Source organism: Coregonus lavaretus, assembly GCF_964263955.1.
Source record: "Coregonus lavaretus genome assembly, chromosome: 22".
Taxonomy (NCBI): Eukaryota; Metazoa; Chordata; class Actinopteri; order Salmoniformes; family Salmonidae; genus Coregonus; species Coregonus lavaretus.
Window position 1 is genome coordinate 6,455,526 of NC_140009.1, and position 72,089 is coordinate 6,527,614.

General features: G+C 42.9%; 1 protein-coding gene and 2 pseudogenes across 3 annotated transcripts; 2 read left to right on the forward strand and 1 right to left on the reverse strand.

Annotated features, from left to right (window-relative positions):
* Nucleotides 1-22,790: 22,790 nt before the first annotated feature.
* LOC311149837 (para-nitrobenzyl esterase-like) lies at nucleotides 22,791-32,725 on the reverse strand (the record flags this gene model as incomplete). The annotated part of the gene is made up of 10 exons (XM_084187070.1): nucleotides 32,661-32,725; nucleotides 31,324-31,594; nucleotides 29,330-29,750; nucleotides 27,041-27,148; nucleotides 26,576-26,772; nucleotides 26,260-26,459; nucleotides 26,064-26,122; nucleotides 25,419-25,586; nucleotides 23,664-23,891; nucleotides 22,791-22,933 (listed from the first exon to the last, which is right to left on the reverse strand). The coding sequence occupies exons 2-10, from the start codon at nucleotides 31,585-31,587 to the stop codon at nucleotides 22,791-22,793; spliced, it is 1,788 nt and encodes a 595-aa protein (XP_084043196.1). The 5' UTR covers nucleotides 31,588-31,594; nucleotides 32,661-32,725.
* Nucleotides 32,726-37,431: 4,706 nt separating this feature from the next.
* On the forward strand, nucleotides 37,432-48,800 carry LOC311149478 (5' exonuclease Apollo-like; annotated as a pseudogene). The gene is made up of 5 exons: nucleotides 37,432-37,435; nucleotides 39,495-39,715; nucleotides 40,543-40,715; nucleotides 45,662-45,877; nucleotides 48,410-48,800. The product of its transcript is annotated as a 5' exonuclease Apollo-like (transcript).
* A 1,148-nt stretch (nucleotides 48,801-49,948) lies between these two features.
* On the forward strand, nucleotides 49,949-53,446 carry LOC311149479 (annotated as a pseudogene). Its single transcript has 4 exons — nucleotides 49,949-49,972; nucleotides 50,071-50,580; nucleotides 52,138-52,307; nucleotides 52,546-53,446. The product of its transcript is annotated as an uncharacterized misc_RNA (transcript).
* The last annotated feature ends 18,643 nt before the right edge of the window (nucleotides 53,447-72,089 follow it).

A 72,089-nucleotide genomic window follows, 5' to 3' on the forward strand; every position in this document is an offset into this window, starting at 1 on the left:
AACCACTATGCCGTGACCCGGATTCGAACCGGGGTTGCTGCGGCCACAACGCAGAGTACTAACCACTATACGATCACGGCGAGCTACCAGAGCTTGCTCTTAGAGGTTAGTCAGGATGGGACAGTGACGTGTACAAGACGGCTAAACGCTTGAGTTGTTAGCCAGTTCAGCTTTACAAAGTTGTTACGTTTTAACTCTTTCAAAAACTGGCCTTTTTCCGTAAAATTGGATATCTCAATTGCATACTCCTGACGTCCTCTCTCCTCACGCCACGCCTACTTCTCAAAGCAAATTGGATGAGAAAACCAAAGGTACCTCCCCTCTGATCTTCTCCACCAATGGGTACAATGAATACATGTATTCTTTAATGGGTATGAAAACACACACCTATGTTCAATCAAAACAGTCATTCATTTAACCCATATCTCTGTCTTACAAAATCACATCACAAAACAAATGTAATTTCCTAATATTGGAAACGGTACGGACACCTTCAATTGATTAGCAAAAGGGTTTCTTAAACTGTGGTTTGTGACCAAAAGTGGTCCGTGAACATGTGAAAGTTGGTTTGCATGTTATGAGTAGAAATTAAGATTCATACAATATTTCTGCTTACTTTGGTGTTGTTCGCGGACAGTAAATCTCAAATTTGAGTGTCGACTGAAATTGGTGAAGAACCTCTGAAAGCATTTGTTAATGTAACTCATTAACCTAAAATGAGTTGAGGGACTTTGTCAAATGGAAGACTTGTTGAGTTTCTTTGTTTACACAGTAAGTTGTAACTCGTTCAAAATACAGCCCTTTTGCCATGACATTGTGAACCAATATGCCGTGACCCGGATTCTAACCGGGGTTGCTGCGGCCACAACGCAGAGTACTAACCACTATACGATCACGGCGAGCTACCAGAGCTTGCTCTTAGAGGTTAGTCAGGATGGGACAGTGACGTGTACAAGACGGCTAAACGCTTGAGTTGTTAGCCAGTTCAGCTTTACAAAGTTGTTACGTTTTAACTCTTTCAAAAACTGGCCTTTTTCCGTAAAATTGGATATCTCAATTGCATACTCCTGACGTCCTCTCTCCTCTCGCCACGCCTACTTCTCAAAACAAATTGGATGAGAAAAATCCAAAGGTACCTCCCCTCTGATCTTCTCCACCAATGGGTACAATGAACAGCTTGAAAAGGCACTGCTGAGATTCGAACTCAGGATCTCCTGTTTACTAGACAGGCGCTTTAACCAACTAAGCCACAGCACCAATACATGTATTCGTTAATGGGTATGAAAACACACACCTATGTTCAATCAAAACAGTCATTCATTTAACCATTATCTCTGTCTTACAAAATCACATCACAAAACAAATGGAATTTCCTAATATTGGAAACGGTACGGACACCTTCAATTGATTAGCAAAAGGGTTTCTTAAACTGTGGTTTGTGACCAAAAGTGGTCCCTGAACATGTGAAAGTTGGTTTGCATGTTATGACTAGAAATTCAGATTCATACAATAATTCTGCTTACTTTGGTGTTGTTCGCGGACAGTAAATCTCAAATTTGAGTGTCGACTGAAATTGGTGAAGAACCTCTGAAAGCATTTGTTAATGTAACTCATTAACCTAAAATGAGTTGAGGGACTTTGTCAAATGGAAGACTTGTTGAGTTTCTTTGTTTACACAGTAAGTTGTAACTCGTTCAAAATACAGCCCTTTTGCCATGACATTGTGAACCAATATGCCGTGACCCGGATTCGAACCGGGGTTGCTGCGGCCACAACGCAGAGTACTAACCACTATACGATCACGGCGAGCTACCAGAGCTTGCTCTTAGAGGTTAGTCAGGATGGGACAGTGACGTGTACAAGACGGCTAAACGCTTGAGTTGTTAGCCAGTTCAGCTTTACAAAGTTGTTACGTTTTAACTCTTTCAAAAACTGGCATTTTTCCAAAAAATTGGATATCTCAATTGCATACTCCTGACGTCCTCTCACCTCTCGCCACGCCTACTTCTCAAAACAAATTGGATGAGAAAACCAAAGGTACCTCCCCTCTGATCTTCTCCACCAATGGGTACAATGAACAGCTTGAAAAGGCACTGCTGAGATTCGAACTCAGGATCTCCTGTTTACTAGACAGGCGCTTTAACCAACTAAGCCACAGCACCAATACATGTATTTGTTAATGGGTATGAAAACACACACCTATGTTCAATCAAAACAGTCATTCATTTAACCATTATCTCTGTCTTACAAAATCACATCACAAAACAAATGGAATTTCCTAATATTGGAAACGGTACGGACACCTTCAATTGATTAGCAAAAGGGTTTCTTAAACTGTGGTTTGTGACCAAATGTGGTCCGTGAACATGTGAAAGTTGGTTTGCATGTTATGAGTAGAAATTAAGATTCATACAATATTTCTGCTTACTTTGGTGTTGTTCGCGGACAGTAAATCTCAAATTTGAGTGTCGACTGAAATTGGTGAAGAACCTCTGAAAGCATTTGTTAATGTAACTCATTAACCTAAAATGAGTTGAGGGACTTTGTCAAATGGAAGACTTGTTGAGTTTCTTTGTTAACACAGTAAGTTGTAACTCGTTCCAAATACAGCCCTTTTGCCATGACATTGTGAACCAATATGCCGTGACCCGGATTCGAACCGGGGTTGCTGCGGCCACAACACAGAGTACTAACCACTATACGATCACGGCGAGCTACCAGAGCTTGCTCTTAGAGGTTAGTCAGGATGGGACAGTGACGTGTACAAGACGGCTAAACGCTTGAGTTGTTAGCCAGTTCAGCTTTACAAAGTTGTTACGTTTTAACTCTTTCAAAAACTGGCCTTTTTCCATAAAATTGGATATCTCAATTGCATACTCCTGACGTCCTCTCACCTCTCGCCACGCCTACTTCTCAAAACAAATTGGATGAGAAAACCAAAGGTACCTCCCCTCTGATCTTCTCCACCAATGGGTACAATGAATACATGTATTCTTTAATGGGTATGAAAACACACACCTATGTTCAATCAAAACAGTCATTCATTTAACCATTATCTCTGTCTTACAAAATCACATCACAAAACAAATGGAATTTCCTAATATTGGAAACGGTACGGACACCTTCAATTGATTAGCAAAAGGGTTTCTTAAACTGTGGTTTGTGACCAAAAGTGGTCCCTGAACATGTGAAAGTTGGTTTGCATGTTATGACTAGAAATTCAGATTCATACAATATTTCTGCTTACTTTGGTGTTGTTCGCGGACAGTAAATCTCAAATTTGAGTGTCGACTGAAATTGGTGAAGAACCTCTGAAAGCATTTGTTAATGTAACTCATTAACCTAAAATGAGTTGAGGGACTTTGTCAAATGGAAGACTTGTTGAGTTTCTTTGCTTACACAGTAAGTTGTAACTCGTTCAAAATACAGCCCTTTTGCCATGACATTGTGAACCACTATGCCGTGACCCGGATTCGAACCGGGGTTGCTGCGGCCACAACGCAGAGTACTAACCACTATACGATCACGGCGAGCTACCAGAGCTTGCTCTTAGAGGTTAGTCAGGATGGGACAGTGACGTGTACAAGACGGCTAAACGCTTGAGTTGTTAGCCAGTTCAGCTTTACAAAGTTGTTACGTTTTAACTCTTTCAAAAACTGGCCTTTTTCCGTAAAATTGGATATCTCAATTGCATACTCCTGACGTCCTCTCTCCTCACGCCACGCCTACTTCTCAAAGCAAATTGGATGAGAAAACCAAAGGTACCTCCCCTCTGATCTTCTCCACCAATGGGTACAATGAATACATGTATTCTTTAATGGGTATGAAAACACACACCTATGTTCAATCAAAACAGTCATTCATTTAACCCATATCTCTGTCTTACAAAATCACATCACAAAACAAATGTAATTTCCTAATATTGGAAACGGTACGGACACCTTCAATTGATTAGCAAAAGGGTTTCTTAAACTGTGGTTTGTGACCAAAAGTGGTCCGTGAACATGTGAAAGTTGGTTTGCATGTTATGAGTAGAAATTAAGATTCATACAATATTTCTGCTTACTTTGGTGTTGTTCGCGGACAGTAAATCTCAAATTTGAGTGTCGACTGAAATTGGTGAAGAACCTCTGAAAGCATTTGTTAATGTAACTCATTAACCTAAAATGAGTTGAGGGACTTTGTCAAATGGAAGACTTGTTGAGTTTCTTTGTTTACACAGTAAGTTGTAACTCGTTCAAAATACAGCCCTTTTGCCATGACATTGTGAACCAATATGCCGTGACCCGGATTCTAACCGGGGTTGCTGCGGCCACAACGCAGAGTACTAACCACTATACGATCACGGCGAGCTACCAGAGCTTGCTCTTAGAGGTTAGTCAGGATGGGACAGTGACGTGTACAAGACGGCTAAACGCTTGAGTTGTTAGCCAGTTCAGCTTTACAAAGTTGTTACGTTTTAACTCTTTCAAAAACTGGCCTTTTTCCGTAAAATTGGATATCTCAATTGCATACTCCTGACGTCCTCTCTCCTCTCGCCACGCCTACTTCTCAAAACAAATTGGATGAGAAAAATCCAAAGGTACCTCCCCTCTGATCTTCTCCACCAATGGGTACAATGAACAGCTTGAAAAGGCACTGCTGAGATTCGAACTCAGGATCTCCTGTTTACTAGACAGGCGCTTTAACCAACTAAGCCACAGCACCAATACATGTATTCGTTAATGGGTATGAAAACACACACCTATGTTCAATCAAAACAGTCATTCATTTAACCATTATCTCTGTCTTACAAAATCACATCACAAAACAAATGGAATTTCCTAATATTGGAAACGGTACGGACACCTTCAATTGATTAGCAAAAGGGTTTCTTAAACTGTGGTTTGTGACCAAAAGTGGTCCCTGAACATGTGAAAGTTGGTTTGCATGTTATGACTAGAAATTCAGATTCATACAATAATTCTGCTTACTTTGGTGTTGTTCGCGGACAGTAAATCTCAAATTTGAGTGTCGACTGAAATTGGTGAAGAACCTCTGAAAGCATTTGTTAATGTAACTCATTAACCTAAAATGAGTTGAGGGACTTTGTCAAATGGAAGACTTGTTGAGTTTCTTTGCTTACACAGTAAGTTGTAACTCGTTCAAAATACAGCCCTTTTGCCATGACATTGTGAACCACTATGCCGTGACCCGGATTCGAACCGGGGTTGCTGCGGCCACAACGCAGAGTACTAACCACTATACGATCACGGCGAGCTACCAGAGCTTGCTCTTAGAGGTTAGTCAGGATGGGACAGTGACGTGTACAAGACGGCTAAACGCTTGAGTTGTTAGCCAGTTCAGCTTTACAAAGTTGTTACGTTTTAACTCTTTCAAAAACTGGCCTTTTTCCGTAAAATTGGATATCTCAATTGCATACTCCTGACGTCCTCTCTCCTCACGCCACGCCTACTTCTCAAAGCAAATTGGATGAGAAAACCAAAGGTACCTCCCCTCTGATCTTCTCCACCAATGGGTACAATGAATACATGTATTCTTTAATGGGTATGAAAACACACACCTATGTTCAATCAAAACAGTCATTCATTTAACCCATATCTCTGTCTTACAAAATCACATCACAAAACAAATGTAATTTCCTAATATTGGAAACGGTACGGACACCTTCAATTGATTAGCAAAAGGGTTTCTTAAACTGTGGTTTGTGACCAAAAGTGGTCCGTGAACATGTGAAAGTTGGTTTGCATGTTATGAGTAGAAATTAAGATTCATACAATATTTCTGCTTACTTTGGTGTTGTTCGCGGACAGTAAATCTCAAATTTGAGTGTCGACTGAAATTGGTGAAGAACCTCTGAAAGCATTTGTTAATGTAACTCATTAACCTAAAATGAGTTGAGGGACTTTGTCAAATGGAAGACTTGTTGAGTTTCTTTGTTTACACAGTAAGTTGTAACTCGTTCAAAATACAGCCCTTTTGCCATGACATTGTGAACCAATATGCCGTGACCCGGGGTTGCTGCGGCCACAACGCAGAGTACTAACCACTATACGATCACTGCGAGCTACCAGAGCTTGCTCTTAGAGGTTAGTCAGGATGGGACAGTGACGTGTACAAGACGGCTAAACGCTTGAGTTGTTAGCCAGTTCAGCTTTACAAAGTTGTTACGTTTTAACTCTTTCAAAAACTGGCCTTTTTCCATAAAATTGGATATCTCAATTGCATACTCCTGACGTCCTCTCTCCTCTCGCCACGCCTACTTCTCAAAACAAATTGGATGAGAAAACCAAAGGTACCTCCCCTCTGATCTTCTCCACCAATGGGTACAATGAACAGCTTGAAAAGGCACTGCTGAGATTCGAACTCAGGATCTCCTGTTTACTAGACAGGCGCTTTAACCAACTAAGCCACAGCACCAATACATGTAATTCTTTTGTGGGTATGAAAACACACACCTATGTTCAATCAAAACAGTCATTCATTTAACCCATATCTCTGTCTTACAAAATCACATCACAAAACAAATGTAATTTCCTAATATTGGAAACGGTACGGACACCTTCAATTGATTAGCAAAAGGGTTTCTTAAACTGTGGTTTGGGACCAAAAGTGGGCCCTGAACATGTGAAAGTTGGTTTTCATGTTATGAGTAAAAATTCAGATTCATACAATATTTCTCCTTACTTTGGTGTTGTTCGAGGACAGTAAATCTCAAATTTGAGTGTCGACTGAAATTGGTGAAGAACCTCTGAAAGCATTCGTTAATGTAACTCATTAACCTAAAATGAGTTAAATGAACTTTGTCAAATGGAAGACTTGTTGAGTTTCTTTGCTTACACAGTAAGTTGTAACTCGTTCAAAATAAAGCCCTTTTGCCATGACATTGTGAACCACTATGCCGTGATCTAGATTCGAACCGGGGTTGCTGCAGCCACAACGCAGAGTACTAACCACTATACGATAACGGCGAGCTACCAGAGCTTGCTCTTAGAGGTTAGTCAGGATGGGACAGTGACGTGTACAAGACGGCTAAACGCTTGAGTTGTTAGCCAGTTCAGCTTTACAAAGTTGTTACGTTTTAACTCTTTCAAAAACTGGCCTTTTTCCGTAAAATTGGATATCTCAATTGCATACTCCTGACGTCCTCTCTCCTCTCGCCACGCCTACTTCTCAAAACAAATTGGATGAGAAAACCAAAGGTACCTCCCCTCTGATCTTCTCCACCAATGGGTACAATGAACAGCTTGAAAAGGCACTGCTGAGATTCGAACTCAGGATCTCCTGTTTACTAGACAGGCGCTTTAACCAACTAAGCCACAGCACCAATACATGTATTCTTTTATGGGTATGAAAACACAAACCTATGTTCAATCAAAACAGTCATTCGTTTAACCCATATCTCTGTCTTACAAAATCACATCACAAAACAAATGTAATTTCCTAATATTGGAAACGGTACGGACACCTTCAATTGATTAGCAAAAGGCTTTCTTAAAATGTGGTTTGGGACCAAAAGTGGTCCCTGAACATGTGAAAGTTGGTTTGCATGTTATGAGTAAAAATTCAGATTCATACAATATTTCTCCTTACTTTGGTGTTGTTCGCGGACAGTAAATCTCAAATTTGAGTGTCGACTGAAATTGGTGAAGAACCTCTGAAAGCATTCGTTAATGTAACTCATTAACCTAAAATTAGTTGAGGGACTTTGTCAATTGGAAGACTTGTTGAGTTTCTTTGCTTACACAGTAAGTTGTAACTCGTTCAAAATACAGCCCTTTTGCCATGACATTGTGAACCACTATGCCGTGACCCGGATTCGAACCGGGGTTGCTGCGGCCACAACGCAGAGTACTAACCACTATACGATCACGGCGAGCTACCAGAGCTTGCTCTTAGAGGTTAGTCAGGATGGGACAGTGACGTGTACAAGACGGCTAAACGCTTGAGTTGTTAGCCAGTTCAGCTTTACAAAGTTGTTACGTTTTAACTCTTTCAAAAACTGGCCTTTTTCCGTAAAATTGGATATCTCAATTGCACACTCCTGAAGTCCTCTCTCCTCTCGCCACGCCTACTTCTCAAAACAAATTGGATGAGAAAACCAAAGGTACCTCCCCTCTGATCTTCTCCACCAATGGTTACAATGAACAGCTTGAAAAGGCACTGTTGAGATTCGAACTCAGGATCTCCTGTTTACTAGACAGGCGCTTTAACCAACTAAGCCACAGCACCAATACATGTAATTCTTTTGTGGGTATGAAAACCCAAACCTATGTTCAATCAAAACAGTCATTCATTTAACCCATATCTCTGTCTTACAAAATCACATCACAAAACAAATGTAATTTCTTAATATTGGAAACGGTACGGACACCTTCAATTGATTAGCAAAAGGGTTTCTTAAACTGTGGTTTGGGACCAAAAGTGGTCCCTGAACATGTGAAAGTTGGTTTGCATGTTATGAGTAAAAATTCAGATTCATACAATATTTCTCCTTACTTTGGTGTTGTTCGCGGACAGTAAATCTCAAATTTGAGTGTCGACTGAAATTGGTGAAGAACCTCTGAAAGCATTCGTTAATGTAACTCATTAACCTAAAATGAGTTGAGGGACTTTGTCAAATGGAAGACTTGTTGAGTTTCTTTGCTTACACAGTAAGTTGTAACTCGTTCAAAATACAGCCCTTTTGCCATGACATTGTGAACCGGATTCAAACCGGGGTTGCTGCAGCCACAACGCAGAGTACTAACCACTATACGATCACGGCTAGCTACCAGAGCTTGCTCTTAGAGGTTAGTCAGGATGGGACAGTGACGTGTACAAGACGGCTAAACGCTTGAGTTGTTAGCCAGTTCAGCTTTACAAAGTTGTTACGTTTTAACTCTTCCAAAAACTGGCCTTTTTCCGTAAAATTGGATATCTCAATTGCATACTCCTGACGTCCTCTCTCCTCTCGCCACGCCTACTTCTCAAAACAAATTGGATGAGAAAACCAAAGGTAACTCCCCTCTGATCTTCTCCACCAATGGGTACAATGAACAGCTTGAAAAGGCACTGCTGAGATTCTAACTCAGGATCTCCTGTTTACTAGACAGGTGCTTTAACCAACTAAGCCACAGCACCAATACACGTAATTCTATTGTGGGTATGAAAACCCAAACCTATGTTCAGTCAAAACAGTCATTCATTTAACCCATATCTCTGTCTTACAAAATCACATCACAAAACAAATGTAATTTCCTAATATTGGAAACGGTACGGACACCTTCAATTGATTAGCAAAAGAGTTTCTTAAACTGTGGTTTGGGACCAAAAGTGGGCCCTGAACATGTGAAAGTTGGTTTGCATGTTATGAGTAAAAATTCAGATTCATACAATATTTCTCCTTACTTTGGTGTTGTTCGCGGACAGTAAATCTCAAATTTGAGTGTCAACTGAAATTGGTGAAGAACCTCTGAAAGCATTCGTTAATGTAACTCATTAACCTAAAATGAGTTGAGGGACTTTGTCAAATGGAAGACTTGTTGAGTTTCTTTGCTTACACAGTAAGTTGTAACTCGTTCAAAATACAGCCCTTTTGCCATGACATTGTGAACCACTATGCCGTGACCCGGATTCGAACCGGGGTTGCTGCGGCCACAACGCAGAGTACTAACCACTATACGATCACGGCGAGCTACCAGAGCTTGCTCTTAGAGGATAGTCATGATGGGACAGTGACGTGTACAAGACGGCTAAACGCTTGAGTTGTTAGCCAGTTCAGCTTTACAAAGTTGTTACGTTTTAACTCTTTCAAAAACTGGCCTTTTTCCGTAAAATTGGATATCTCAATTGCATACTCCTGACGTCCTCTCTCCTCTCGCCACGCCTACTTCTCAAAACAAATTGGATGAGAAAACCAAAGGTACCTCCCCTCTGATCTTCTCCACCAATGGGTACAATGAACAGCTTGAAAAGGCACTGCTGAGATTCGAACTCAGGATCTCCTGTTTACTAGACAGGCGCTTTAACCAACTAAGCCACAGCACCAATACATGTAATTCTTTTGTGGGTATGAAAACACACACCTATGTTCAATCAAAACAGTCATTCATTTAACCCATATCTCTGTCTTACAAAATCACATCACAAAACAAATGTAATTTCCTAATATTGGAAACGGTACGGACACCTTCAATTGATTAGCAAAAGGGTTTCTTAAACTGTGGTTTGGGACCTATGGTATCTGAAGATTATGTCTTTGTTAAATGTTTTTCATGAAGAAATAGAATGTTGTTTATGGTAGTATCAAGAGGGAATGTTTTAGGTGTAATACCACATATCACAGACAGGAGGTGGGTTGTAGACAGGGGAGACTGGTGATTGGCCAGAAGAGGGGGCATCAGTGTTTATAAATAGGGGTTAAACGATGAGACGTTAGAGCAGACATTAGAATTGGAGGACACTGCTCTCCTGGTGTCATGTCACCTGTTACTCATGCTGAAGCTTATGATCTGAATAAACCTTATGATCAATGTTCAGTATGAGCAGACTCCCTTTTGTTCATCAGCAAGGACGACCAACATTTATCATATACGACATAATGGCGAGCTTGCCAGGAGGGATGATGCAATCCTTCTTTGCTGCATTTGGAGTCGCCGAGCTAACTCAAGCTAACTTTGGTTTGGAGTCATGACCCGACCAAACACAGCTAAGTTGTTGGTTTTGTTCCTGCTTGTGTACACTGGAGGAATGTACCCTTATGACTGTGCCTTAGGTGGTGTTTTTGCTGATGACTGGGGTCTGGCTAATCATAATACAAATTTTAAAAATTGTTTATAGAGATGTGTTGCTTGAATAGTAAGTCAAGAACAGTCGGGGCCAAGATATGTATACATTTTTAGAGCATTGCAGGTTTAGATAAGCCCTCGTTACGAACGGGGCGACCAACAGGGTGGGCCATAAACCCTGGAACGCACTAGGAGTTTCAGGTCAGTCTGGGACTGGGGTTTGGTTGAAAATTTATTGGGGATGGCTTGCTCAACTTCTGTCCGACGGGATATTTGCATTGGGGAGGATCGCTCACTTAAATAGCCTTACCCACGGCAGAATAAATTTAGGGCAAACGAAACAGTACTCAATTAAAGGAACGCAATGCTGGGTTTTGTTACATGTTGTAGGCCGCAGTTAGCGAAAGGCTAATGCTAAAGGCTAATTGTGTTGCGTGCTACAGGATAATCTGAACCTTAGAGGTCCACTGCGATGGATTAAAGCCTCTTAAACTTGTTTGTATGTGATGGAACTGAAAGTTCTACGCAAATGTGAGCTCTGTTATGTGTAATTGTGTGAGTATAACGTATAAAATAGTGACGCTGTAGCGTAATGCTATCGGTCTATTGTGTGGTCAGCATGGGCTTAAGGGGTTGTGCGCATGTGCGTGTGATTTTACGGGGCTAAAAACTACGACATGAGGTGGCGCTGAGCCTCCAAAACAAAATGGTGGCTTAAGGTCAGAGGTCTTTGGGGTTTCTTTGCAGGGGTTTAATAGCTATCGAGGAGGAAAGTTGGACATGAATCTTTTAAAATCGTTAAAGTAACTGTTATGTGAACGTTAAACTATTTGGCGAGATGTAGTACATTTATAGATCAAATATATGTTGACGGAGTATAATTAATTAAAATAAGACGATTAAAATTAAATGAAATGGTTTGGAGCGATCTATTTAGTAAATGTATGGGGATGCGTTTAATTTTAAAATGATATTTGCGCATGCGTGGGATTCTGCAAAACAACACATTGGTTAAACTGCAGGGGCAGGGGGAGACAGAGGAACACAGACGACGGAACAAATAGGCACAGGGAGAGTTTAACACGAATATTGGTTAAAGATGAAACTTGTTTTGTAGCCTATTGAATTTATAAATTAAATATAGGATAACGGATTATAATAGATTGAATTAAATAATTAAATGACGGATTGAAAGCAAAAGGTTTTTGGGCGATCTATAATTAGTCCTGAGTTAAAGTCTTACAGGGAATCATGTAGAACAAACGAATATTGAATGGTTGGAAATACTCAGTGACTGCATTAACGACTAAAATGTTATGTTGTGTCTTTGTTCTTCTGTCATATGAGAGGAACGCTAAGTGAGAGGAGCGAGGAGATACAGGAAGTGATCACGTCACGTGGCAGAGGATCAAGTCAAAAAGGTTTTGGTACTGATTATGGTTACAGGATCTTTCCCTAACAAGATATGTGATGTTATGACAATCTTACATGGGCTTGGCAAATACTATTTCATTAAAAATTGCATTTTGGAGGCTATGTGCATCACTGGGGTTTAATTACAGATGTGTTGGGAATCCAGGATGGATTGAGGATTCTTCTGTAAATTTATGATAATTAGGGGTTAGAGCAAGGGGTTAAAGGCTTTGTTTATGGGTATTGTAGTATGAAGTTTACTAACTTCATTTACTTGCATTTGATGGGTTGTGGTAAGATAGCCAACACTAATTGATATTGGTGACATAGGAATAGGAATTGGGGTTAATTATTCAGGATGGTTAATGGATTTGTTTAGGTTATATTAAGAATTTTAGGGGGGAAGTCTATATAACTTATATAGTCTAAAATAGGATAGTTCACAATAAAGGAATATAAAGGGCTTGATATAGGGGAAAATTGATTGAAATAGTCCTTTTTTAATCAAAGTAATCAAAGTAGGGTTAGAGTAGTGTTAGGAGAGACTAATGGCAGAAGTTAGTACACCTTTCTCACATATGGATTCAGCAGAAAGACACCCACCTTACGAGAAGGAAGCTTTCAGTGATTATCTAGCATGGTGATTGTGGCATCAGAGATGAAGACGAATACGAGCAGAAACAACGATGAAGATGAATCCAGAAGACGGAAGAAAACCGAGATGTCTGGGAACTTAAGGAGAAGAGGATGATGATGATGAGAGGTCATGGGTGGAGGTGACTCTGTGATCAGAAGGAAGTGGCAAGAGAGGAAAGAAGAAATGGATACTAGAGATTTGATCTCTGATGAAAGTTGAAGGTACAAGAGAGGAAAGAAGAAATGGAGAAATGGAAGAAGTAACACGACTGGATGAAGACCTCAAGAATTGAAGGAAAATAATAATACAGTGAGGCTAAAGGAAAGGCCACTGGTAAGAAGATGATATTTCAAGAACAGAACTTAGAAGATAACCGGTTGAAGAATATTGATATGTCAACGACGAGAAGGAACAGGACGAAGAAAACTCTATCAAATACAACTTATAACTGGTGGTGGAGAAGAAGAAAATAAGTGTTGGTTATGAAGAATCAGAGTGAATCAAATCAACAATCACTGTTACAGCTTTAACTGAACAATATCAAAGGCAATTGTACCAGCCAAGGGGGGACGAGATGTTCCATATTGACTGTCAGTTTCTGGACAGACACAGATTTGGAGAAGAAGAAACAGAGGAAGATTAAGGAGCAAGTGAAGATCACCTGTGCTTCAGGTGAACACTAAATATTCTAGAGTACCGAGAATATCCGGAAGGGGTGCATTGCTGAGAGCCTTGATTAGAGAAGAAGAGAAAATAGCTAACAGTTGAAACAACCTACAATTAGAAGTGATAGTGAATAGGGGAAAACTTATCTGGGTTCAGTCTAAAAAGGTTAAACATATCACTCTGTAAAATAAACTAATTAGGTTAGGATAGGGATTGGAAGTAGTAAAATAGTTTAATTACTCTTGGGGAATCAATTGAGCTCTGCTATAAAAGTCAAAGAGGAAGTAAAAGAGACATACTAATATTAGAAGATGCTGTTATGGCAGTGTTGGGAAGAGATGCATGGTTTAAGTTGAGGCATACAATAAGATGTACACTAGACGACTGACTGTCTGGTAGAATATTTTAAAAAGTAGGGTTTTTGGGAATCATTTGTTTAAAAGATAATATCATAGGAAGGATGATAATGTATTAGATTGCCTGTTAGACAATCTGTCTGGGAAAAAACTTAATAGGGGTGACTGTTATTTTGGGTTACATTCTTACACTAAGAGATTTGAGGTTAGGCTAAAAGGTGTTTAGTCGGTTTTGCCAAGTCTGTGTGTAATGAGTCAGAAGCAGGTGGGGAACTTTCCCAATCACATATTCCAAAAATTTGGTGGTAAGAGATTTTGTTAATAGATCAGGGGAAAAGGTTTTAAATGTTATGAGAGAAAATATTAGATTAAAATAAGTTAGGGGTAGGCTAGGTTGAAGGGACTCTGAGACAGTAAGCTAAGTTTCAAAGTTAGTAGTAAGACAGAGAGAGAACAGTGAGGAAGGACATTTTAAAGTTTAGTGGGAAGATATGGTAGGAGTTTAAATCGGTTAGGAGCAGATGCATTGAGAAAGTATGTGTTGCTGAATGATTTGAGGGTGATTGAGTATCTATATTTACAGTTTCCAGCAGGGAGATCAATGTCATTATAGGTGTATTTTGTGTAATCAAAGGTTTAAAGTTTAGAGGTAGAACTGAGATTTGGGGAAAAAGTGACACTAGTGGTGATGGATGGAAGTACAAGGAAGGAGTTCAAAGTCTTAGGGGAAAACTGGGGGAAAACTAGGAGTAAATAAGGACATTAACATGTGAGTCTATTAAAATAACAGGTAGAAGTAATTTAACTCTTTCAACATTGATAGTTATTAAAGCCATAAATATAGCGCATTTGATTAAGGGTCCAGCATCAATTATAGGGGGAAAATACTGTTATGAGGGGTAGGAGAATAATAATTATAATATGCCATTTAGGATGATGACGTTTCTTTCACAGAGAGAGAGAGAGAGAGATAATTAGGGAGGATAAGTATGGTTAGCAGGATCAGAAGTAGGAGCTGTTGCACCTACTCAAATAAGGGATTATTTTGCGTAATGTTACAGAGAAAGGTTAGGGAGAATATATGTGTACTTATCTAGTGCAAGCATTAAAATTTGTTTTGGTTAAGAATTATTGGTTAAAGGGCTATGTAATTTGTAAGGTGACGCTTATAATGGAAGATTTGAAGTCTGTAGAAGTTTCCACAGTCACAGAGGGAGTTAAGGATAAGTTTATTACAGTAGTCACTCCAACAGTGAATAATACAAATAAGATGTTGGTAGCTTTCCACTAGAAGGAATTAAGGGTTTTAATTCATCAACTAAATCAACAACGTTAATGGTACCTTTGGGAAGGGATTAATGATACGATGGTAATAGCAAATGTAGGAAGGATGACGACAACTTTTCTGAAATTAGAGGTAGCAAGAGGGACTCAGGAGGTTATGGAAAATAGGAGGGCAGATAGAAACAATATAGATTAATCTGAAATGGAGAAGATAGATTCATCATGGAGCTATAGGATGAGGTCTTTGATTTTGATGACAGACGGGAAGAGGTATCTGCAGTGCCGCTTGTTCTTCTGTTGTGAAAATTAGAGATAGATAGGCAGGTAGGAATATTTGGTTCCAGTAAATGATTTTGTAAGAATCGGTGAGGAATCTTGAGGGTTGATGTCTGTTGGGGATGCCAGCCCAAGACGTGTTGGACGGTTGCGCAGCCTCTAGCGGGTCTGGGTCAGGGTTATGCTTTGTCATAACTGTGGTATCGGCAACAGTCATTGACCGATAAAATAATGTAGTTGTCAGAACAGTAGGGTTTAAGTGTTCTTGGGTAAATGGATTACCCTATGGGAATTGTTAGATGTAAAGTCAGGTAACAGTGGAAACCTGAAGTATTCAGGTGAAATATTGAGGGATAAAAGTTGTTTTTGTTCTAATAAAACATATGAGGTAAGGGGTATGTTTATGGGAAGATCAGTGTGATGTTGTATGATAAATTTGGATAAGTATGACCTTAAGGGTAGTAATGACAAATAATAGGTTACTTTTTATATATCAGGTAGTAAGAAGGGCAGGACTGTGATAGGGAGAAATCAATATTTCCCTATCAATGTAACTATTGGGAATTTTAGAGATATTTGGTGGGTGTGTGGTGATAAAGCCTATATATTCTTACCCCATGGATGGAAAGGATGTTGTTACATGTCAACGTTGAAACTTCCATATGAGGTTTTTACAATAAGAAGAGGAGTAGCACCGACCCCAGATCAATCTGACACTACTGTTGAGAATAGGGTTAAACGAGACATGGCTAAATTTAATAATCTTGAAGCCTACCATTGGAGAATAAGTCTGGGAGAGAAGTGGGGACTTGGTCTCTTTCCATGGTATGGTGTAACATTCTTAGCAGATCATATTGATAATATTACATATACGTTGCAGGGCTTTGCGAATGAAACAATAAGAGGGTTTAACCTTCTGTCAAATGCTCAAAGAAGTCACAGACTGACGTTGTTGAAACATGACATGGCTCTTGATTATATTTTGGCAAAACAAGGTGGATTATGTTTGGCTATGAATCTGACGGGGGATGATTGTTATACTTTGATTCCAGATAGTTCCGATAATATCACGAGTGTTATAGATGCTTTGAAGAATATAAGGGATGCTTTTGGGAGATCTGAGAAAGCTGGATGGTCAGCGAAGTCTTGGTTGCAAGATCAGTTAGGTCCAGTAGGGGCAGTGATGGGTCAGATTCTAGTTTAAGCTTTGATAACACTGGGTGATGTTTGTACTGACTTTTGAGAAAGTTATGAGATTGAGATAGGTTGGAGAAGTGGTGCCTGGAGACAACACTCAGATGCCGGTGTGGACTGTTCCTGATCTGGATAAAGATGGACAAGTGGAACTGATGGATAAATATCATTTTGGATTATTTGATGATTTTTCAAATTGGTTTTTCAATATTAGTATGATTTTTAGTATGATTTATGAATCAAAGGGGGGAATGGATAATGTGAATGGATAATGTGATTCATGCATCATTTATGTATCATTTTTTAAATTCTTAGGTGAAATGGAGGTTTAATTTCAAAATGTTGTTTTGCAAAAGATACTGTTTGGTCGTTTATTTTCTTGTCATTCCAGAAGCATTTGGGAGAACATGTGGAGATTGGAATACTCAAACAAAGACAATATGAAGGGACAATATGACTGGAGGAGATGAAACAAGGAGGGTGTGGCTGATTCCATCATCAACAAGTCCATTGGAAGAGGACATTACAGGGAGAGGAAGTGTAGTGGACTACATTCCAGTGTCTGCAATGAAATATAGACATATTTGATGTGTAATACATAATTGTGTCATATTCTTAGGTATTGATTTTAGTAGAATGATGTTTGATGTTATTGAATGCAGATGAGGATCTTAGATGCTTTTGTTTATTTCGATGGGGTTTAGGGACAGAAGGTTTAAGCAGGGAGAGATTCATTGTACGATTCGATGGGTTGACCAGCCGTACAATGGATATTTATGGATAGGATTTTGTTTACATGGGTATTTAATTACATCATAGTTTCAAATGCATTTACATGGTTAATGAGGTTATCTGGAGTACCGACGGTGGTTGCCTGGGGCAGAGGGACCGTGAGAGAATTTTACTGTCTTGATTGATATGGATGGATGGCTGCTGGACAGTTTTTCGCTCTCACACTCCATAGAGATTTATTCATAATTCATAGTAATGTGTTCACACTTCATCAACAGTTATTCATATTTCATAAGAAAGGTATTTACACTCTAGAGGAGAATGGTTTGGTTTAAGGTTAAAGATATTCAATAAGATAAGTTGTTACTAGTCATAATCCTATTCTGTTTGGTTTCGAGACGTTTAGTTCGTCTCGAAAGGGGGGAATATGGTATCTGAAGATTATGTCTTTGTTAAATGTTTTTCATGAAGAAATAGAATGTTGTTTATGGTAGTATCAAGAGGGAATGTTTTAGGTGTAATACCACATATCACAGACAGGAGGTGGGTTGTAGACAGGGGAGACTGGTGATTGGCCAGAAGAGGGGGCATCAGTGTTTATAAATAGGGGTTAAACGATGAGACGTTAGAGCAGACATTAGAATTGGAGGACACTGCTCTCCTGGTGTCATGTCACCTGTTACTCATGCTGAAGCTTATGATCTGAATAAACCTTATGATCAATGTTCAGTATGAGCAGACTCCCTTTTGTTCATCAGCAAGGACGACCAACATTCATCATATACGACATAACAAAAGTGGGCCCTGAACATGTGAAAGTTGGTTTTCATGTTATGAGTAAAAATTCAGATTCATACAATATTTCTCCTTACTTTGGTGTTGTTCGAGGACAGTAAATCTCAAATTTGAGTGTCGACTGAAATTGGTGAAGAACCTCTGAAAGCATTCGTTAATGTAACTCATTAACCTAAAATGAGTTAAATGAACTTTGTCAAATGGAAGACTTGTTGAGTTTCTTTGCTTACACAGTAAGTTGTAACTCGTTCAAAATAAAGCCCTTTTGCCATGACATTGTGAACCACTATGCCGTGATCTAGATTCGAACCAGGGTTGCTGCAGCCACAACGCAGAGTACTAACCACTATACGATCACGGCGAGCTACCAGAGCTTGCTCTTAGAGGTTAGTCAGGATGGGACAGTGACGTGTACAAGACGGCTAAACGCTTGAGTTGTTAGCCAGTTCAGCTTTACAAAGTTGTTACGTTTTAACTCTTTCAAAAACTGGCCTTTTTCCGTAAAATTGGATATCTCAATTGCATACTCCTGACGTCCTCTCTCCTCTCGCCACGCCTACTTCTCAAAACAAATTGGATGAGAAAACCAAAGGTACCTCCCCTCTGATCTTCTCCACCAATGGGTACAATGAACAGCTTGAAAAGGCACTGCTGAGATTCGAACTCAGGATCTCCTGTTTACTAGACAGGCGCTTTAACCAACTAAGCCACAGCACCAATACATGTATTCTTTTATGGGTATGAAAACACAAACCTATGTTCAATCAAAACAGTCATTCGTTTCACCCATATCTCTGTCTTACAAAATCACATCACAAAACAAATGTAATTTCCTAATATTGGAAACGGTACGGACACCTTCAATTGATTAGCAAAAGGCTTTCTTAAAATGTGGTTTGGGACCAAAAGTGGTCCCTGAACATGTGAAAGTTGGTTTGAATGTTATGAGTAAAAATTCAGATTCATACAATATTTCTCCTTACTTTGGTGTTGTTCGCGGACAGTAAATCTCAAATTTGAGTGTCGACTGAAATTGGTGAAGAACCTCTGAAAGCATTCGTTAATGTAACTCATTAACCTAAAATTAGTTGAGGGACTTTGTCAATTGGAAGACTTGTTGAGTTTCTTTGCTTACACAGTAAGTTGTAACTCGTTCAAAATACAGCCCTTTTGCCATTACATTGTGAACCACTATGCCGTGACCCGGATTCGAACCGGGGTTGCTGCGGCCACAACGCAGAGTACTAACCACTATACGATCACGGCGAGCTACCAGAGCTTGCTCTTAGAGGTTAGTCAGGATGGGACAGTGACGTGTACAAGACGGCTAAACGCTTGAGTTGTTAGCCAGTTCAGCTTTACAAAGTTGTTATGTTTTAACTCTTTCAAAAACTGGCCTTTTTCCGTAAAATTGGATATCTCAATTGCATACTCCTGATGTCCTCTCTCCACGCCTACTTCTCAAAACAAATTGGATGAGAAAACCAAAGGTACCTCCCCTCTGATCTTCTCCACCAATGGGTACAATGAACAGCTTGAAAAGGCACTGCTGAGATTCGAACTCAGGATCTCCTGTTTACTAGACAGGCGCTTTAACCAACTAAGCCACAGCACCAATACATGAAATTCTTTTGTGGGTATGAAAACCCAAACCTATGTTCAATCAAAACAGTCATTCATTTAACCCATATCTCTGTCTTACAAAATCACATCACAAAACAAACGTAATTTCCTAATATTGGAAACGGTATGGACACCTTCAATTGATTAGCAAAAGGGTTTCTTAAACTGTGGTTTGGGACCAAAAGTGGGCCCTGAACATGTGAAAGTTGGTTTTCATGTTATGAGTTGAAATTCAGATTCATACAATATTTCTCCTTACTTTGGTGTTGTTCGCGGACAGTAAATCTCAAATTTGAGTGTCGACTGAAATTGGTGAAGAACCTCTGAAAGCATTTGTTAATGTAACTCATTAACCTAAAATGAGTTGAGGGACTTTGTCAAATGGAAGACTTGTTGAGTTTCTTTGCTTACACAGTAAGTTGTAACTCGTTCAAAATACAGCCCTTTTGCCATGACATTGTGAACCACTATGCCGTGACCCGGATTCGAACCGGGGTTGCTGCGGCCACAACGCAGAGTACTCACCACTATACGATCACGGCGAGCTACCAGAGCTTGCTCTTAGAGGTTAGTCAGGATGGGACAGTGACGTGTACAAGACGGCTAAACGCTTGAGTTGTAAGCCAGTTCAGCTTTACAAAGTTGTTACGTTTTAACTCTTTCAAAAACTGGCCTTTTTCCGTAAAATTGGATATCTCAATTGCATACTCCTGACGTCCTCTCTCCTCTCGCCACGCCTACTTCTCAAAACAAATTGGATGTGAAAACCAAAGTTACCTCCCCTCTGATCTTCTCCACCAATGGGTACAATGAACAGCTTGAAAAGGCACTGCTGAGATTCGAACTCAGGATCTCCTGTTTACTAGACAGGCGCTTTAACCAACTAAGCCACAGCACCAATACATGTATTCTTTAATGGGTATGAAAACACACACCTATGTTCAATCAAAACAGTCATTCATTTAACCCATATATCTGTCTTACAAAATCACATCACAAAACAAATGTAATTTCCTAATATTGGAAACGGTACGGACACCTTCAATTGATTAGCAAAAGGGTTTCTTAAACTGTGGTTTGTGACCAAAAGTGGTCCCTGAACATGTGAAAGGTGGTTCGCATTTTACTTTTTATTGTATTGTACTTTTATTGTCTGTTGTGCTGCCCATGCCTGCAAAAACAACATTTCTCTCTGGGATAATAAGATGAACTTGAACTTGATTCTAGGCTATGAAACATACTGTATATTTGAAATTATATATATATATATTTTTTTAAGACAAATACTTCTTTCTTTGTGTTTTATTATTTGTATTAGTGCGTGTGAATGAACCTTACATTTTTGGTCATGGCATGATAAAGCAGATTACCTGAGTAAAAAACAACCCAAGAATGGTTTTCAAACTAACGAAAAATGTATGACTAGCCACCATTCAGACTAGACACATTACAGAAAGAGAAGAACAGAGAAACACATTAAACTGGCTACAGTCCCTTTGTAGCCCAGTTGGTAGAGCATGGCATTTATAACGCCAGGGTTGTGGGTTCGTTTCCCACGGGGGACCAGTATGAAAAAAAATAAAAAAAAATGGATAAGAGCGTCCGCTAAATGACTAAAATGTAAGCATAAAAGCCCTTCATAATATATGTTTCCTCATTGCATACAGGTACGATGTATACACAACAGATTTGATTTCCATTAAAGAGTAAGCATCTTCATTTAAATTCTTAGTGCGAGTAACAGTAGCCAAAACTATGAATAACGATAAGACACAGCTCACTAATGTCTCCTCTTACAAACATCTCTACCACAAAACAGAGCAGAAATATTACAATTACCATTATCTTCTTCCATACCAACATATTCTTCCCTTTTCTCTAAACTCGTACTTTATCCTTCAACAAACCTAAAGGCAAAATACTGTATACACCAGAACTCACACAATGCATCTGCATTTCACCACAATCACAGAACACATACAGGGCTATAAGTACTAACATCCTTCATTTTGGTCTTCATGGTTTCCATCTGTCTTGACATGTTCCCATTGCTCTAGACAGTTGGTCAATTGTTCTAGGGGTAGATACTGTAACCTAGGTGACCCAGGCGTAGGATTCAGTCCTCAGCAGTAGGAGTTAGGGGTCAGTTGACCAGGCGTAGGATTCAGTCCTCAGCAGTAGGAGTTAGGGGTCAGTTGACCAGGCGTAGGATTCAGTCCTCAGCAGTAGGAGTTAGGGGTCAGGGGTCAGTTGACCAGGCGTAGGATTCAGTCCTCAGCAGTAGGAGTTAGGGGTCAGGGGTCAGTTGACCCAGGCGTAGGATTCAGTCCTCAGCAGTAGGAGTTAGGGGTCAGTTGACCAGGCGTAGGATTCAGTCCTCAGCAGTAGGAGTTAGGGGTCAGGGGTCAGTTGACCAGGCGTAGGATTCAGTCCTCAGCAGTAGGAGTTAGGGGTCAGGTGACCCAGGCGTAGGATTCAGTCCTCAGCAGTAGGAGTTAGGGGTCAGGGGTCAGTTGACCAGGCGTAGGATTCAGTCCTCAACAATAGGAGTTAGGGGTGAGGGGTCAGTTGACCCAGGCGTAGGATTCAGTCCTCAGCAGTAGGAGTTAGGGGTCAGGGGTCAGTTGACCCAGGCGTAGGATTCAGTCCTCAGCAGTAGGAGTTAGGGGTCAGTTGACCCAGGCGTAGGATTCAGTCCTCAGCAGTAGGAGTTAGGGGTCAGTTGACCAGGCGTAGGATTCAGTCCTCAGCAGTAGGAGTTAGGGGTCAGGGGTCAGTTGACCCAGGCGTAGGATTCAGTCCTCAGCAGTAGGAGTTAGGGGTCAGGGGTCAGTTGACCCAGGCATAGGATTCAGTCCTCAGCAGTAGGAGTTAGGGTCAGGGGTCAGTTGACCCAGGCGTAGGATTCAGTCCTCAGCAGTAGGAGTTAGGGGTCAGGGGTCAGTTGACCCAGGCGTAGGATTCAGTCCTCAACAATAGGAGTTAGGGGTCAGTTGACCCAGGCGTAGGATTCAGTCCTCAGCAGTAGGAGTTAGGGGTCAGGGGTCAGTTGACCCAGGCGTAGGGGTAGAAGCCGTTCTTCTCCCACAGTTGGCAGCGTTCAGCAGAGTAATCATGGACCACAGAGAGGGTATGGTTCAGGAGAGCAGTGGCTGCTGGGTACTCTGGCCACTGCTCCGGCATCTTACCTGCAATAGAGGAGGAGAGGCATAGAGAGATGAGAGGAGGGATAGAGAGATGAGAGGAGGAGAGGGATAGAGAGATGAGAGGAGGAGAGGGATAGAGAGATAAGGAGGAGAGGGATAGAGAGATGAGAGGAGGAGAGGGATAGAGAGATGAGAGGAGGAGAGGCATAGAGAGATGAGAGGAGGAGAGGGATAGAGAGATGAGAGGAGGAGAGGGATAGAGAGATGAGAGGAGGAGAGGCATAGAGAGATGAGAGGAGGAGAGGGATAGAGAGGAGGAGAGGGATAGAGAGAGAGAGAGAGGGATAGAGAGATGAGAGGAGGAGAGGGATAGAGAGGAGGAGAGGCATAGAGAGATGAGAGGAGGAGAGGGATAGAGAGGAGGAGAGGGATAGAGAGAGAGAGAGAGGGATAGAGAGATGAGAGGAGGAGAGGGATAGAGAGGAGGAGAGGCATAGAGAGATGAGAGGAGGAGAGGGATAGAGAGGAGGAGAGGAGGAGAGGGATAGAGAGATGAGGAGGAGAGGGATAGAGAGATGAGAGGAGGAGAGGCATAGAGAGATGAGAGGAGGAGAGGGATAGAGAGATGAGAGGAGGAGAGGGATAGAGAGATGAGAGGAGGAGAGGGATAGAGAGATGAGGAAAGGTATGTGGTAAATGTCTATTGAATTAATATTGAACACTGAGTTGAACCAATCTAGGAGAGGTGTTTGTGTTGTAGCCCCTCGCTCACCCTCCTTAGCAAAGTGGATGAGATGCTCTGTGAGAAGCTTCCGGAAGGCAGTGTCCTGGGCGGAGAGCGGTCCCCCCAACAGCTTCTCTAGACCCCCGAAGAAGGCGAAAGCGTCCAGGCCGTGGAAAGAGAACCGGCTGGGGAACGACAACAGACCCTCAGAGGAGTTGACGGCACGAGATGGAGTGTGTGTCACCACGTACCGATACACAGGACTGTGGAGGGCCGCTAGGAACACACACACACACAAAACAAACACCCACAAGCAGTTCAAAACTCTGTCCTATCACTGCTGTTCACTAACAGATTAGTGATTACATCAGTGAAGGGTGGACAGGAGGCATTTCCAAAGCATTCTAATAGGTGACTGAACACCTACCTCTCTCTAGAGACCATTCTAATAGGTGACTGAACAACTACCTCTCTCTCTAGAGACCATTCTAATAGGTGTCTTCTCTGAACAACTACCTCTCTCTAGAGACCATTCTAATAGGTGTCTTCTCTGAACAACTACCTCTCTCTCTAGAGACCATTCTAATAGGTGTCTTCTCTGAACAACTACCTCTCTCTAGAGACCATTCTAATAGGTGTCTTCTCTGAACAACTACCTCTCTCTCTAGAGACCATTCTAATAGGTGTCTTCTCTGAACAACTACCTCTCTCTCTAGAGACCATTCTAATAGGTGTCTTCTCTGAACAACTACATCTCTCTCTAGAGACCATTCTAATAGGTGTCTTCTCTGAACAACTACCTCTCTCTCTAGAGACCATTCTAATAGGTGTCTTCTCTGAACAACTACCTCTCTATCTAGAGACCATTCTAATAGGTGTCTTCTCTGAACAACTACCTCTCTATCTAGAGACCATTCTAATAGGTGTCTTCTCTGAACAACTACCTCTCTATCTAGAGACCATTCTAATAGGTGTCTTCTCTGAACAACTACCTCTCTCTCTAGAGACCATTCTAATAGGTGTCTTCTCTGAACAACTACCTCTCTCTCTAGAGACCATTCTAATAGGTGTCTTCTCTGAACAACTACCTCTCTCTCTAGAGACCATTCTAATAGGTGTCTTCTCTGAACAACTACCTCTCTCTAGAGACCATTCCAATAGGTGTCTTCTCTGAACAACTACCTCTCTCTCTAGAGACCATTCTAATAGGTGTCTTCTCTGAACAACTACCTCTCTCTCTAGAGACCATTCTAATAGGTGTCTTCTCTGAACAACTACCTCTCTCTCTAGAGACCATTCTAATAGGTGTCTTCTCTGAACAACTACCTCTCTCTCTAGAGACCATTCTAATAGGTGTCTTCTCTGAACAACTACCTCTCTATCTAGAGACCATTCTAATAGGTGTCTTCTCTGAACAACTACCTCTCTATCTAGAGACCATTCTAATAGGTGTCTTCTCTGAACAACTACCTCTCTCTCTAGAGACCATTCTAATAGGTGTCTTCTCTGAACAACTACATCTCTCTCTAGAGACCATTCTAATAGGTGTCTTCTCTGAACAACTACCTCTCTCTCTAGAGACCATTCTAATAGGTGTCTTCTCTGAACAACTACCTCTCTCTCTAGAGACCATTCTAATAGGTGTCTTCTCTGAACAACTACATCTCTCTCTAGAGACCATTCTAATAGGTGTCTTCTCTGAACAACTACCTCTCTATCTAGAGAGACCATTCTCCCCCCCAAAAATGCTATCCATTATCATAGTGAATGCTAACCCCTTGGCTGGCTGTCAGCGTAGCCTACCTGCAGCCCTCTTGGCCAGGTCGTTGTTAGGGCAGGTGACCCTCATGTCTGACACCATGGTGGTGTAAGCCCTCTCTGGGCAGCGGTCAGGAGTGGGGCACAGGGCCGAGCTTGGGTACAGATCCAACGCATCCTTAGGAAGACCCTCGCTGAAGGGGCTCAGTTTGTCTGTGTGGGACACAGAACAGAGTGTTTTAGGGAAAGGGCAATGTGTTTTTGAAGGTCATCAAGGTAGCAGGAATACACTGTAAAAGGCGACAGGGTTGCAAATACGAGAGATGAGAGCAGGGTTTGGAGAAAGGAGCTGATGCTGGAGTCCCTGGGTTTCAGTGCCCATAAGTGGTAAGGGACAAAAATGGCCCAGTTTAGCAGGAGCTACTTTCCCACAGCCATAAACTTCCTCAACAGCTCAATGGACTATCTCCCACTCTGTGCGGTCTTGGTTTTCTGTCTGTTTATCTGTTAATGTCTGGGTTTTGGGGGTTTTGTTGATCTCTTACAGTCTGCAATGTTTGAGCATGTAGAGATGAATTTCCTCCTTGGAGGACAATAAAACCTAATCGAAATAATATTTACAGATTGATCTATATTGACCCCGAGGTTAGATCTATATTGACCCCGAGGTTAGCGTATTCTTCTTCTCACCTGTCACAAACCACTGGTAGTCTCCCCATGTCCACATGGATATATTCTCATAAGGTGGGCTAAAGTGCACACACACACACACACACACACACACACACACACAAGATTACGAATTTCATTGTGTATTTCTAGGACAGCTTCTGTAGATAATAATTTTGTATAATCATTTATTCTTCCGACCACGCATAATACTTACAAAAAGTCAGTCTCCTGCTCAGTGGTCCCTACGAGGAATGGAACATCATTGAAGAATCCTCCTTTCTCCCACATCTCAAAGGGAGGGGCTGGGAGGACATGCCTGTCAACCACCGCTACGGGACCTACAAAGCTGCCCTTCGTGGGCAGGTCCATCAGATCATCTGCCCCCCACGACGGGTACTCCTTCCATGGGATGGCCTGGAGCAGAGGGGAGAGAGAGACAGAGAGAGAGAGAGAGGGGAGAGAGACCCACATGAAGCCCATTTCTCCCTAAAGGCAGACTGTACGGTTTAAGTCGTCAATACTGTGTGTACCCGTAGTATCAGTGTGGTGGAGAGCTTTCGGAGGCAGGCCAGGTCACTGCAGCCAGTCTTGTTCAGGAATAGCAGGTTGTCTGCCTCTGCCCTCTCCAGTGGTGCGTTATACACATAGGAGCCGCTCATATCCACCGCCGCACGAAACAGACCCTTCGCCAGCGGAGACATCATCAGAGTCCACACTGACGTCCCGCCTGTGTGTGTGTGTGTGTGTGTGTGTGTGGGGGGAAGGGTGTTGGGAAGAGGGTAGACAATGAGAGGAAATTCCCATGTTCATTCCTTCACACAACTACACTGCTACAAGCACACGCTAACATAAAAGGAGCATATTTTTGTTTTCATCCTTTAAAAATGGTTTGTATTATAACAAAAATGAGAAGGGGGCACAATAAACGTTCAAGCATACTTCATTGACACTCAGGTAGCCCATATACAGACTTCTAATAACTGGTGTTTCATTACCTGAGCTTTGACCTAGTATGGTGACTTTACTGGGGTCTCCTCCAAACACCTTGATGTTCCTCTGGACCCACTGCAGAGCAGCTATCTGGTCCATAAAGCCATAGTTTCCTGGGGGGGAAAGCAATTAAAGAGATTCAAAATGACGTCGAAATACCACTTTGACGTGGCCTCGTTTCACTATGTCCTAGTTCCTATTTCAGAAGCTCCATCTAGCCTAGTGAACCCTAAAGGCTCCTCGTGTCAATACCCCTTTCAGATCAGAAGGAAAGGGAAATAGGACATGGGATAGGAGGTATTCAGATGGAGAACGTTTCTATTCTCGTCTATGACTGTGAGTGTTGAAAACAATGGCTTTATGTGATTTTATGGGTCATTTCATATCAAGGTATGTGTGTGTGAAGCATAAATGGTATAGTGACCATGAGAAATAAAAATATAAACGTTTTACCAAGCAGCGGAGGTAAGACAAATACAGTGCATTAGGAAAGTATTCACAGCCTTATTCTAAAGTTGATAAAATTACATTTTTTCCTCTTCAATCTACACACAATACCCCATAACGACAAAGTGAAAACAGGTTTGTATATATTTTAGCAAATTTATTTAAAACAAAAAACAGAAATACCTTATTTACATAAGTATTCAGACCCTTAGCTATGAGACTTGAAATTGAGCTCAGGTGCATCCTGTTTCCATTGATCATCCTTGAGATGTTTCTACAACTTGATTGGAGTCCACCTGTGGTAAATTCAATTGATTGGACATGATTTGGAAAGGCACACACCTGTCTATATAAGGTCCCACAGTTGACAGTGCATGTCAGAGCAAAAACCAAGCCATGAGGTCGAAGGAATTGTCCGTAGAGCTCCGAGACAGGATTGTGTCGAGGCACAGATCTGGGGAAGGGTACGAAAAAATGTCTGCAGAATTGAAGGTCCCCAAGAACACAGTGGACTCTTAAATGGAAAAAGTTTGGAACCACCAAGACTCTTCCTAGTGCTGGCCACCCGGAGCAATCGGGGGAGAAGGGCCTTGGTCAGGGAGGTGACCAATAACCTGATGGTCACTCTAACAGAGCTCCAGAGTTCCTCTGTGAAGATGGGAGAACCTTCCAGAAGGACAACCATCTCTGCACCACTCCACCAATCAGGCCTTTATGGTAGAGTGGCCAGATGGAAGCCACTCCTCAGTAAAAGGCACATGACAGCTCGCTTGGAGTTTGCCAAAAGGCACATAAAGGACTCTCACACAATGAGAAACAAGATTCTCTGGTCTGATGAAACCAAGATTGAAGACTTTGGCCTGAATGCCAAGCGTCACATCTGGAGGAAACCTGGCACCATCCCTACGGTGAAGCATGGGGGTGGCAGCATCATGCTGTGGGGATGTTTTTCAGCAGCAGGGACTGGGAGACTAGTCAGGAGAGGGAAAGATGAACGGAGAAAAGTACAGAGAGATCCTTGATGAAAACCTGCTCCAGTGCGCTCAGGGCCTCAGACTGGGGTGAAGGTTCACCTTCCAACAGGACAACGACCCTAAGCACACAGCCAAGACAACGCAGGAGTGGCTTCGGGACAAGTCTCTGAATGTCCTTGAGTGGCCCAGCCACATCCCGATTGAACATCTCTGGAGAGACCTGAAAATAGCCTGACAGAGCTTGAGAGGATCTGCAGAGAAGAATGGGAGAAACTCCCCAAATACAGGTGTGCCAAGCTTGTAGCGTCATACCAAAGAAGACTCAAGGCTGTAATTGCTGCCAAAGGTGCTTCAACAAACTGAGTAAAGGGTCTGAATACTTACGTAAAAGTGATATTTCACTTTTTAATACATTTGCAAACATTTCTAAAAACCAGTTTTTGCTTTGTCATTATAGGGTATTGTGTGTAGATTGATGAGGGAAAAAAAACTATTTCACGTAACAAAATGTGGAAAAGGTCAAGGGGTCTGAATACTTTCCGAATGCACTGTATATCACCTCCAGTTATCCAAATCACATTAAAGCTCATTAAATAGATATACACAATTTTAAACAACATCACTGAGAGCACAAAACATAAACATTATGACTATTTCATCACTCTGTTAGTGCTGGAAATAGCATGTTAAAAGATGAAATATTTCCCATTATCATATCTTAAATACAACATGATCTATGTTGTGTGAAACTGCTTGAGACATCAAGACCTCGTTCGGCCGTACTGTAATACTTTGTTGTGCCAACTGAAGTTTGAAGATAAAAGTGTTCCTATTACTATTTTTCTGTTTTAATCCTGACTGCTAGAGACTGACCAGAGGTATTGGTTGGAGAGCCGTCCCTCAGTAGCTCCAGGGCCAGGAACCCAAACGCGTTGAGCCTGTAGTTAAAGCTGACATAGACCATCCCTGTCTGGGCCGCCAGCTCCTCCGTGGGCGAGTAGCCCTCCTCTCCTCCACTAAGCATGTGAAGGTAGCCCCCGTGGATCCAGACCATGACGGGCAGGGCAGAGTCGGGGCTCAGGGTAGGGGTCCACACGTTCAGGAAGAGGCAGCTCTCCTGGCCCATCACCTTCCCCGTGTCTGAGAGCGGCTGCACCTGGGGACACTTGCTGCGGAAGCGGGTGGCATCCACCACCCCGTTCCCACACCAGGGTTTGGCCGGCGGGGCCCAGCGGCGTTCCCCAATGGGGGGAGCAGCGTAGGAGAGGCCCTTGAACGAGTAGGCCCCATTCCTCTGCAATGATAAAGACGACCAATAGTATTTCAATAACTATGAGTGTTCACTGGAGGTAATTCCGTATAAGCCCACATGGTCAAGGCACCTGTCACTGAAACAGTCCACTCCTCAATCCTTTACCATCTTCTATTACAGGGTTCCTCAACTGGAGGTGATCTTTTAAATTGTATTGTTGGACATACAAAGACTGTAAAAACACCAGCAAATCAGCTCCAAGTTATTTTAATTTTGGAAATCTGTTCCAAAGTATTCCCATGCATAATAGAGATATACACTCAGTGGAAAGTAAATTAGGTACACCCATCTCGGGTCGGACCCCCTTTTCCTCCAGAACAGCCTGAATTATTCGGGGCATGGATTCTACAAAGTGTCGGAAACGTTCGTTGCTCAATTGATACCAGGAAAACATTCCCCACACCATTACACCACCGCCACCAGCCTGTACCGTTGCCTGACTCTGCCATCATTATGACGCGACAGGAACCGGGATTCGTCGGACCAGGCAATGTTTTTCCATTCCTTAATAGTCCAGTGTTGGTGATGGCGTGCCCACTGGAGCTGCTTCTTGATGTTGTTTTTAGCTGGTAGGAGCGGAACCTGGTGTGGCCGTCTTCTGCAATAGCCCATCCGTGACAGGAACCGATGAGTTGAGCGTTCCAAGACGCCGTTCTGCGCCGTTATTTGCCTGTTTGTGGCCCGCCTGTTAACTTGCACGATTCTTGCCATTCTCCTTCGACCTCTCATCAACATGCTGTTTTTCGCCCACAGGACTGCAGCTGACAGTTTTTTTATTTGTCGCACTATTCTCTGTAAACCCTAGACACTGTCATGTGTGAAAAGCCCAGGAGGCCGGCCGTTTCTGAGATACTGGAACCGGCACGCCTGGCACCGACGATCGTACCATGCTCCAAGTCTCTTAGGTCACTCGTTTTGCCCATTCTAACAGTCAATCGGACCACTGAGTGTACTGTATATATTGCATAGGATTGAAGCTAAACATCTGTGGCCTTGCTGCAGCTGGATCAGCTGACCCTGTGCGTTCTGAGATGCCGTTCTGCACACTACTTTTGTACAGCGCCATTACTTGCCTGTTTGTGGCCCGCTTCGACCTCTCTCATCAACAAGCTGTACCTAATAAACTGGCCAATGAGTGTATGTGATTGTTTACGAATGTAAGCAACGTTTGAAATTATTATGTTTTAGTCAAATATTATATCCGTTTGGACTTCTTCCGGTCAATTTGCAGTTTACAAATTATTTGTAATTATGTTCCGGCCCCCTGACCATCCGCTCCATAAATAAATAAAAATTATATATATAAACGGCCTGTGGCTGAATTTAATTGATGATCCCTGTTCTATTAGGTCTCAATGCTCTTTACATTGTAGGCATATGGGGGCAACCATATAGTACAATTGGTTAAAATATTCAATATGGCTGAACATTGTTTTTTTTTTGTAAAGCTCATTGTATTGCATCCGTGTACGAAATGTGCTATATAAATAAAGTTAGATTTGAACGCTGTTCTAATTCTAATCTTTCCACCACCAACGTGCAGCCATCAACCCACCTGTCTCCCCTGGAAGCGTCCACAGTCGGTAGTGACCTGGGGTGACCCAGGGGGCGGAGTCTGGGCCACGTAGGCCAGGTACCCAGCCAAGGTGAGCAGGGATAGCACCCCCAGACAGATGAGGAAGATGCAGCTTCTGGACAGGACCAGGAAGGGGCTGACATAGTGTCTACGGCGCACATACTGCACCTCCACCTCTCCCTCCTCTTGTACCAGATAACGGTACTCTGCCCCCTCAGGGACCTCAAACACATCCTCACTCATCTTGGCTCTATGAGGGAAGCACAGGGGAGATCAGTGCAGAGCAGGGACATGTACAATACACTAGGCCAATAAAGCAGCTTTAGGACAACAAGCAGGATTAGGGTCAATTCCAATTCAGATTTATTTTTATTTAACCTTTATCCAGGTTAGTCTCATTGAGATACAATCTCTTTTTCAAGAAAGACCTCTCTCCATGGGACAAATAATGGAATAACTCAAGTGGAGATTTTGTTATTAACTGGAATTACAAACCATCCCAAACGAACACCAAGCATCCCATAAACTACTATGGCCCCCTACCAAAACACTCTTCTTCGTGGCCTCATGTCATCTGACATTATCCAAGTTATACAATAATTGCGCTATCACTAGTGTACTTGAAAAGTAGCAGACGGTTTATAATGTGTTTGTAACGGGTTAATAGGTACCATAGTAAATTGATGATAAATAATGTATAATTGTATGGGTAATTGATATGTCAAAGCCAATGTAAATGATATGAAACATAGTATTTAGAACAATCAAGGCATCTGGATTTCCTTATTAGGGAATGTCCCCTTTCATCCGGAAAGCTACATTAGAAATGTAGTGTAAGGTTCAACAACAATAGTTAAGACTTCAGCTGACGCCTATGAGAGCGAATATCCATATTGCATTGTTAGAGGATCGAGCGCGCAGTTAATAGCAGAAATGCTGGTTTCCCATGTCCTGTGAAAGAATGTTGCAACCGTTCAAACCCACAGCATATTCCCAAAGGAGTAACATCTAAGATCACCTCATTCCAAAGTTGCGTTATTTAGCAATGGGAGGACGTAGTCCTCTTTGGACTTAAATATGATAGGAGTTTCATGGACGGCAACGATGATAAACAACATTATTACTCTCACTAAGGCTAGATTTCGATCTGCTTTTAAGGCTCCTTTGACTTGTCTCCGGAATGCCTACCATCAAACTCCATGAAACAATGTAAACAAACTTCATAACATTACATTCCATTGTAGTCTAGAACAACACTGCAAGTCGAAAATACCGTTTATAGAAATGTTGCCATAATATATGCAATGCACACTTACCAATATTCCATCCACCGATAAGCACAATAGTCCAAAACAACTTTTGACGCAGTTTTAACGCGTGCGCTTCATCAACTAAAAATGGCTACTGCATAACTACTTCTCTTTTTTTCATATTTAAAGGGGCAGCTTACATTATAACAGAATGTCTATGGGAAAAGTAGGCAATTGTCATACTTGAGTAAAAGTAAAGATACCTTAATAGAAAACGACTGAAGTAAATGGGAAAGTTACCCAGTAAAATACTACTTGAGTAAAGTCTAAAAGTATTTGGTTTTAAATATACTTAAGTATCAAAAGTAAATGTAATTGCTAAAATATACTTAAGTATCAAATTGTAAAAGTATAAATTATTTCAAATTCCTTATATTAAGCAAACCAGACGGCACCATTTTCTTGTTTTTATATTTGGAGTGTGCCAGGGGCACTCAGACATCATTTACAAACGAAGCATTTGTGTTTAGTGAGTCCGCCAGATCAGAGGCAGTAGAGATGAAAAGGGATGTTCTCTTGATAAGTGTGTGAATTTGACAATTTTCCTGTCCTGCTAAGCGTTCAAAATGTAACCAGTACTTTTGGGTGTCAGGGAAAATGTATGGAGTAAAAAGTACATTATTTTCTTTAGGAATGTAGTGAAGTAAAAGTAGTCAAAAATATAAATAATAAAGTAAAGTACAGATACCCCCAAAAAAACTACTTAAGTACTTTAAAGTATTTTTACTTGAACACATTCCTTATAATTTCTCAATCCGCGTGAAGGCATGAATGATCATCTGTGACAAAATGGTCTGATTTCCCAAAAAATTACCAAATAGTTTGCCCCTCATATAATTTGGTAGTGTATACAAGCCTGCTATGAATTTTTGTCACTTATACTCCAAGTATTAGTCACATATCAATCCCTTATCAACAGATTAATCAATACTCTCCGTAACATAGACACCCCCTACAGCAGGGCTCTCCAACCCTGTTCCTGGAACGCTACCTTCCTGTAGGTTTTTTTTAACTCCCAACCCCAATCTAGCACACCTGATTCTAATAATTAGCTAGTTGATAAGCTGAATCAGTTTAGTTACAACTGGGGTCGGAGTGAATACCTAAAGGAGGGTAGCTCTCCAGGAACAAGGTTGGAGAGCCTGTCCTACAGTGTCTCAACCACAGCCAGTGTTACAGGAAATATAGTAGGATCAATACACATCAATAGCGTAGGCAGCCAGCTTCTTGACTATGGTTAAATGTTTTCATTAAGTGATTGATAAGGTTGATTGATTGACAATCAGGGCCGGCTCCAGGCGGTCGCTTAGGGCCCCCGTCTGGAGGAGCCAAGTCGGGGTCTCAACTTACTACTGAAAGTAAGAATAGTAAAAAGGTGCAATTTTTTTAATGTGGTTGTGCATCAGCGGTTTCTCTCTTTTTATGTTAGTCACTCAATTAGCTGACAATTAGCCATGTGCATGTTTTAATTCGTAGTTAGTCTAGCCAGCTATCTAAACTTGTAGTATTCATGGCCCGAATACCGACAGGGCACGCAGGGGCCCTGACCTCCAGGGGGCCCCCATTGATTTTGTTAGTCATTCTCACTCAGATATCATATTAACATGGCATTAGTCATGGCAAAATGTGTAGATTTGTCGGAATATTGCCTTAAAGGCCCCCACCAGAGGGCAATGCCGCCCCTACTTCGACGTAATTCATGTCCTATAGCGGAAAAATCTCGTTTAGGTTCCACCTCCGAGAAATGACGCAGGCTGCTAATACATATTCACAAATTGGGGGTGGGAACGTTGTGGGTGATTTCCACTTCGGAGTGGAGAAATAACAACAAGTAGAGCACTGACAGCTGTCAGTGTAGCTAGCTAGCTAGCATGCTAACCTTTTCTAGCTAGCTAATGTTATCTGTTGTTGCTACACCGTTTTTAAAAGATTAGCCAGCTGGCTAGGCTATGGCTGGTTCCTGGAGCTGGAGTTGTCATAAGCATTTAGGGAAACCTTTGGTAGTCTGCTGGCAGGCTATTCGGCTGTGCTACAGCAATGCCAAGTCTGCCCATGCTCATGCCATGGTTCTCACAGCTAGGGGAAGTGAAATGATATGCTACAAATGACTTTGTGCAAATTATATGTAACGACACCCCGAGTGCATCGGACACGAAACAAAAACATCAATTAAAATGTAACAATAGCACAAAATATATAAACAGGTTTGTGGAATTTTCTTTCGCGGGTGCCTTTTCATTATAGGACAGACACTTTATAGGATAAAGATAATCAAAAGCAGTGGAGCGTGGTCAAAATCATTTCATCTTGGGGCTACAGGGGGAGTGGGGTTCCAAAATGCAATCATATCACACACAGTGGCGATTTTAGCATGTAAATCTTGATAGGGCCAACTCAACAAATATTTTTTAGATGCATGCCAGCAAAGTCACTACACAACACTAAACAATACATTAATTGCACTATAACGGTGAGAAACAGTGCTCACAAACTGTTAGGGCCTACATAAAGCTGTCCCAACACCTTACCACCGCTACACCTGGCTATCAGCGGAGCCTTGTCTGGCAGCGAAACAGTTCATTCAGCCTCATTTACTGCCTTTTTAAAAAACATATCTGATATGGCTGACTTGCTTAAACAAATGTGGTTTCTACTGACAATTGAGATGTACAAACTATGGCATAAGGGGACAACGAGTGGATAAGAGGCAATCCGTAATTTCGATTAAGACATTCATGAGCGAGCTAGGACGGACGTAGTCAATATAACTATTTGTTCAGCAATTTTCAAATGTACAGCGACAGAATTCAGAACATGGGCGGTTCTTACAGTATTCTCCCTGTACACCAAGTCAGAACCGTAGGATAAATAAGGGGGGCATATAAGCAGTCAGTGAAAGCTCTTACAATATTAGATGATTACATTTCTCTAAAACAGACTACAGGCTACATTTGGACCACCAAGTCAGAACTGTAGGCTAAGTTAAGAGGGGGAAAGGGACCAAATTATTGGCTACTAACAGCTTACTACACAACATACACTTAGTATTAATTTCTTAGCTACAGTATACATATCTCTGTGGCATATTACATCATCATGCAGCAGCATACAAGACATTTTTGGACTCACCTTGTTGTTCTATGCTCACTTGAACCGGAAGGTGGCGTGGCGGTCCTTCTTGTGGGCAAATTTTGTCATCAAACTTTGTCATCAAAGTCTGGCATTCTCTGGATTCATGGTGCTTTCAAGACAACTGGGAACTCTGAAAAAAACAAGGTTGAATCATTCGGTCAGTGATCTTCAGGTCGGAGATCTAGAAAGAGGCCTGAGTTCCCGACTTGGAACTCCAAGTTGGATGACCGTTCAAAACGTATTTTCCCAGTCTGAGCTAGTTTTTTTTCCCCGAGTTCCCAGTTGTCTTGAACTCTCTGAAGTCTGAGATTTCCCAGTTCCGAGTTTCCAGTTGTTTTGAATGTGGCAGACGTCATGCTGGATTGACAGCATGGCCAATGTATACAACCTTTTCTGGCCTATAGCATGTGAATGTTTATCCTTTTAAGCTTGGAAAAGAGACCCTTAAACCCAGACTTGGACCACACACCCTCTACAACGAATAGCAGGCTAGTGATTGCTTTGCAATGCTTGCAGTTAGCCACTGATTCCTTCCAAACCACTCATTGTTGAATTTGCGATTTCCAACTTGTTGTGTAATGTTTATGTCCAATGGCCACCGATACGTTTTATCCATAATTTCTCTTCATATGACAAGGATTGAAAGGGATTTGCCAGTATATTGTCGACTTGATTCATGATGATTACTGCTTATCTAGCTTGTTAGCTAAGATTTTGAAAGTATGATGTTGACACGATCAAGCCAATCAAAGCTATGGTAGATATAACATGATTTGACGTCATTTTATCTGTGGCCAATGACCTTGAGCCTTCTTGGATGGGCATGTCTAATGTAAATCTATGGCAGCACCCAAGGGGCTTGAATTTTCGAGCTCTCCCCATAGATTTTGCGGTGACCCCATGAGTGTCAGAACACTGAGCCAATCACAGCGCAACTAGAGAACATTACCAACCCCTACGCTCCATATTTTCCACTGGCTGCCCCACCACCACAGAAAGCACCTGCATTTTGGAGCTGCCTCACTCAAGAAAGCAAAAAAGAGACCATGTTCGTATGCAGCTTTATTAATTAACTCAATGATTATAAAAAAATGTTTTACATTGTTTGCAAACTGATATGTGACATGTATTAATGCCAAAAATAACATGCAAAACAGGCAACAAAAAAATTAAAAAAGGGTCCTGAATGACAAGTCGCCACCGATCACAAGCAATTTTACCAGTTATAAAATTGTCATCTTTTTTTAAAATACAGACTAGCTAAAAAATAAGTGATCATTTGTTGGTAAAAAAGTGGAGGAGCAAACTTCTATTTTAATTTGCTCCATGGATCAGGCAGACAAGTGTAGGCTAAGGCAAAAAGCTGTGTGGCTCAGCCAAAGATGATCTATTATATTGCTCAGCTCAGTGGCGACTCACGAAGAAGAGGACTTTGCAGGTGTTTCTGATTTATAAACAATGCCATGCTTGTGGGTGGCAGCATTCAAATAAAACCCAGCCCTGAAAAGAAACAGATTGAGAAGTAGTAGCACGTCATATCATATGGGAAACATACAGCATTGGCACGGATTTCCCACTTCAACCCCAAATATATCATACTTTGACTAAAACGAAGACTTATTGACTTAAATCGTTGTGCAGCATCATGGGTAAGCTATGGGCATTGTCTTTCAGCTGAAAAAATATGTATTTCCGCCCGCGTGGGCATTTAAAACTGCAAAAATGTCTCTCCACCCCGGTGAAGGGTTTTGACTAGATCAGTGTTGCCAACTTCGCGACTTTGTGGCTATATAGCGAGTTTTCAGACCCCTCTAGCGACACATCAAAAAAGCGACAAATCTAGCGACTTTTTCTGGTGTTATTATAGACTTTTGGAGACTCTGACGTGAAAACACGTATCGTTCTTACTCTTCTCAACGCGCTGCAGTCCCTCCCAGCTGCAGTCAGAGCAGGAGATGTTCACCCCTCCGCGTCCAGACTGCAAATGAATCGCGCATGCGGGAAGCCGCCGCTGGCTGATCCCGCCCTGGCTTTACATTCAGGGCGGGATGTAAATGTAGGGTGTTTTTTACTCCCTTTTTGTCTCTCCCACGACGTTATTCCTCTCTCCTACAGTGTCCATCACAATTACATGCACATGGTAATTATGCAAATTATCACGTCATTTAGCGACTTTTAGGACAGCCAATAGCTACTTTGGAAAGGAGACATCTTTTGTCAGAGTTGACTTTTCGTAGCAGGTTAGGATAATTGTGTTACGGTGCTTTCTAGTCGTTCAGTTTTTGTCATGTTTGTTGTGTACTAAATATTTCAGTTTTTATTTTAATAGTTTTTTCCTGTTAAGCACATTGCGTTAAATTCCATGTCTGAAATGTGCTGTATAAATAAAGCTTGATTTGATTTGAAACTGGAAAATGAGCTGAACGCGTTCATACTATGATTGACAGTCCATACTGTAGGATGGATCATGAAGTATATTTTGCATTGCATCGACCTAACTTTTAAAATCAATTTCTCCTTATGCATGTTCATGTGGGTTTCATCTGGGTACATAGCCTACATATTAGCTAGCTGTTCCCCCACACGTGTTGTTACTAATTTAGCTAACTGCATCTAGGTAAAGCTAATTTACAGTTTTGTCTGTCATTCATTGCCACTGCTATGTGTAACGTTAGCTGGTTAACCAACCCCGAAAGGGATAAATATCAGAATTACATAGCTAGCTAATTAGCTAGCCAGTCAGTTAGTTTACCATGAGTAAACTAACGTTAGTTGACTCTTCAAAAAGACAACCCTTATGCCGTGACATTGTGTATCGCAATGCCGTGACCCGGATTCGAACCGGGGTTGCTGCGGCCACAACGCAGAGTACTAACCACTATACGATCACGGCGAGCTACCAGGGCGTGTGGGTTGGGCGGAGATTTGGGGCTATTCAAACGTGCAAGCAGAGCCATGCAGCGACATGGACTTTCGTTAAATTGTATTTTCTTTTTTCAAACACTCCTTTGCGGATGGTTAGGAACCGGTGTCTCGACTTTGCCAGTTTAGCTAATGTAAAAAAAGATAACTATTGATATTATAGTTAGCAAGGTACCTCTTTAATAAAAAGAGCCCTTATGCCGTGACATTGTGTATCGCAATGCCGTGACCCGGATTCGAACCGGGGTTGCTGCGGCCACAACGCAGAGTACTAACCACTATACGATCACGGCGAGCTACCAGGGCCGTGGCCCAACTTGGAGGAATTAGCATTTTAACTGAATCCCACAGTGACGTAGACTACTGTTCAAGCAGAGACATATTAGTGAATGTTTTGTCACTAACATGACATGTAACGCAAGTAATCATCATATCAGCTGTCCAAGTCTTTGTAAGATGTTTTTTTTGTGAAATGTATTCTCTTTTGAAATATATATTCTGCTACTATGCAAACAGTATAGTTTATCGACAAAGTACTTTTTTTTTTATAGCTAGCAAGCTACTGTAGCTAGTAGGCCTAACGTTACTAATGTTAGCATAATGTATCTTTCATAGCAACATACAGGAATATATAACGTAACCTACCATGTTTGCTATACGCCAAATAGCTGTTTTATAGTAGTTTGCTTGGCTAACCATTGCTCTTTCTTCTCGTCATTTTCCCAGGAGGATTCTCCAGAACTGTGAATAATGAATGGTAAACTTAACCCCATTCTCTGCTGGCAGAGGAATTCTGTCAGGTTTGGAAGTGTCAGCATGTTCGCCTGTTCTTCTTGTCCCATATGCACAGTGACTATACTGTGGGCCTGACCTCGACCTGGTCCAACAGACCCATCTACTGCCCCTTAGTCTCTGTCACCCTGCTCAAACTCAAACTGCAGGTGAGAAAGATACATTATATATATACAAAAGTATGTGGACACCCCTTCAAATTAGTGGATTCGACTATTTCAGCCACACCCTTTGCTGACAGGTATATACAATCGAGCACACAGCCATGAAATCTTCGTAGACAAACATTGGCAGTAGAATGGCCTTACTGAAGAGCTCATTGACTTTCAACATGGCACTGTCATAGGATGCCACCTTTCCAACAAGTCAGTTAGTTAAATTTCTGCCCTGCTAGAGCTGCCCCGGTCAACTGTAAGTGTTGTTATTGTGAAGTGGAAACATCTAGGAGCAACAACAGCTCAGCTGCTAAGTGGTAGGCCACACAAGCTCACAGAACGGGACCACTGAGTGCTGAAGCGCGTAAAAATCGTCTGTCCTTGGTTGCAACACTCACTGCCGAGTTCCAAACTTCCTCTGGAAGCAACGTCAGCACAATAATTGTTCGTTGGGAGCTTCATGAAATGGGTTTCCATGGCCAGGCAGCCGCACACTAGCCTAAGATCACCATGCGCAATGCCAAGCGTCGGCTGGAGTGGTGTAAAGCTCGCCTCCATTGGACTCTGGAGCAGTGGAAACGTGCTCTCTGGAGTGATGAATCACACTTCACCATCTGGCAGTCCGACGGACGAATCTGGGTTTGGCGGATGCCAGGAGAACGCTACCTGCCCGAATGCATAGTGCCAACTGTACATTTTGGTGGAGGAGGAATAATGGTCTGGGGCTGTTTTTCAGGGTTCGGGCTAGGCCCCTTAGTTCCAGTGAAGGGAAATCTTAACGCTACAGCATACGATGACATTCTAGATTCTGTGTTTCCAACTTTGTGGCCTTCTCTCCTCTTCTCTTCTCTTTTCCCTGTGTTCAAGTCAGAGAGTGATTGATCCATCCTCTGGAGGTGGGGGAACCCAACGTGTTGCCCCTGGATGATATAAGCAATGAGAGGTTGACCGTCACCCTCATGCATTCTATTTACTGTCCAGGGGCAGCATGTTCCTGTTCCAAAGATACTTCGGAACCATACTCTACACTGGTGAGTACTGTATTCCACTGTACCACACAGTACTCTACAGGGGTCAGTACTAACTCTACTCTACTTCACCTTACGCTATACACTGTTGAGTCTCTCTCTAGTCAACTAGTCAACAATGGTATTTAGCCTTGTTTTCCACATCAAGGCGACGGCATGCTTGAGTAGCCCAAAATTTCTCCCCCTCACACACAAGCCTTGGTAGCTTGCCATGATCGTATAATGGTTAGTACTGCTCATGGCATTGCGATTCACGGCATAAAGGCACTTTTTGAATGAGTTAATCTGAGACTCAGCCATATGAGAAATGGAACACTAGTCACTTTAATAATGTTTACATATCTTGCACTACTCATCTCATATGTATATACTGTATTCTATTCTATAATATTCTACTGTACCTTAGTCCATGCCGCTCTGTCATTGCTTGTCCATATATGTATATATTCTTAAATTCCATTCCTTACTAGATTTGTGCGTATTGGGTATATGTGGTGAGATTGATAGATATTACTTGTTAGATATTACTGCACTGTCGGAGCTAGAAGCACAAGCATTTCGCTACACCCGCAATAACATCTGTTAAACACGTGTATGTGACAAATAACAAATGTTATTTTATTTTATTTGCTATGATGTTGTCATGAGCAGCTCTGCAGATGAGCACAATGAAAGACTATCACAGAATATCAGCCCATGCATACATTACCAGTCAAAAATTTGGACACACCTACTCATTCAAGGGTTTTTCTTGATTTTTTACTATTTTCAACATTGTAGACTAATAGTGAAGACATCAAAACTATGAAATAACACATATGGAATCATGTAGTAACCAAAAAGGTGTTAAACAAATTAAAATATATTTGAGATTCTTCAAAGTAGTCACCCTTTGCCTTGATGACAGCTTTGCACACTCTTGGCATTCTCTCAACCAGCTTCACCTGGAATGCTTTTCCAACAGTTGAAGGAGTTCCCACATATACTGAGCACTTGATGGCTGCTTTTCCTTGACTCTGCGGTCCAACTCATCCCAAACCATCTCAATTGGGTTGAGGTCGGGTGATTGTGGAGGCCAGGTCATCTGATGCAGCACTCCATCACTCTCCTTCTTGGTAAAATAGCCCTTACACAGCCTTGAGGTGTGTTGGGTCATTGTCCTGTTGAAAAACAAATGATAGTCCCACTAAACCCAAACCAGATGGGATGGCGTATCGCTGCAGAATGCTGTGGTAGCCATGCTGGTTAAATGTGCCTTGAATTCTAAATAAATCACAGACAGTGTCACCAGCAAAGCACCTACACACACCTCCTCCTATATGTCACCAGCAAAGCACCTACACACCATCACACCTCCTCCTATATGCTTCACGGTGGGAACCACACATGCAGAGATAATCCGTTCACCTACTCTGCGTCTCACAAAGACACGGCGGTTGGAAACAAAAATCTCTAGCTTTAAAATGTAGCTAACGAAACTGAATGTAGAGTATTGTATCACTTGAGTACCCTTGGTATCAATCTATGCTTAATTATTGTTATAATGACAGATGTGTAGTAATTATTTTTTACCTGTGTACTGTAGGCACCCTTACTACAGTCTCTGCTTAGTTCACCCTACTCATTCAAAAAGAGCCCTTTTGCCGTGACATTGTGAATCGCAATGCCGTGACCCGGATTCGAACCGGGGTTGCTGCGGCCACAACGCAGAGTACTAACCACTATACGATCACGGCGAGCTACCAGGGCTTGTGTATGTTAAGGAGAAATCGGAGAAATCGATCTGCTCAAGCAAGCCTTCACTGTGGCTGTGGTGGCTAAAAGTCTAACGTTACACTTTGATGCTAGTTAGATTACAGTTAGGGCTTGTGTATCTGTGGGAGATATTGGGTAATTTAAGCATGCATTGACGTGGACAGGCAGAGCTGACTTTTTGGCTTTCCACCCAAGGGGTCTCCCACAAGCCCTGGTAACTCGCAATAATCGTAAAGTGGTTATTACTCTGCGTTGTGACCGCAGAAATCCGGGTCACGGCATTGTGATACACAATGTCACGGCAAAAGGGCTCCTTTTGAATTACTCAAAGTACTAACTGTGTAATCTAAAATATAAACGCAACATGTAAAGTGTTGGTCCCATCCCATGTTTCATGAGCTGAAATAAAAAATCCCGGTCTACAGTCTATGACTTAGGTGGCTGGAGTCTTTGACAATTTTTAGGGCCTTCCTCTGACACCGCCTGGTATAGAGGTCCTGGATGGCAGGGAGCTCGGCCCCAGTGATGTATTGGTCCGTACGCACTACCCTCTGTAGCGCCTTGCGGTCTGATGCCAAGCAGTTGCCAAACCAAGCGCTGATGCAGCCAGTCAAGATGCTCTAAATGGTGCAGCTGTATAACTTTTTGAGGATCTGAGGTCCCATGCCAAATCCTTTCAGTCTCCTGAGGGGAAATAGGCATTGTTGAGCCCTCTTCACGAATGTCTTGGTGTGTTTGGACCATGAAAGGTTCTTAGTGATGTGGATACCAAGGAACTTGAAGCTCTCAACCCGCTCCAATAGTCCTCATGTTGAGGGAAAGGTTGTTATTCTGGCAACACGCTGCCAGTTCTCTGACCTTCCTGTAGGCTGTAAAGTATGCATATTAGAAATGTTTTTCACATACAAACTGTATATGTCCGTACTAAGAATCATATAGGCTTCCCAAAAAATTACATGCTCACTGTGGTAGAAAGTTTATTTTGATTGGCGATGTTGTGCATTTATCAAAATTCCATCAGGGAGCCTGATTTCAGATGTCATGCAAACTGGATTATTAGGGAAATCGTTCTTCTTGCAAAGCATGTAAACGTTTAAATCAAACTATTATATTAATCTGACAATTCACAAGAATCATATTATTGTGTGCGTACTCCGTGCCGGCCGTGTTCCTATTGGTCAGTCGTCGGGAGCGGCTTGTAAAACACGCCACATTACACGATAAAGGCAAAACATGTCTGACACTGCCAGAACTTTGCCTACGACCGCACGTCGCGGTACTTAATCAGCAGACCTAGACCCTGTCACACTGAACGAGCCAAGACGTCCGACGATCGTTTAAGACCTAAGAATTTGCCCACGACTTGGACATTTAGTCTGTGCCGGCCTTCACTATAAGCTAACTAACTGGATAACTACACAACTCTGCCATTTGACAAAGTCGTCCAGCTCATGGTAGGTAAATGAGTTAGATTCATCTGCTAGTCCAGAGGTTCTTAAACTTTTTCGGCTCGAGACCCAAATGAGAAATGTACTGACCGAAATGAAGAATAAATATTGTGTGATTTAAGAAACCCTTTTTCTAGTCAATCGAAGGTGTACGTATCGATTCCAAAATTAGGAAATCAATAACTTTTTGGGGGGAGTTCAACAAATAAGATTATGTTTTTATTCAAAATATGTGTGGCTTTTCACACACACAATAGACAATATAACTATGGGCATTGCGATTTAGTTGGTAAAAGCGCCTGTCTAGGAAATAGGCGATCCCGCGTTCAAATCTCAGCAGTGTCTTTTAAAAAATGTCATTCTACCGAGTCGCGACATTGCGATATACAATGTCACGGCAAAAGTGAGCCTTTTGACTGAGTTATCTAACTACTGGTAACTGAAGCTAACAATCAAACGTTGACATTTAGCCAGTGTGTCCCCCTATGGCTTGTCCAATATATCCTACCAATGATCAAGCCCTGGCAGTTGCCATGATCGCATAGTGCAGCGATTCTCAACGGGTGGGTCGCAACACAAAGTTGTGCCGCGTGCGGTTTAAACCATTTTACATTGAAAGTCAACAGTGTATTTTTTTTTTTTTTTTTTTGCAACTGCAGTTATCCTTCACATAAAATAAATGTGTGCTACATATGCAGCAGAAAATAGCTTCATTTTCATCAGATGACAATAGAAGTGCAACGCTATTTATAGCAGCCACACAAGTAAATGAGCTTACAATGAACAATGACTTTTTTTTTTTTTTTTACTGCATGGCCATCATATTTCTAATGTTTATCATATAAATAATGTAGCCAGCTACATTTCCAAATGTTTTGCTTAAAGTTAATCTTGCATTTTACTGGAGTAAAGTAGGCTACCTCGAGAAAAGTACAGGAGACAAATAGCTCCACCTCAGCCAGAGAGCTGTCTGCCGATAGAACCCCCCGTTCCTGAATTGTCATCGGAGTGGAGAAGTGCAACTGAAGCACAACATTAGTCTGATGCCGAGCGGAAATTACAATAAGAAGCATTTTAGATCTGCGTTTACAAAATGCAGCAAGATATTTCTTACGCGTTTTATCTTAATTGTAATTCTTTTTTTTGTGAAAAACGTTAATGCGACCCTTGCGTTTAGGCTACTATCCAGATGGCGTTTTTGGCGACAACAACAACAAAAAATGTCATGGGAATGTTGGATCGTGAATGAGACAACCTGGTGCAATTTGGGTCCCAAGACAATACCAGTTGAGGAACACCGATGTAATGGTTAGGTCTCTGCGTTGTGGCAGCAGCAACCCCGGTTCGAATCCAGGTCTTGATATGAGATACTCAATGTCAAGGCAAAGGGGCTCTTTTTGAAAGAGTTAAAATTAGTAGTAGCTAACTAATACACTATCTAACTGTCTGTGTAGTGTGTTTTACGAATGTATAAAGTGTTAAAAAAAATATTTAATCGGTTAAGCAGCAGTGTCTATTTGTTAGAAAACAAATGTACTTGCAGTATAGAGATACAGTATAGATTACATTATTTAGCAGACACTCTTATCCAGAGCAACTTACAGGAGCAATTAGGGTTAAGTGCCTTGCTCAATGGCACATCGACAGATTTTTCACCTAGTTGGCTCAGGGATTAGAACCAGCGACCTTTTGGTTACTGGCACAACGCTCTTACCCACTAAGCTACCTGGGTTCTAATTCTATTTCTATGTATTATGTATCCTCTAGGTCTGTAGACTCTGGGTAAGGAGTCTCTACTAGTCCAGCTGGCCATAGAGTTTAAGACCTGGGTTGAAGTGTCCATGGAGAGGCTAGAGACCGTCGAGAGACTAGAGACGCTCAGAGCCCTGGAGCAACCAGATGTCTTCACCACTGAGCCAGGAGCGGGCCGCCGGATCAGGACCGTGGACCAGTCAGAGATTCCACTTCACCAACCAAACAACTCCTCTGGGGTCTGAGTACTTTCCGAATGCACTGTATTACACGACTGCTCCTGTAGGCACAACTCTCTCACAGACCTTCTTACAGGCTTGCTCCGGCCAAACGCTACGCCACAGACATTAGTTTCTTCTCTGCAATGAGTCTGGATCTGAGTACCTTCCCAACCCTTGTGAATACATTCGGGGCAGTCTGATTGGTCCAGACACCGATGGGTTGGTGAACACGCTTGGGTAAAGCGCCCGGTTTGAAAATGTGTCATTGGCTTTGATACCGATGACGAATTTTGGTTAGAGAGGTTCCAATCGCTGAATATTTTGTTTTGTACAATGCCTCTCTTCACCACAAATGACTTCAACGACGGCAGTCTCAGACTAAAGTATGTAGCGAATGACAGAGCAGAGGAAGAATTCAGTGTGAGTGGTCAGGCTTGCTGATGGGCCATCAATGGTTGATGGGCTTCTCATTGTATTCAAAACTGGTTAGGTAGGTTTAGGCATCCAGAGCTTCACACCTAGGCACCCAGAGCTTCACAACTAGGCACCCAGAGCTTCACAACTAGGCACCCAGAGCTTCACACCTAGGCACCCAGAGCTTCACACCTGGGCACCCAGAGCTTCACACCTAGGCACCCAGAGCTTCACACCTAGGCACCCAGAGCTTCACAACTAGGCACCCAGAGCTTCACAACTAGGCACCCAGAGTTTCACACCTAGGCACCCAGAGCTTCACACCTGGGCACCCAGAGCTTCACACCTGGCCCAATGGGCCCAATGAGTAATTTAGCAGAGGCTCTTATCCAGAGGGCGACTTACAGTAGTGAGTGTGTACATTTTTGTACAACGTTTCAATCAACAAGCAGAGCCTTGGATGTGAACAGAAAATGAACACAGTTGCAGTATTATTTATAAAACGTAGATGATATTGATATTTCATATCGGTGACCATTACTGTTACTTACTGAAATCAGTGTTTATTTGTCAAATTCACAGGATTGTGTACACCGTGCAATGAAATGCTGAAAAAGGCACTGCTGAGATTTGAACTCAGGATCTCCTGTTTACTAGACAGGCGCTTTAACCAACTAAGCCACAGCACCACTATAGGGGTGGAAGCCTTGTCCGAACCACAGCAGCCAATGGGCAAGAGCCTTTCTCCTGTTTGTGTAGCTTGAGGCAGCTTGATTTTCAAGTACACCCCTTGGACAAGACGCTAGTAGGGATAAGTTCAACACATGTTTTTCAGAATCAATTAGTGGATGGTTGTTATGGCCAAATTAGTTGATTAATCAAAGTTTGTTTTTCTCAACGAATACATCTTGAGTTTTCCTGTCAGAATATATTGAGAGGTGCGCGTGCATACTCGACAAACGCTTACTTCAGTCAAAGTTTATTTGTCATATGCCCAGAATACAGAGTACTGTACACAGTACGCTTAGGGCCCTTTAAAGTCAGTTACCTGAAATCCGTTTTCTCTGTTTTTGGTGGATTTTATAGGTTACCGTTTACTCAATTTTTTTCAGCTTTTCTGCCACAAAATCACATTTTTTTGGGGGGGGAAAACAACTACATTTAATATTCTAAGTCCACACAACAATGTTTAAACCACATCAGGGAACCACGGTAACACTTTACAATAAGGTTCCATTTGTAAAGAGTTCATAAAGGGGTTATAATTACGTTATTCATAATTATTTAATCATTTGTTAATGCATTATAAACCATTAATAACGGTTATATCGCATTGGTCAAAATAGTGCAATAACTGGTCAGTTTGCCAAATAGTGAGCCAATATTTACCTCCAGTTATTAACCATTTATAAATGCACTTACAAATGCTTATAAGATGAACCCTTATGTATCATCATGCAACCTTCTTTTCAACAGTTGCACAGTTGAAGAATAGTTATTTTCTCACTTTTGGGTGTGCTGCATTGGTGCTCTGTCCCAGGAACAGAAGAGGTTGGTTTTCATGATGTGTCTTAATAATAATAAGCCATTTAGCAGACGCTTTTATCCAAAGCGACTTACAGTCATGCGTGCATACATTTTTACGTATGGGTGGACCCGGGGATCGAACCCACTACCCTGGCATTACAACCGCCATGCTCTACCAATTCAGCTACAGAGGACCGCTGTCTCCACCTTTGAAACCCTGATGCCCTGGCCAAACTTACATCCAGGACGTTATTCAATCATCATTCCTTACATATGACCCCTTACCAGATTTTATCAACATACTTACCATTTCTCTGTGATAGTCCCAAGTATGGTGAACGCCCTGGTGTGAAATGGTAACTGTGATACCTCTGGTTGGTGAAACAGTGGAGGAGGTATCCTCTCACAATGTTGAATGTTTTGGTCTTCATACCCACCATTCATTGACTGAACATGTTTAACAAAGTGTTGAATCTTCTCTCATGTATGTAGTGATTAATCCCAAATACTGCCTATAAGTATGTCTAAGCTCTTGAGTGAACTATCAAATCATCTATAAATGATTTACCCACATGTATAACAGCATCATGCTGTGGGGATGTTTTTCAGCGGCAGGGACTGGGAGACAGGAATCGAGGGAAAGATGAACGGAGCAAAGTACAGAGAGATCCTTAATGAAAACCTGCTCCAGAGTGCTCAGGACCTCAGACTGCGGCGAAAGGTTCACCTTCCAGCTGGACAACGACCCTAAGCACACAGCCAAGACAACGCAGGAGTGGCTTTGGGACAAGCCTGGACATGAACCCAATCGAACATCTCTGGAGAGACCTGAAAATAGCTGTGCAGCGACGCTCCCCATCCAACCTGACAGGGCTTGAGAGGGTCTGCAGAGAAGAATGGGAGAAACTCCCCAAATACAGGTATGCTAAGCTTGTAGCGTCATACCCAAGAAGACTCGAGGCTGTAATCGCTGCCAAAGGTGCTTCAACAAATTATTGAGTAAAGGGCCTGAATACGTCTGTAAATGTGAAATGTACGTTTTTTTATTTGTAATAAATGTGCAAACATTTCTAAAAACCTGTTTTTGCTTTGTCATTATGGGGTAATGTGTGTAGATTGATAAGGGATTTTAATTTTTTTAATCCATTTTAGAATGAGGCTGTAACGTAACAAAATGTGGAAAAAGTGAAGGGGTCGGAAATACTTTCTGAATGCACTGTACATCTACAACCCTGTACATGTGACTATTAAAATCTAATCTAACGGCCACACAAATTGTAGACTAGACATACGCGCGCCACACAACACACACAGACCGTCATTCCTGTGCCGTTTCAGAAAAATACAAAATCACTGATGCATTTTGTTCATGTCCTATGATTAACTTTGGCAAATTAATGCATTTTCTAATAAGTTCAATACATTTAGTTGATTACCTACTAAGTTCCAAAACATTTTTGAATCCCATGATCCCTTCCACGTTTATTTTATAGAGCCCTGTACAATGCAATGCTTCAAAGGCACTGCTGAAACTCAAACTGAGGATCTCCTGTTTACTAGACAGGCGCTTTAACCAACTAAGCCACAGGACCTGGTAGTGTAGTAAGCCTGAGCCAGAACGGCCCATAGGGAAGGAGGCCATCTCCTGTTTCTGTAGCGTGAGGCAGCTTGATGTACAATACACCTCCTGGAAGTTTTTCATAATCAATTAGGCCTAGCTGATGGTTGCTAGGGCCGATTTGATTAAAGTTTTCCTGATTTGTTTTATTTTGTAAGAGGTGTGCTTCTATACTTGACCTATTTACAGGATACAGTACATTGTATACAGTACAATGAAAGGCTTATAAAGGCCCTGTGGAGATTCAAACTCAGGATCTTCTGTTTACTAGACAGGCACTTTTACCAACTAAGCCACAGCGGCAGTAGTTGTAGTATCTTTCACTGGGGTCAAAAGCCACACTTATTTTAAATCAAAACAGAATTGTGTTGCATTTACATTTTTTGTCATTTAGTGGATGCTGTTATCCAGAGCGATTTACAGTTAGTGCATTCATCTTAAAATAGCTAGGTGAGGCAACCACATCACAGTTGTAGCAAGTATATTTTTCTTCAATAAATAAGTAATTTAACTCATATCTCTGTACAGTAATGGAAAAATACATACCAGGGCTTGTGAAGGGGAGATATTGGACCTCTTAATTCAGCATACAGAGACGTGGACAAGCATGCAAATGATTCTGACTTGATATCCTATGAAAAACACTGCGTAGAAGTGTTTTCATAAATATCAAACTCATCCCTCCTACTGCCAGGAACAGGAGGACTTCATCTCGGCTCTTTGGCCCACGTCCCTGGTCCCCATCGTAGGCAGCCCTACCTCAGGCATCCCCTCCTCCTTCGCCCTGCTGCCTAGGAGAAAACGCCACGAGGTCCCGGTTCCTGAGTTAGTCCAGCATTACATGAAGGGCTGGCCTGAGTTGCAGGTTCAAGTCACGGGTCAGTCTAGCTTTCCAGGCTACAGTAACCTGCAATGCCGAGCCAATCCAAACCCCTCAACCCAGAGTGGGTGGTGTTTGAGTCCCCTGCCAAGACCCCTCTCAGGGATCCAGGCCTGGGTCGGTGATGGAGGAAGCCTGTGAGACTGGGTCCATGGAGCAGCCTGGTCAGGAGGAGGAGATGGACACAGAGATGGTTGCAGATAGAGACGGAGAGGAGTCAGACTGTATCCTGATGGGTCTGAGTATAGACCCCAGCCCTACCACAGACCCCAGCACTAGCCCCTACCTGACCAGAGACTCCAGAGACCCCAATCCAAGCCCCAGCCTGACCAGAGACTCCAGAGACCCCAACCCTAGCCCCAGCCCCAGCCCCAGCCTGACCAGAGACCCCAACCCCAGCCACAGCCTGACCAGAGACTCCAGAGACCCCAACCCCAGCCCCAGCCTGACCAGAGACTCCAGAGACCCAGACCCAGCCTGACCAGACACCCCAACCCCAGCCTGACCAGAGACTCCAGAGACCCCAACCCCAGCCTGACCAGAGACTCCAGAGACCCCAACCCCAGCCTGACCAGAGACTCCAGAGACCCCAACCCCAGCCCCAGCCTGACCAGAGACTCCAGAGACCCAGCCCCAGCCTGACCAGAGACTCCAGAGACCCCAACCCCAGCCTGACCAGACACCCCAACCCCAGCCTGACCAGAGACAACAGAGACCCCAGCCCCAGCCTGACCAGAGACTCCAGAGACCCCACCCCCACCCAGCCTGACCAGAGACTCCAGAGACCCCAACCCCAGCCTGACCAGAGACTCCAGAGTCCCCAACTCCAACCCCAGCCTGACCAGAGACTCCAGAGACCCCAATCCCAGCCTGACCAGAGACCCTAACCCCAGCCTGACCAGAGACACCAGAGTCCCCAACCCCAGCCCCAGCCTGACCAGAGACTCCAGAAAACCCAACCCCAGCCTGACCAGAGACTACAGAGACCCCAGCCCCAGCCTGACCAGAGACTCCAGAGACCCCAACCCCAGCCCCAGCCTGACCAGAGTCTCCAGAAAACCCAACCCCAGCCTGACCAGAGACTACAGAGACCCCAGCCCCAGCCTGACCAGAGACTCCAGAGACCCCAACCTCAGCCCCTACCTGACCATAGACTCCAGAGACCCCAACCCCAGCCCCAGCCTGACCAGAGACACCAGAGACCCCAACCCCAGCCCCAGCCTGACCAGAGACTCCAGAGACCCCAACCCCAGCCTGACCAGAGACCCTAACCCCAGCCTGACCAGAGACACCAGAGTCCTCAACCCCAGCCTGACCAGAGACTCCAGAGACCCCGCCCCAGCCTGACCAGAGACCCCAACCCCAGCCCCAGCCTGACCAAAGACACCAGAGACCCCAGCCCCAGCCTGACCAGAGACTCCAGAGACCCCAACCCCAGCCCCAGCCTGACCAGAGACACCAGAGACCCCAACCCCAGCCTGACCAGAGACTACAGAAAACCCAACCCCAGCCTGACCAGAGACTACAGAGACCCCAGCCCCAGCCTGACCAGAGACTACAGAGACCCCAACCCCAGCCCCAGCCTGACCAGAGACACCAGAGACCCCAACCCCAGCCCCAGCCTGACCAAAGACACCAGAGACCCCAGCCCCAGCCTGACCAGAGACTCCAGAGACCCCAACCCCAGCCTGACCAGAGACTCCAGAGACCCCGCCCCAGCCTGACCAGAGACCCCAACCCCAGCCCCAGCCCCAGCCTGACCAGAGACTCCAGAAAACCCAACCCCAGCCTGACCAGAGACTACAGAGACCCCAGCCCCAGCCTGACCAAAGACTCCAGAGACCCCAACCCCAGCCTGACCAGCGACCCTAACCCCAGCCTGACCAGAGACACCAGAGTCCCCAACCCCAGCCTGACCAAAGACACCAGAGACCCCAGCCCCAGCCTGACCAGAGACTCCAGAAAACCCAACCCCAGCCTGACCAGAGACTACAGAGACCCCAGCCCCAGCCTGACCAGAGACTCCAGAGACCCCAACCCCAGCCCCAGCCTGACCAGAGTCTCCAGAAAACCCAACCCCAGCCTGACCAGAGACTACAGAGACCCCAGCCCCAGCCTGACCAGAGACTCCAGATACCCCAACCCCCAGCCTGACCAGAGACTCCAGAGACCCCAACCTCAGCCCCTACCTGACCATAGACTCCAGAGACCCCAACCCCAGCCCCAGCCTGACCAGAGACACCAGAGACCCCAACCCCAGCCCCAGCCTGACCAGAGACTCCAGAGACCCCAACCCCAGCCTGACCAGAGTCTCCGGAGACCCCAGCCCCAGCCCCATCAGAGACTCCAGAGACCCCAACCCCAGCCCCTACCTGACCAGAGACTCCAGAGACCCCATCCCCAGCCTGACCAGAGACTCCGGTGACCCCAACCCCAGCCCCATCAGAGACTCCAGAGACCCCATCCCAAGCCTGATCAGAGACTCCAGAGACCCCCGCCCCAGCCTGACCAGAGACCCCCGCCCAAGCCTGACCAGAGACTCCGGAGACCCCAACCCCAGCCCCATCAGAGACTCCAGAGACCCCATCCCAAGCCTGACCAGAGACTCCAGAGACCCCATTCCCAGACTGACCAGAGATAGAAACAGAGATCCGTGGAGCCTGAATCTGTTCCAGAGGGTCTCAGAGAACCTGGATCTGGATCAGTGGGAGGAGAGTTTCCCCTTCAGTCAGTTCACCCAGAGTAACTTCACCCCCATGGAGGTCCTGAGAAACACTGCTGTTCCAACGAGGCCTAGAGCTGTGAGAGTGTAGACCCAGCCTTAGTATTTGCCTTGTGACAATGACAATATGGCCGCCTTAAACTGTAACTTAAACGCAGTATCAATTAACATAGCCAGTCCCCACAGTGTTCCGTTACTGCAGCTAAGCCTGAGCTCCTGTTCCAGTGACAGTAACATTACCTGTTTGAACACTAGTCTTACCACTGAAACACAGACAACCTGTGCCTACAGAAGACGGTGAGATCTCTTTTCTGCTGTCCCTCCCTTTTTCCGAGGAGGACCTGTCTGTCTCTGGCCACTTCAGGAACACACTCCTGGACCAGAGCTTTTTTGGAAAAGTTCAGCCTCTCTCCTTCAGATGAGTAGGGTGAATTTTCCCCTGCCTTGGCACTGACCTTGGGTCAGTTTTTCCCCCACTAATGGTTAAGTTTAGGATTGGGGGAAGAGAGGCTGTTCCTAGTTCTGTACCAATGGGAAACTTCTCCCTGTAGCCTTTGGATATGTTCCAGTGAGGGAAGGAGCTTCCCAGTTCCGCTTTGCTGTGGAGAGGTAGCTTAGCTGCTAACGCCAGACAGGACGATGTGAAAACTAACGTGTCAAAGTTTGTTTCTTTCACATTCCTTAAGAGGCCTCTTCTTGTGTGTCATTTCATTTATGGCATGGTTGGTGTTTATACAGGTGCAGTATTTACTCAACTCTCACATACTGTATGTTATGGCTAGGTTGTAGGCTGCATGTTACATGGATTCATTTAATTTCCCATAATGTGCCACAGCGATTGAACCATGTTTTAAATGTGAATCATTGGTGAAAGACTACATACTGTATCCTACATGTTCTATGCCTTTTAACACTTCTCACAGTTTACTGTTGATTAAAATGTGTTACCTTCTCACAATCACTGTAAATTTAAAAAGTATTGTTACCCTAGTATTGAAATATATAGAGACATATATGTTAAATAGAGTTTAAAATGTTAATGTTGATGTTGAATTGCTGTTTATGGCTCCTGTACAATGTTGCTAAATCAAATATATTCCTGTGCTAATGGAAACGTCTCCCAATAGCTTGTAATTGCAACACTTGGCCAAAAGGAGGCAGTAGAGTGTTAATAGAGTGAATATGTTCTAGTGTTTCCCCACTAGCTTGTAATTGCAACACTTGTGCAGTTAGAATAAGGTATGTTCTGGTATTTCAGTAGAGCAGCCAAGTTTCAGAGCTCCTCCAACATTGACTTGAATGAATTGAAAATGAATATGTTTCACAGAGAGTATGCATGGGTGATTAGATTAAGACAGACCAGACCATGAGTGTGTCAAATGTATAGCACACCATACAGCACTAGATCTGCTTCTGCTGTTCATATCTGTTATATATCCTGAAGCTGTGTTGTGTTGTTTCTCCTTCAGTTGTAGCCCCTCCCCCCTCCCCCCACACACATGGCGACCATTTTGTATCTGTAGCTGTAAGCAGTACCTGAATCAGTACAATAATTGAAAGGGAAAATATCATAGATATGAATCAATAACAATCTCAATTCTAGTTCATACCTATTACCTACAGTATAACCTTCTACCTGAGGCACAAGAGCTGATGATCATCTCATCTGAGATATGATGATAGTGGTGATGATAATGGTTATAAAGAGATACAGTGGGTACCGTAAGTATTCACCCCCTTTGGATTTGTTCACATTTTGTTACGTTACAAAGTGGGATTGAAATAGATTTCACTTTAATATAATTTGATCTCTGTATAACCATTATCATCACCACTATCATCATATCTCAGATGAGATTATCATCACCACTATCATTGTTTCTTGCATGTTAACATCAGAAGCCTCCTCCCTAAGTTTGAGTCACTGCGTTAGCACACTCCGCCAACCCTGATGTTCTAGCAGTGTCTGAATCCTGGTTTAGGAAGGCCACCAAAAATGCAGAAATGTCCATCCCCAACTACAACATTTAGATAGAACTGCCAAAGGGGGCGGAGTTGCAATCTACTATAGAGATAGCCTGCAGAGCTCTATCATTCTATCCAGGTCTGTGCCCAAACAGTTTGAGCTTCTACTTCTAAAAATCCACCTTTCCACAAATAAGTCTCTCTCTGTTGCCGCTTGCTACAGACCCCCCTCAGCCCCCAGCTGTGCCCATATGTGAATTGATTGCCCCCCATCTATCCTCATAGTTCGTACTGCTTGGTGACCTAAACTGGGATATGCTTAACACCCCGGCCGTCCTACAATCTAAACTAGATGCCCTCAATCTCACACAAATTATCAAGGAATTTACAGGTACAACCCTAAATCTGTAAACATGGGCACCCTCATAGATATCATCCTGACTAATTTACCCTCTAAATACACCTCCGCTGTCTTCAACCAGGATCTCAGCGATCACTGCCTCATTGCCTGCATCCGTAATGGGTCCGCGGTCAAACGACCACCCCTCATCACTGTCAAACGCTCCTTAAAACACTTCAGCGAGCAGGCCTTTCTAATTGACCTGGCCCTGGTATCCTGGATGGATATTGACCTAATTCCGTCAGTAGAGGATGCCTGGTTGTTCTTTAAAAGTGCTTTCCTCTCCATCTTAAATAAGCTTGCCCGTTCAAAAAATTCAGAACTAAGAACAGATATAGCCCCTGGTTCACCCCATACTTGACTGCCCTTGACCAGCACAAAAACATTTTGTGGTGCACTGCATTAGCATCGATCAGCCCCCGCAAAATGCAACTTTTCAGGGAAGTCAGGAACCAATATACACAATCAGTTAGGAAAGCAAAGGCTAGCTTTTTCAAACAGAAATGTGCATCCTGTAGCACTAACTCCAAAAAGTTTTGGGACACTGTAAAGTCCATGGAGAATAAGATCACCTCCACCCAGCTGCCCACTGCACTGTGGCTAGGAAACACTGTCACCACCGATAAATTGACGATAATCGAGAATTTCAACAAGCATTTTGCTACGGCTGGCCATGCTTTACACCTGGCTACCCCTACCCCGGGCCACCAGCTCTGCACCCTCTGCTGCAACTTGCACATTTCCGTGCACCTCAGCCACGCTCAAGGTCCTAAACGATATTATAACCGCGATCGATAAAAGACAGTACTGTGCAGCCATCTCGCGGTCCTCTGTAGCTCAATTGGTAGAGCATGGCGCTTGTAACGCCAGGGTAGTGGGTTCGATCCCTGGGACCACCCATATGTAAAAATGTATGCGCACATGGTTAGTGCTTTGGATAAAAGCGTCTGCTAAATGGCATATTATTATCTTCATCAAAAGTTTTTGAAAGCCAAGTTAACAAACAGATCACCAACCATTTCGAATCACACCGTACCTTCTCCACTATGCAATCTGGTTTCCGAGCTGGTCATGGGTGCACCTCAGCCACGCTCAAGGTCCTAAACGATAAAAAAGCCGCGATCAATAATAGACAGTACTGTGCAGCCGTCTTCATCGACCTGGCTAAGGCTTTCGACTCTGTCAACCACTGCATTCTTATTGGCAGACTAAATAACCTTGGTTTCTCAAATGACTGCCTCGCCTGGTTCACTATCTACTTCTCAAATAGAGTTCAATGTGTCAAATCGGAGGGCCTGTTGTCTGGACCTCTGGCAGTCTCTATGGGGGTGCCACGGGGTTCAATTCTCGGTCCGACTCTATTCTCTGTGTATATCAATGATGTCGCTCTTGCTGCTGGTGACTCTCAGATCCACCTCTACGCAGACGACACCATTTTGTATATATCTGTCCCTTCATTGGACACTGTGTTAACAAACCTCCAAATGAGCTTCAATGCCATACAACACTCCTTCCGTAGCCTCCAATTGCTCTTAAAAGCTAGTAAAACTAAATGCATGCTCTTCAATCGAATGCTGCTTGCGCCCGCCTACCCGACTAGAATCACTACTCTCGGCAGGTCTGACTTAGAATATGTGGACAACTACAAATACCTAGGTGTCTGGTTAGACTGTAAACTCTCTTTCCAGACTCACATTAAGCATCTCCAATCCAAAGTTAAATCTAGAATCGGCTTCTTATTTCGCAACAAAGCCTCCTTCACTCATGCTGCCAAACATGCCCTCGTAAAACTGACTATCCTACCGATCCTTGACTTCTGCGATGTAATTTACAAAATAGCCTCCAACACTCTACTCAACAAATTGGATTTAGTCTATCACAGTGCCATCCGTTTTGCCCCATATACTACCCACCATTGTGACCTGTACACTCTCGTTGGCTGGCCCTCACTACATATTCGTCGCCAAACCCACTGGCTCCAGGTCATCTATAAATCACTGCTAGGCAAATCCCTGCCTTATCTTAGCTCATTGGTCACCATAGCAACACACACCCATAGTATGCGCTCCAGCAGGTATATCTCACTGGTCATCCCCAAAGCCAACACCTCCTTTGGCGGCCATTCCTTCCAGTTCTCTGCTGCCAATGACTGGAACGAACTGCAAAATTCTATGAAGCTGGAGACTCTTATCTCCCTCACTAACTTTAAGCATCAGTTGTCAGAGCAGCTTACCGATCATTGCCCCTGTACACAGCCCATCTGTAATTAGCCCACCCAACTACTTCATCCCCATATTGTTATTTATTTTGCACCCCAGTATCTCTATTTGCACATCATCTTCTGCACATCTATCACTCCAGTGTTAATACTAAATTTAATTATTTTGCACTATGGCCTATTTATTGCCTTACCTCATAACTTTCTACATTTGCACACACTGTATAAAGATTTTCTATTTTTCTATTGTGCTATTGACTGTACCTTTTTGTTTATCCCATATGTAACTCTGTGTTGTTGTTGTTTTTATCGCACTGCTTTGCTTTATCTTGGCCAGGTCGCAGTTGTAAATGAGAACTTGTTCTCATCTGGCCTACCTGGTTAAATAAAGAAAAAAGAAAGAAAAAAGAAAAAACAACGACTGTGTGTTTAAAGAAAATCATTAATCTATACAAAATACTCTATAATGTCAAAAAGAAAAGACAATTCCATATATTATTTTTACAAATATAGTCGTTGCATTAGTATTATTAACCACATTTGGCTTCACAAATCACATAATAAGTTACATGGGCTCAGTCTGTGTGAAATAAATAGGGGTTGACATGATTTTGTTTATGAATACTCCTACCTCTGTCACCAATACACACAATCTGTAAGGTCCCTCAGTCAAGTATTGCATTTCAAGTACAGATTAAACTACAAAGAGCAGGGAGCTTTTAGAGAGTATCATAAAAAGGGAAGTGATTGGTAGATGGGTAACAATAACAAATCAGACATTAAATATATCTTTAAGATACAATTTTGCTGTGGATGATGCATTAAACCACCCAGACACCCAGACACATCAAAAATACAGTGCCTTGCAAAAGTATTCATCCCCCTTGGCGTTTTTCCTATTTTGTTGCATTACAACCTGAAATTTAAATTGATTTTTATTTGGATTTCATGTAATGGACATACACAAAATAGTCCAAATTGGTGAAGTTAAATGGAAAAAATAACTTGTTTCAAAAATTCTAAAGAATAAATAATGGAAAAGTGGTGCGTGCATATATGTTCACCCCCTTTGCTATGAAGCCCCTAAATAAGATCTGGTGCAACCAATTACCTTCAGAAGTCACATAATTAGTTAAATAAAGTCCAGCTGTGTGCAATCTAAGTGTCACATGATCTGTCACATGATCTCAGTATACATAAACCTGTTCTGAAAGGCCACAGAGTCTGCAACACCACTAAGCAAGGGGCACCACCAAGCAAGCGGCACCATGAAGACCAAGGAGCTCTACAAACAGGTCAGGGACAAAGTTGTGGAGAAGTACAGATCAGGGTTGGGTTCTAAAAAAATATCAGACACTTTGAACATCCCATGGAGCACCATTAAATCCATTTTTAAAAAATATGGCACCACAACAAACCTGCCAAGAGAGGGCTTCCCACCAAAACTCACGTACCAGGCAAGGAGGGCATTAATCAGAGAGGCAACAAAGAGACCAAAGAAAACCCTGAAGGTGCTGCAAAGCTCCACAGTGGAGATTGGAGTATCTGTCCATAGGACCACTTTAAGCCGTACACTCCACAGAGCTGGGCTTTACCAAAGAGTGGCCAGAAAAAAAACATTGCTTAAAGAAAAAAATAAGCAAACACATTTGGTGTTCGCCAAAAGGCATGTGGGAGACTCCCAAAACATATGGAAGAAGGTACTCTGGTTAGATGAGACTAAAATTTAGCTTTTTGGCCATCAAAGAAAATGTCTGGCGCAAACCCAACACCTCTCATCACCCCGAGAACACCATCCCCACAGTGAAGCATGGTGGTGGCAGCATCATGCTGTGGGGATGTTTTTCATCAGTAGGGACTGGGTAACTGGTCAGAATTGAAGGAATGATGGATGGCGCTAAATACAGGGAAATTCTTGAGGGAAACCTGTTTCAGTCTTCCAGAGATTTGAGACTGGGACGGAGGTTCACCTTCCAGCAGGACAATGACCCTAAGGATACTGCTAAAGCAACACTCGAGTGGTTTAAGGGGAAACATTTAAATGTCTTGGAATGGCCTAGTCAAAGCCCAGACCTATTGAGAATCTGTGGTATGACTTAAAAATTGCTGTACACCAGCGGAACCCATCCAACTTGAAGGAGCTGGAGCAGATTTGCCTTGAAGAATGGGCAAAAACCCCAGTGGCTAGATGTGCCAAGCTTATAGAGACATACCCCAAGAGACTTGCAGCTGTAATTGCTACAAAAGGTGGCTCTACAAAGTATTGACTTTGGGGGGTGAATAGTTATACACGCTCAAGTTTTCAGTTTTTCTGTCTTATTTCTTGTTTGTTTCACCAAAAAAATATATTTTTCATCTTCAAATTGGTAGGCATGTTGTGTAAATCAAATGATACAAACCCCCCAAAAATCCATTTTAATTCCAGGTTGTAAGGCAACAAAATAGGAAAAATGCCAAAGGGGGTGAATACTTTCCCAAGCCACTGTACGTACAGTCCTTCTGAACTGAGCTGCAGGACAGAAAGGAAATTGCTCAGGGATGTTACCATGAGCCCATTGGTGATACTAAAACAGCTACAGAGTTCAATGGCTGTGATGGGAGAAAACTGAGGATGGATCAACAACATTGTAGTGATAATATACAGAATAAAAAATATTCCAAAACATGCATCCTGTATGCGACAAGGCACTAAAGTAATATTGCAAAAAACATGGAAAATAAATGCTAAATGCAAGGCCTTATATTTGGTATTTTGGTATTTTGTTAGGATCCCCATTAGCTGCTGCAAAAGCAGCAGCAACTCTTCCTGGGGTCCACACAAAACATGAAACATTACATAATACAGAACATTAATAGACAAGAACATCTGAAGGACAGAACTACATACAGTACCAGTCAAAAGTTTGGACACACCTACTCATTCAAGGGTTTTTCTTTATTTGTACTATTTTCTACATTGTATAATAATAGTGAAGACATCAAAACTATGAAATAACACATATGGAATCATGTAGTAACCAAAAAAGTGTAAACAAATCAAAATATATGTTATATTTGAGATTCTTCAAATAGCCACCCTTTGCCTTGATGACAGCTTTGCACACTTTTGGCATTCTCTCAACCAGCTTAATGAGGTAGTCACCTGGAATGCATTTCAATTAACAGTCCAGGTGTGCAAAGAAGCTCTTGGAGACTTACCCAAGAAGACTCAACAGCTGTAATCGCAGCCAAAGGTGTTTCTAAAATGTGTTGACTCAGTTGGGTGAATACTTATCTAATCAAGGTATATGAGTATTTTATTTTTCATTAATCTTTACAGTCTACACAAGTATTTTGTGTAGATCATTTACAAAAAAAATACAATTTGATCCATTGTAACCCACTTTGTAACACTATAAAATGTGAAGAAATCCAAGGGGGGTGAATACTAATCATACCCACTGTACGAGAAGGTGGTTCCACCACCCCACCCATATACAGAAGCAAACCTGGGTATTTCTTTCAAATAATGTCTGTATACAGTATGTATGTAATGTACCTGAAAGAAAACAAATACTATTTGTACCCAGGTCTGCTACACTACAGAGCTGTGGATCTGTCTGCCACTGCAGCCTCAGCAACAGAAGGTTCACAACCCTCTATGGCTTCCTCCCAGATGACACCCTATTCCCTATTTAGTGTATTACTTTTGACCAGGGCCCTTTGCACCATACACGGAATAGGGTGCTATCTGGAACTCAGGCTATGCTTCTTCTCTGTGCCCCAGTGCACAACACAGAGAGAAGCTCATCCTCCAACCGCTAATGAAACATGTGACCTTTACCTTTTACACAGTGAGCTGCACTGAGCAAGAGGGCATTAGCTGGAGAGGAGCCAGGAAGAGGTGGACTGGAGAATTAGAACCAGATTCAGAAAGACCAGGAAGTAACAGGTATACTGTCTGGCTCAATGGATGTATTAGGAAAACTATCATAATTGATTGTCTAATATGGATAGGATAATATGATATGATCAATTTGCGCTCTACTGTAACTCTGTAGTTGACTTTCTAGTCATATCTGTATGGATCACTATTTAGAACAGCAGATGGTCACAGCTTCACAGGATTACTGTATACAGTGTATATACTGTATATTATCTTCCATTCACTATTATATTATACATCTTTGGGATTCAACCGTCTTCCTTCTGCCTTCCCGATCCCAGCTACACAAATCGAGACGGTTTCACGTCTGCACTGTATAGATTCTGTACAGTCTTTTCCATTTTTATTATGCTATATAAATGTTGAGATGCTGACAACTGTGCTCCGATTGGCAGGTGTAGGTGTACTGGAGAGCTGAAACCAAAGAGGTGCCAGGGAAATTGTAAACAGTGCCTTTGGAAAGTTTTCAGACCCCTTGACTTTTTCCACATTTTGTTACGTTACAGCATTATTCTAAAATGGATTAAATAAAAACATTTCCTCAGCAATCTACACACAATACCCTATAATGACAAAGCAAAAACAGGTTATAATTTTTTTTCTTCAAAAAAAAAAATAAAAAAAACGGAAATACCTTATTTACATAAGTATTCAGACCCTTTGCTATGAGACTCGAAATTGAGCTCAGGTGCATCCTGTTTCCATTGATCATCCTTGAGATGTTTCTACAACTTGTTTGGAGTCCACCTATGATAAATTAAATTGATTGTACATGATTTGGGAAGGCACACACCTGTCTATACAGTGGCTTGCGAATGTATTCACCCCCCTTGGCATTTTTCCTATTTTGTTGCCTTACAACCTGGAATTAAAAATGATTTTTTGGGGGTTTGTATCATTTGCTTTACACAACATGCCTACCAATTTGAAGATGCAAAATATTTTTTATTGTGAAACAAACAAGAAATAAGACAAAGAAACAGAAAACTTGAGCGTAAATAACTATTCACCCCCAGTCAATAATTTGTAGAGCCACCTTTTGCAGCAATTACAGCTGCAAGTCTCTTGGGGTATGTCTCTATAAGCTTGGCACATCTAGCCACTGGGATATTTGCCCATTCTTCAAGGCAAAACTGCCTCAGCTCCTTCAAGTTGGATGGGTTCCACTGGTGTACAGCAATTTTTTAAGTCATACCACAGATTCTCAATAGGTCTGGGCTTTGACTAGGCCATTCCAAGACATTTCAATGTTTCCCCTTAAACCACTCAAGTGTTGCTTTAGCAGTATGCTTAGGGTCATTGTCCTGCTGGAAGGTGAACCTCCGTCCCAGTCTCAAATCTCTGGAAGGCTGAAACAGGTTTCCCTCAAGATTTTCCCTGTATTTAGCGCCATCCATAATTTCTTCAATTCAGAGCAGTTTCCCAGTCCTTGCCGATGAAAAACATCCCCACAGCATGATGCTGCCACCACCATGCTTCACTGTGGGGATGGTGTTCTCAGGGTGATGAGAGGTGTTGGGTTTGCGCCAGACATAGCGTTTTCCTTGATGGCCAAAAAGCTAGATTTTAGTCTCATCTGACCAGAGTACCTTCTTCCATATGTTTGGGGAGTCTCCCACATGCCTTTTGGCGAACACCAAACGTGTTTGCTTATTTTCTTCTTTAAGCAATGGCTTTTTTCTGGCCACTCTTCGGTAAAGGCCAGCTCTGTGGAGTGTACGGCTTAAAGTGGTCCTATGGACAGATACTCCAATCTCCACTGTGGAGCTTTGCAGCTCCTTCAGGGTTTTCTTTGGTCTCTTTATTGCCTCTGATTAATGCCCTCCTTGCCTGGTCCGTGAGTTTTGGTGGACGGCCCTCTCTTGGCAGGTTTGTTGTTGTGCCATATTCTTTCCATTTTTTAATAATGGATTTAATGGTGCTCCGTGGGATGTTCAAAGTGTCTGATATATTTTTCTAACCCAACCCTGATCTGTACTTCTCCACAACTTTGTCCCTGACCTGTTTGGAGAGCTCCTTTGTCTTCATGGTGCTTGGTGGTGCCCCTTGCTTAGTGGTGTTGCAGACTCTGGGGCCTTTCAGAACAGGTGTATATATGCTGAGATCATGTGACAGATCATGTGACACTTAGATTGCACACAGGTGGACTTTATTTAACTAATTATGTGACTTCTGAAGATAATTGATTGCACCAGATCTTATGTAGGGGCTTCATAGCAAAGGGGGTGAATACATATGCACGCACCACTTTTCCATTCTTTATTTTTTAGAATTTTTTGAAACAAGTAATTATTTTCATTTCACTTCACCAATTTGGACTATTTTGTGTATGTCCATTACATGAAATCCAAATAAAAATCAATTTAAATGACAGGTTGTAATGCAACAAAATAGGGAAAACGCGAAGCGGGATGAATACTTTTGCAAGGCACTGTATAAGGTCACACAGTTGACAGTATGCCAGAGCAAAAACCAAGCCATGAGGTCGAAGGAATTGTCCGTAGAGCTCCAAGACAGGATTGTGTCAAGGCACAGATCTGGGGAAGGGTACCAAAAAATTTCTGCAGCATTGAAGATCCCCAAGAACACAGTGGCCTCAATGGTTCTTAAATAGAAGAAGTTTGGAACCACCAAGACTCTTCCTAGAGCTGGCCGCCCTGCCAAACTGAGAAATTCAGGGAGGTGACCAAGAACCTGGTGGTCACTCTAACAGAGCTCTAGAGTTCCTCTGTGGAGATGGGAGAACCTTCCAGAAGGACAACCATCTCTGCAGCGCTCCACCAATCAGGCCTTTATGGTAGAGTGGCCAGACGGAAGCCACTCCTCAGTAAAAGGTACATGACAGCCCGCTTGGAGTTTGCCAAAAGTCACCTAAAGACTCTCAGACCATGAGAAACAAGATTCTCTGGTCTGATGAAACCAAGATTGAACTCTTTGGCCTGAATGTCAAGTGTCATGTCTGGAAGAAACCTGGCACCATCCCTACGGTGACGCATGGCGGTGGCAGCATCATGCTGTGGGGATGTTTTTCAGCGGCAGGGAGACTACTCAGGATCGAGGCAAAGTTGAACGGAGCAAAGTACACAAAGATACTTGATGAAAACCTGCTCCAGAGCGCTTAGGACCTCAGACTGGGGCGAAGGTTCACCTTCCAACAGGACAATGACCCTAAGCACACAGCCAAGACAATGCAGGAGTGGCTTCGGGACAAGTCTCTGAATGTCCTTGAGTGGCCTAGCCAGAGCCCGGACTTGAACCCGATCTAACATCTCTTGAGAGACCTGAAAATAGCTGTGCAGCAACGCTCCCCATCCAACCTGACAGTGCTTGAGAGTATCTACAGAGAAGAATGGGAGAAAATCTCCAAATACAGGTGTGCCAAGCTTGTAGCATCATACCCAAGAAGACTCGAGGCTGTAATCGCTGCCAAAGGTGCTTCAATAAAGTACTGAGTAAAGGGTCTCAAGACTTATGTAAATGTGATATTTCCGCTTTTTATTTGTAATATATTTGCTTACATTTCTAAAAACCTGTTTTTGCTTCGTCATTATTGGGTATTGTGTGTAGATAGATGAGGGAAAATAAGAATAGAATAAGGCTGTAACGTAACAAAATGTGGAAAAAGTCAAGGGGTCTGAATACTTTCCGAATGCACTGTAGATTCTAGTCTTTTCCACATTCCATCATTCTGTAGGATTCAACTTTCATCAAGGAAATTACAAACTGAAGCTTGCTTCCATCTTCCTTCTGCCTAGCAAGCTCTACAAAGCCTACCCAGCTCCATCTAGACAGCACCATGCAGAGACATCACAATGTTGTCAGAGCGTTGTCAGAGAGATGTTTAATGTGGTGCCAGTAGAAGCCTCTGTAGGAGCCTCTGAGAGGTCTCTCTCTCTCTGTGTTGTCTCCACACAGGATGAATGACTGGGCTGACTCCACCACCATGCTGGGGTACTGGGTCGGGATACACAGCCTCTGCATGATAAATACTGAGGGCTGAGGCAGAGACAGGACTAACAATCAGCCAGGAGCTCAGTGGATAAGTCAGAGATGGGTCCTATAGGCCCTAGTCAAACATAGTGCACTACATAGGGATTAGGGTAGGGCCCTAGTCAAACATAGTGCACTACATAGGGATTAGGGTAGGGCCCTAGTCAAACATAGTGCACTACATAGGGATTAGGGTAGGGCCCTAGTCAAACATAGTGCACTACATAGGGATTAGGGTAGGGCCCTAGTCAAACATAGTGCACGACATAGGGATTAGGGTTTAGGAAGCAGACATTGATTTTTTTTAGGCTGAGGCTGGGCTAAGACTAACAATCACCCAGATGCTTGGTGCTTCCATTCCTCCAGAACCCACTCAGGGAATGCTGATCATGTCTCCTCAGTCCTCACTGTGACGACCAGATGGTTGACTAGAATCCAGAATATTATTTAATACCAAGAAAAACCATAAGACTCTGTGTGTAAGATGCATATCCGCATAGGAAAGTTAAAACAAGGCAAATCGATTTGGCAGCATTTTCCTCTAAATCCAGCAGCCTCCTTGTTGTTGTCACTTCTGGATGTCAGTCGTTCACTGATCTCCTTACCGTAACAACAGTTGCCCATCCAAACATTGAACTCACATACTACCTTCATCCTATGCCAGATTTACACAGAAAACAGAAAACCCACCGCTGGTCTGTCAGGCTTTAGATAGAGTGCCAAAGCCATAGGCTAAGTGGCTCTTAGTACCCTCATCAGAGACCCTTTGAACAGAATAGAGTCACAGACAGTGACTGCGTCCCAAATGGCACCATACACATACTGCACTACTTTTGGTCAAAAGTAGTGCAGTAAAAAGAGAATAGTGTGCCATTTGGGATGCAGCCTCAGAGTCCCTGATTCCCTTTGTGTGGGGCACGGTGGAGGCCCCATCAGATACATTGATCATAGCTTCTGGTTAGTGAGCAGATTGATGCTCCACTGGACATTCAGTTCAGTCAACCGTCCCCCTATCAGTATGATGAGTTGTTTTAACATGGGGCTAGTGCCTAGTTCAGTTTTTTTAATTTGTATTTATTATGGATCCCCATTAGCTGCTACCAAGGCAGCAGCTACTCTTCCTGGGGTCTAGCAAAATTAAGGCAGTTCATACAATTTTTAAAAACATGACAATATATTAACAGATTTCACAACACACTGTGTGCCCTCAGGCCCCTACTCCACCACTACCACATATCTACAATATGCTATCGTGTGTGTGTTTGCATGTGTCTGTGCCTATGTTTGTGTTGCTTCACAGTCCCCGCTGTTCCATAAGGTGTGTTTTTATCTGTTTTGTAAATCAAATTTTACTGCTTGCATCAGTTACCTGATGTGGAATAGAGTTCCATGTAGTCATGGCTCTATGTAGTACTGTGTGCCTCCCATAGTCTGTTCTGGACTTGGGGACTGTGAAGAGACCTCTTGTGGCATGTCTTGTGGTGTATGCATGGGTGACCGAGCTGTGCGCCAGTAGCTCAAAGAGACAGCTCAGTACATTCAACATGACAATACCTGCCATGCGGTAGCAGAGAGAACAGTCTATGACTTGGGTGACTGGAGTCTTTGACAATATTTTGGGTCTTCCTCTGACACCGCCTAGTATATAGGTCCTGGATGGCAGGAAGCTTGGCCCCAGTGATGTACTGTGCCGTACGCACTACCCTCTGTAGCGCCTTACGGTCGGATGCAGAGCAGTTGCCATACCAGGCGGTGATGCAACCGGTCAGGATATTCTCGATGTTGCAGCTGTATAACTTTTTGAGGATCTGTGGACCCATGCCAAATCTTTTCAGTCTCCTGAGGGGGAAAAGGCATTGTTGTGCCCTCTTCACAACTTTCTTGGTGTGTTTGGACCATGATAGTTTGTTGGTGATGTGGACACTACTACAGCCCCGTCGATGTGAATGGGGGCGTGTTCGGCCCTCCTTTTCCAGTAGTCCACGAACATCTCCTTTGTCATGATTATGTTGAGCGATAGGTTGTTGTCCTGGTATCACACTGCCAGGTCTCTGACCTCTTCCCTATAGGCTATGTCATCGTTGTCGGTGATCAGGCCTACCACCGTTGTGTCGTCAGCAAACTTAATAATGGTGTTGGAGTCATGCTTGGCCAAGCAGTCGTGGGTGAACAGGGAGCACAGGAGGGGACCGAGCACGCACCCCTGAGGGGCCCCGTGTTGAGGATCAGCGTGGCAGATGTGTTATTGCCTACCCTTACCACATGGGGGCGGCCCATCAGGAAGTCCAGGATCCAGTTGCAGAGGGAGGTGTTTAGTCCCAGGGTCCTTAGCTTAGTGATGAGCTTTGTGGGCACTATGGTGTTGAACGCTGAGCTGTAGTCAATGAACAGCATTCTCACATAGGTGTTCCTTTTGTCCAAGTGGGAAAGGGCAGTGTAGAGTGCGATTTAGATTGCGATTTAGATTGCGCCAATTGGAGTGGGTCTAGGGTTTCCGGGATGATGGTGTTGATGTGAGCCATGAGCAGCCTTTCAAAGCACTTCATGACTACTGACGTGAGTGCTATGGGTAGGTAGTCATCTAGGCAGGTTACCTTCGCTTTCTTGGGCACATGGACTATGGTGGTCTGCTTGAAACGTAGGTATTACAGACTCGTTTAGGGAGAGGTTGAAAATGTCAGTTGGTCCGCGCATGCTCTGTGCTCACGTCCTGGTAATCCATATGGCCCTGCGGCCTTGTGAATGTTGACCTGTTTAAAGGTCTCTGTGTGTGGAGTAAAGGTGGTCTAGAGATGTATTTCCTCTGGTTGCACATGTTACATGCTGGTAGAAATTAAGTGAAAGGGATTTAAGTTTACCTGCATTAAAGTCCCTGGCCACTAGGAGCGCCGCTAATGGATGAGCATTTTCTTGTTTGTTTATGGCCTTATACAGCTCGTTGAGTGCGGTCTTAGTGCCAACATCGGTTTGTGGTGGTAAATAGACAGCTACGAATAATATAGGTGAAACCTCTCTTGGTAGATAGTGTGGTCTACAGCGTATCATGAGGTACTCTACCTCAGGCGAGCAATACCTCGAGACTTCCTTAATGTTAGACATCGCGCACCAGCTGTTATTGACAAATAGACACACACCACCACCCCTCGTCTTACCGGACGTAGCTGCTCTGTCCTGCCGATGCACGGAAAACTCAGCCAACTGTATATCATCCGTGTCGTCGTTCAGCCACGACTCGGTGAAACATGAGATATTACCGTTTTTAATGTCCCATTGGTAGGTTAGTCTTGAACGAAGCTCATCTAGTTTATTCTCCAGTGATTGCACGTTGGCCAATAGAACGGATGGTAGAGGCGGGTTACCCACTTGCCAACGAATTCTCACAAGGCACACCGATCTCCGCCCCCTGTACCTCCGTCTTTTCTTCACGCGAATGACGGGGATTTGGGCCTGGTCTCTGAGAAACAGTATATCCTTCATGTCGGACTCATTAAGAAAAACCCTTCGTCCAGTTCGAGGTGAGTAATCTCTGTTATGATATTCAGAAGCTCTTTTCGGTCAGAAAAGAGCAGCAACATTATGTACGGTGCCCTCCGGTGCCATTATCACTTGTAATGATGAGGTGTTTTAACATGGGGTTAGCTGCTGCATTATCTCATCACTGCTGCATTACTGGCACATTATGGATGTGTCCCAATTGTCACCCTATTCCCTATATAGTGTATTCGTCAAAAGTAGCGCACTATATAGGGAATAGGGTGCTATTTGGGATTCAACCTATATCCCACACACCGTTATATATCCCAAGCCATTATGTATCCTAGTTCACCACCTGGACCAAAGCTATGAATACAGATACAGTAACAAGCTAGTAAAAACCTCTAAGTATCCTTCAGCTTCACACACACACACACACACACACACACACACACCAATAACCTTGAAGTTGTAGCTAGCATTATTTAGTATTTGTGTTTACTGCAGTAACATTATCTCTCTCTCTCACACACACACTGTCTCTCTCTCTCTCTCTCTCTCTCTCTCTCTCTCTCTCTCTCTCTCTCTCTCTCTCTCTCTCTCTCTCTCTCTCTCTCTCTCTCTCTCTCTCTCTCTCTCTCTCTCTCTCTCTCTCTCTCTCTCTCTCTCTCTCTCTCTCTCTCTCTCTCTCTCTCTCTCTCTCTCTCTCTCTCTCTCTCTCTTTCAATTCAATCCAAAGGGCTTTATTGGCATGGGAAACATATGTTTACATTGCCAAAGCAAGTGAAATAAACACTAAAAGAATGAACAGTAAACATGACACTCACAAAAGTTCCAAAGGAATAGAAAATGTCATATTATGTATATATACATAGTGTTGCAATGATGTGCAAATAGTTAAAGTACAAAAGGGAAAATAAATTAACATAAATATGGGTTGTATTTACAATGGTGTTTGTTCTTCACTGGTTGCCCTTTTCTTGTGGCAACAGGTCACAAATCTTGCTGCTGTGATGGCACACTGTGGTATTTCACCCAATAGATTCTCTCTCTCTCTCTCTCTCTCTCAATTCAATTTCAATTTCAATTTAAGGGCTTTATTGGCATGGGAAACGTGTGTTAACATTGCCAAAGCAAGTGAAGTAGATAGTAAACAAAAGTGAAATAAACAATAAATATTAACAGTAAACATTACACTCAGAAGTTTCAAAAGAATAAAGACATTTCAAATGTCATATTATGTATATATAGAGTGTTGTAACAATGTGCAAATAGTTAAAGTACAAATGGGAAAATAAATAAACATAAATATGGGTTGTATTTACAATGGTGTTTGTTCTTCACTGGTTGCCCTTTTCTTGTGGCAACAGGTCACAAATCTTGCAGCTGTGATGGCACACTGTGGTTTTTCACCCATAGATAAGGGAGTTTATCAAAATTGGGTTTGTTTTCGAATTCTTTGTGGATCGCTGTAATCTGAGGGAAATATGTGTCTCTAATATGGTCATACATTTGGCAGGAGGTTAGGAAGTGCAGCTCAGTTTCCACCTCATTTTGTGGGCAGTGTGCACATAGCCTGTCTTCTCTTGAGAGCCAGGTCTGCCTACGGCGGCCTTTCTCAATAGCAAGGCTATGCTCACTGAGTCTGTACATAGTCAAAGCTTTCCTTAAGTTTGGGTCAGTCACAGTGGTCAAGTATTCTGCCACTGTGTACTCTCTGTTTAGGGCCAAATAGCATTCTAGTTTGCTCTGTTTTTTTGTTTGTTCTTTCCAATGTGTCAAGTAATTCTCTTTTTGTTTTCTCATGATTTGGTTGGGTCTAGTTGTGTTGTTGTTGTTGTTGTCCTGGGGCTGTGTGGGGTCTGTTTGTGTTTGTGAACAGAGCCCCAGGACAAGCTTACTTAGGGGACTCTTCTCCAAGTTCATCTCTCTGTAGGTGATGGCTTTGTTATGGACGGTTTGGGAATCGCTTCCTTTTAAGTGGTTATAGAATTTAACGGCTCTTTTCTGGATTTTGATAATTAGCGGGTATTGGCCTAATTCTGCTCTGCATGCATTATTTGGTGTTTTACGTTGTACACGGAGGATGTTTTTGCAGAATTCTGCATGCAGAGTCTCAATTTGGTGTTTGTCCCTCTCTCTCTCTCTCTCTCTCCGCCCGCCATGAGACTAATCTGCTTTCCAGCCCCTCTCCTCTAGTGGAGAACAGGTTCCCAGATAACACCCCATTCATTAAATAGTGCACTACTTTTGACCAGGGCCAATAAGGCTCTGGTCAAAAGCAGTGCACTTTGTAGTTGTTTGTAGTAGCAGTAGGTTTTAATTGGTTTCTCGCAGTCATAGACTGAATTGTTCACCAATTTACAATCATAACATCAATCATATATAATTATCAAATAGTAAAAACTAGCAATACACTTAATATAACAGACAGACAGCAGGCAGCTGCAGACTCTCCTTATTATGGATTCAAAAATAAAGATGATACTTTTTCCCTCCTGAGCTATGTGGCTACACCTAGTAGGGACAGAAGCATCAATCACTGCAGGAGAAGGGATGGATGGTTCAAATAGTATTTGTTTATCTGGGCTCAGATTGTGAAATGGCAGAATGGTTTGTTTGGCAATATAGGTTTTGCCACCTTCAGTACACCTCCCTGCTTGTTCCAAATGAAGAGGCATTAGCCATGTTTCTCCAAAGGGGGCAGTGTTCCATTAAATGTAATGGGTGAAATAGAGAGCTAGGTTATTAGAGGGCACGAAGAAGATGGATTTAAAATGTATTGGAGTCATCATAGCTCACTCAAAGAAACACTTTAGCAAATGCACAAAATTCTTCCTGAATCTCCAACACAGGAACACAAATAAAAATAATTTGCAGAAACTCATCTATGATTCTCTGAATGTTATTTTAAAAGAGGAAGCTAAATATTTTAAGCAGTGGTTCTTTTTTCTGTCTCATCCTCACCCACTGAATGACGATTACTGTAAGGAATTATTTCCACAAAAAAAATAACAAATAAAATAACAAATGTACAGAAAGATCAGTGCGAAGGCCAAATTACAGAGGAATAACTTTTTGAGGCTATTAAATCCTT